Source organism: Miscanthus floridulus, chromosome 7, assembly GCF_019320115.1.
Source record: "Miscanthus floridulus cultivar M001 chromosome 7, ASM1932011v1, whole genome shotgun sequence".
Classification (NCBI taxonomy): domain Eukaryota; kingdom Viridiplantae; phylum Streptophyta; class Magnoliopsida; order Poales; family Poaceae; genus Miscanthus; species Miscanthus floridulus.
In genome coordinates this window covers 130,471,437-130,543,002 of record NC_089586.1, presented here as the reverse complement: position 1 = coordinate 130,543,002, position 71,566 = coordinate 130,471,437, and the positions used below count along the sequence as shown (strand labels likewise).

Below are 71,566 nucleotides of genomic sequence, written 5' to 3'. Positions count from 1 at the left end.
CAGAGTGGACCGGACACTAGTCACGTAGTGATCGGACGCTGGGTTCCAGCGTCCAGTCAGTAGTGGCACTGGAAGTGACAGGACGCTGACAGGGTGCGTCTGGTCAGAGTGACGTGTGATGACGTAGGCAGAGCAGAGAAGCTGGAAGTGACCGGACGCTGGTGGTGCGTCCGATCACGACCGATCGGACGCGTCTGGTCATGTCTGGTACCTTACTAGAAATGACCGGACACTAGGGTTGCTGCGTCTGGTCGTGAGATGACCGTTGAGATCGGATGAACAGTGTTTGAAGGAGGGGACACGTGGCGAGTATCGCATGACCGAACGCTGATGTCTAGCGTCTGGTCGATCGGACCGGAGCGTCCGGTCGTCCCGACTTTTGCCTAGTGAAGGGGTAATGGCTCTATTTGTTCGTGGGGTTATAAATAGAAGCCATGGTCAACCTTGGGCCATAAGCTGAGCACACTAGAGCCTTGGTGGCTTGTGTGGTAGTGCTTGGGAGCCCTCCATCTCACATATACTTGATAGTGATCATCCAATTATGTGAGTGAGCGATTCTAGTGCGATTGCATCGTGAGGTTGCATCAAGTGGCACTAGGTGATCGAGTTGTAAGCCAATGGTGCTTGTTACTCTTGGAGGTTGCCACCTCCTAGATGGCTTGGTGGTGGTCTCCGTTGAAGCCCGCAAGAAGCTTGTGCGGCGCTCCGGAGAAGTGCTTTGTGAGGGGCATTGTGCTCGCCCCACGGGAGCCACGAAGAGCAACTTTAGTAAAGCGTGTCATTGAGCTACCCTCACTTCCGGGGTAGGTTCTTACGGTGCCCGACGTGTGGGGTTGGTGGGTGATGCCAATTAGCCGCCGAACCACCAAGTGAGCGATCGACACAACGGGGACTAGCGTGTTGGCAAACACATGAACCTCGGGAGAAAAATCACCGTGTCAACCTTGTTCTTCCCATTGGTTTGCATCCTCGTTACACAAGCTTGTGTTTACTTTCATATACATTGTGTTTGTGTAGTTGCTCTTGTAATTAGTTAGCTTGTGTAGCTCACTAGTTACCTTCTTGCTTGTGTAGCATAGAAGTAGCTCCCTTACGTAGCTAATTTGGTTTGTGTAACCTTGTTAGTCACTTTGCTTAGTTTGTGTAGCTAAGTATTTGTGCTCTCTAATTTGGCATTGGTTGCTTTGTTATTGAGCATTGCTAGTGAGCTTAGGTGGCTTTGTGCTTTTGCTTACTAGCATGTGTAGGAGCTCCCTTGTTGCTTGAAGTACTAGTGGCATGGGTTTGTGTGACCTTGCTTCTAGAATTGGTTAGGTGAGCTCTAGCTAGCCCGACACCTTTGTTGCTTAAATAGTATCTTTGAAAGGTGCTAGAGAACATAGATAGAGGGGTGTAGTCTTGGCTAGACCGATAGTTTTAATTCCGTATTTGTTTCGGTTAGCCAACGCGATTTATTTAAGAAAGGACTATTCACCCCCTCTCTAGTCCGCCATCTCGACCTTACAGTGACGGAGCTCGCGGCCTGGGCGGCGTGCGGAGCTCATGGCCTAGGTGGCGTGTGGACCTCCTAGCCACCGTGGAGCTCGTGGCTTCGGCGGCGCCCAGACCGACGTGCTGGTGTTGAGCGCGACAAGTCAGGATCTCGCCGACGGGCGCCACAGACCTCGCACCACTCCACCACACCGCTGGAGTTGAATGGTGTGTTACAACAAAAAATTGGTGCACAGTAAGAGGTCAAAGACGAGGGCTATTTGGACATTTTCTCTACCTTCTCTATCCTCCAAATTAAGAAATGAATAAAATAATCGGCGCGATGTGTCCGAGCAAACAACCACGAATTTACTGTGTCTTTGGGTAAATTCTCCGTTTGGCGGTGTATGCCAGCCAATTATGTGTTTTTCTTGTGTCTATGAGCAAAATTTTCCTTTATTATTTTACTAAGGGAATGTTTGGATCTTTTCATTTGAAGGAATTGAAATTTACTTAATAAATTAGGCTATTTGACTTAGAATTTGACATTTCACTACTTTCTAAAGTTCAAATATAGCCTATCTCAAATTGATAGTGTGGGAGATGGAAATTATTTGTATACATCAACATTTTATGTTTCTATTTTGGAACTTATAGCAAGCTCTTAAATTCGCCCCCCTACGGTAGAAATGCAACACATAAGTATCTCTCTCGTATATAATATACAAATATAATCCATATACAACTATTTTAGCTTAATTAATATATGTCTAAATTATTATTATTAAAATGAATTCAATTCCAATGATCAAACGGGCCTAAAGGTTTTTCAAAATTTATTGGGCTCGACGGACACCAGCAAATAGCCATAGATCGGTCCCATATGTGTCCATGATCCCCACGTAGATTCTAGATATATTGTTTGTTCTTAGGGCCCTTACAGAAACATGCATGCAGGCAACACAAATGTCTTGGGACATGTTTGGATCCATTAGTGTTAACAAGTTGATGTGCTAACTATTAGTGCTAATAGTTCATATAGATGTTCAACCAACTATCCAACTATATTAATAGGTGGATCCAAATAGTATGCTGTTAATAACTAACTAGTTAATTAATGTTGCCTTCATCCCAAATTATATGTTGTTAAGGTTGTTTAAGATAAATAATTTTACTATGTATATAGACATAATATATATCTAGATATATAACAAAAGTTATTATCTAAAAGGACGGAATGACTTGTAATTTAGAACGAAGGGAGTAGCTAATAGCTTTTAGCTAGAACTATTTGCACCAGTGGACTCAAATAGGCATTTGTTTGTGAACCCGTAAACTTATGGGTCCACGAACAACCCATCAGTAAAAGCCGTATCTGAAATGTCCTGGAAACAACATTCGATGGATACATCGATGAGATCTTTATTTATTCACACTTCATTGCACAAGTGGTGGGGGGTGTGGTGGTGGGGGGTGACAGGCCATGGAGAATCAAAAAGAGGGCTAGTGGATAAGAGGGAGAGTGTCTATATATATATATGCTTTATCAACATTTGCTGTCACACCATCATAATTGGCCATGCAGCCCGAGCCCATCGGCCTGGCCCAAGCACGGCCTAGCACGGAGGCTAGCGGGCCTAGGCTGGCCTAGCCCGGAGCAGCAAGCCGTGCCTGGGCCTAACCCCAGGTAAGGATGGCAACGGGTTGGGTTCGGATCGGGTGGAGTCTCCGTGCACCCAAAACCGAAACCCGAAATCGAAACCCGAACCCGCCCCGAAAACCGATTCGGGTGGAAATCCATCACCAAAACCAAACCCGCGGATACCCGAAACCCGAACGAATACCCGAAACCCGCCAAAACCCGAATGAATACCCGAAACTCGCGGATATATATACACATATTCACATGTATAAATAAGAGGCAACAAATAATAAATATTTTCATGAGTCAACTTTAAATAAATTTAATAATCTAAGTAAACAAATTATTATTAGTATATTATAAAACATGAGTTTTAATTCCAAATGATTTATTTCGGATATCCATTAGATATCCACGGGTGGAAAACCAAACCCGAAACCGAACCCGATTGGTTTCGGGGCCCCGAACCCGAAAACCGTGGGTGAAAAACCATCCCCAAACCCGAACCCGCAAAACCCGAAACCCGCGGATATCCGCCCCGAACCCGATCCGTTGCCATCCTTAACCCCAGGCATGTGGGCTGGCATGGCATGGCCTGCTATAGAGCAGCCGACCCGCTAGCGGCCCGGCCTGCCAGCGCCCCCCCCCTGCCAAGCCCTGCCCCCGCCCACGCATATAAGCGGGCAAGTGGCTCCACCTAGCCCCCGTCGCCTCACCTCCTCAGTCAGTCAGTCCCCGGCTCTCCTCACCTGCTCCACAGTCAGTAGTCACCTCGCTAGCTCGCCTCCTTGTCCGCTCCGCTCTCCGCTCCAAACCCTAACCCTAATCCCCAGTTCCCCACTCGCTCACCGCCGTGCAGCCGAGCCCTGCTCGCCCAGTTGCCTCGGCCTCACCGGCGGCCGGCTTCGCAGTCCGCTCCCAACCCTAACCCTAATCCCCACTCGCTCGCCGGCTCGCCACAGTGCAATCTCTGCTCTCTCTCGCCCACATTGGCTGCATCCACGATCTGGTGAATCTGAGCCCTCTCTCATGATCTTATGATCTACTGATCTCGTCTGTCATCCCTGACTCCGGTGACCTCGATCTACGTCTCCTCCCTTCTCCCTCTCTCCTCCCTTCTCCCTCTCTCTTCTCTCACTCTCGATGAACTATGTGAGTTCATGATCGTGTTCCCGTCCGTCCCTCCTCTGCCGTTCACCATCGTTTCTAATCGGTCTCTCTCCTCTGGGTGGCCCTCGTCATCTCTGGCACCGGGCTCCAGTTGCGCAGGTACTCCGCTAACCCTAACCCTAACCCTAGATCTGTCTTCTCCACTTCTTATGTCTCTTCCACTGACTCTGGATCTATACCTCTATGGCTCTATCTCTCTGACTCTATTTTTCTCCTCCATGCAGGTTGGTTGCCGATGCCTCGTCGTCCTCTTCCTGTGGCATAGACCGGGCACGACGGCCGCACGCACCGTTGAGGAATAGTGCTGGAGATAAGCCGTCCGCGGTCAAGGTCGCCATGGCGGATGATGATGATGTCGTCTATCCACTCACTGACAACGATGGCCTAATCGCGGCAGGGCTGCTCCTAGAGGATGACGATGACATCCGTGACGATGTTGCTGCATTGTTGGGTATCGATGTCGGTAGCGGCTCTGCTCCGATCGATCTGGACGGTGGCGATGGTGGTGGAGGGGCGGAGCTGGCGCCATCAGCAGCGACGACCGGGACACTGGTCGGCTCCAATAGCACAGATGGTATGTAACACCTCGGGTGTTTAAAATACTAAAATCTAACATGTCATCATATGCATTGCAAAGCATTTGGCATTTGGTGAAAACTTTGAGATGAATACACTAAAACAAGTTTATATTCATGTGGTATGTGTTGAATTGTATTGGTTGACTTAAATTCAAAGTTTGTTTGGATTTTTGAATTTTTCGAGAAAACCCCGCTTTTCAGCATTTAAATTCTACCCTGAAAATCCATTTCAAAATCTAAGCATAATTTGGGGTTGATCCCAAAAGCAAAAGTGTAGAGCTTGGCAAGTTATACAAAGTTTGTTTTTGGAGTTTTTCAAGTTGTTTAGGAAAATTTTGAGTAATTCAAAAAGGCGTAATTCGGTAAATTTCCCTATTCAAATTCAAAAGTTCATTTCAAAATCTAGACTGAATTAGGGGTTGGTTATAAAAGCAAAGTTGTAGAACTTTTGATTTTGAACAACTTTTATTTTTGGAGATTTTTGAGTTGCTATACAAATTTGGGAGTAATTTGAATTTGAAACCGAATGGCAAATCTGTAAATTCGATGAACAGTACTCACCGCCCTAGCTACATGGCCGGCGATCTTCGGTTTGCTTCTAGGCGCGGTCGTGGCCGTCTTTGACGTCGCGCTGGTGCAGTGAAGGCCACAGCGTAGCTTCCTTGTGCTTCTGAGCCGCTCTACTTAGCCTTGGCCGTCGTCGTTTGCCTCCGCTCTCTTGCTCTGTTTTCCCGACGCCACGGCCATAACTCCGGCGAGCTCGTGTCGATGCCGTAGTGCTTCACCGTCGCAGACAAGCTTGTCCTAGCTTCGTCTCATCCTTGCGCACCTAACCAACTAGCCCTGGTCGCTTGCCATCATCGGGAAACACCGTTCGACGCTTTCCTTCCTCGCGGCCAGCAGCACCACCGTGGAGTGCGCGTCGCCGTGGCTAGTGCGCTACGGTGAGCCTCTGCCCTTACTGAGTCTTGCTTTGGCTTCGCCTCAATGATGTAGTGCTTTGTGAACCTTTGATTTCTCATTTTGACCACCATAGCTACCGGAGCATCGCCGTCGTCGATGATCGCTCTGCCGTGACCGCTGTCAACGTCGACCCATGTCACCAAAGCTTATCCGGTCTCGTTCTTTGCTCCAACGTGTTCGTGGTGAGCTACTGGACCTTCCCATGCCCTCTGTTTCACCGTTTTTGGCTTCATTTCATCGGCGTAGCGTAGCCGCGCCGTCATGGCCGCCATGGCCGGCGTAGTGCTCGGTCCAGGCAGTAATTGGTCACGTTTGTGCCACAAATCGGTGTGCCGTGATGTAGTGATCATGTTAGTGCCTTCGCCGTCGCCGTTGATCTCGCCGTCGTCGAGATATCGCCGGTCAGCGCCATCATCGCCGTAGTCAAAGCGCGAGGTAGAAGATGACAAGTGGGACCCGGTTGTCAGTGACTCAACGTTCAAAATGAATTTTCTGTTTTTCAGATTTAAATGAATAGTGCTATAATTTGTTATTTTTGTGTAGAATTATTTAGAGCTCCAAAAATTATGAAAATTTTTGTGTGAATTCTCTATGATGTATATTATATGACAAAAATTTGAAATATTGATTTTCAGTATTTTTGGGATATGATAAAAATTGCTCAATTAATTAATAAATGGACTTCCATGATTTTTCTAGGCTTATTTATTTATCCAAAAATTATGAAAATTGTTTTGCCACTTAGTTAACATGTAATGAACATGTACAAAAATTTTGAGCTCAATTAGAATAAGTTGATTTATTTCATAATTTTGAATTAAATAATTAATTCATAAAAGCGAATAGTAACCTTTAATGATTTAGGTTTTTGTTTGGACTTTTGGATTGAGTGATGACCTTGGGTCATTTGTTGTTAATGATCCTTGGCAGTTGATGCATGTGTTACGGAAAAGATTTAGTTTGCTTGACTTGCAACTGTACCGCGAAGGAAAGTTGTATTCAACTGGTTAATTTTTGTATCCATCATCAAGCATCATGTTTCGTATTCCGCATCATGTTAAACATAGCATTGTTATTACGTGTAGTGAACGAAGGTGAAAACGTGGTAATTAATCAAGCTGTTGAGGAGGTTAATCCGTCTGTTGAGGTCGGATCGAATACTTGTGTAACGTCGCAGGAGCCGGACTTTTCTGTCAACGAAGGCAAGCCCCGGATGCATACAACCCTACCTTGTGTTTTATAAATTAATTTCGCTTTTGCTTTCCGTTGCTGCATTAAGTGATTAGGAGTTAAGTAAGAGCCTAATTGGTGCATTACCACCCTTGTTATTCCATATTTACCATATTACCAGTTTTAAACTCGTATATGCCTAGTCTTGCTTAGCTATGCATAGAACGATGAAAGTCAGGTGATTGCCTGTCACCTGTAAGTTTTAAATAGAACATTGGTTAATTATGTTAACATGTGATATGGGAATGTGGAGTAATAAATCTAGACCGGGCGGACTCAGTGAGTGTGAGCCACCAGACATGGAGGTCTTGTGAGCGGGTTCTTTCTGCCTGTGTCGATTAAGGCACGTCCGTTGTTGAATTGCATGAGGTGAGAATTTGTAGTACTAACCACATACTCCGGTAAGCCTGAACTTGGCAATTCCATTACGAGAATGGCTACTCGCGCACTGGGAGTGGAGAGATGGCAGGAATAGCGTGTACCCACGTGGCCATGGGCTGGAATGGTGGAGTACTGTATTCTCGGGTGGCGCGGACCCGTTCTTGTTTTAGAGGATCCGAGGGTAGGTTGGTATATGTAGGTCGGGGACCTGCATATGTCGTGTGGTCTGGAATCCCCAGCTGGGTCTTAATCGGTTCGAATCATCGTTGCTCCTCGGTTATGGAGACTCAACTCACTGTTCATCATCATAGAATTAATAACCGGAACTTGAATAAGGCGTGTGAAGGTGTTGGATATGAAGTTTCATGATCTCAGTGCGGATCGTGTCAGCTTTGTATATAATTCTCGAGAAGTTTTCTATATAAAGACTTTTGTTAAAGAGCTTTTACGCAAAAGAACTTTGATTATTGCTAAAACCATACCTTGAATCCCTGAGCCTGCATTCCTGAGTTCTATCAGTTTTATTTCAGTTAAGTCTTGTTGAGTACTTTTGTACTCAGGGTTCGTTGATCCCTTGTTGCAGGTGAGCCTCATGAGCAGATCTGTTTTGGATCGTGCTGCATGACTATCGTTCGTTCTGATGACGAGAAGTAAATGTGTGATCCTTGGGCAGGATGTTTATTCTGTGTGATAAGTTTATGTTAATTATGCCACTCCACTACTACTATGGTTTGTAATAATTATCGAACTTAGTTTGTAAGGTTTGAAACAACTAGTTTGTAAACTATATTACGTAAGACTTCCGCTGTTTTTACTCTGGTTTTGATAATTGAATAAATGTTGTAATACTGCATGACTCTGTAACGTGATCCTGCTCGGAAATCGTGGATGATTTGGGGTTCCCCGAGGACACCCGACAGTCTTTTTAAGTTCATGGAAACATATGCATAGATGTCAAAGGTCATCGGACAGTGACAGGTGCATGTGGGCCCTATAACTTAGGAGGTTCTGCCACATGGTACCTCATGCCTTGGTAAGCATAAATTTAGGGTTTGGGTTGATTTTGATGAGATCTATGAGACTATGAATGGTCAAAAGGTTTGAACTGCTGCTATCTGTAAAATGTGTAAGAGTAGATTGTTTGCTAGATCTTCTGTTGGCACTGGCCATTTGATTAGGCATTAGAAATTTTGTAGGAAAAAGGTTGATCATGCTGCTAGGGTTTAGTCTAGGCTTTCTTACAATCCTGATGGATCTGTGCATAACTGAGACTACAATCCTACTATTGCTCGCTCTAAGTTGTGTAGGTTGATTGCTAGGCTTGACCTTCCATTAGGTATAGGTGAGTCACAGACATGGGAGGATTACATTGTTCTTGCTCATAACCCAAGGTTTGCCAAGGTTTCTAGACAGACCACCACTAGAGATCTTGGTAAGCTATTTAATGAACGTCGTGATAAGCTTACTAATTTTGTGTTGCCTGCTGCTTCTTTTGTTGCTTTGACTTCAGACATTTGGTCTGACAATGCTAAGTAGGACTATATTAGTGTTGTTGCTCACTATGTGAATGCTGATTGGGAGTTACAGAAAAGGGTTATTGGTCTTAGGCTGATTGAGGTTAAATATTCTGGTAAAAACATTGCTGAAAGAATTGTTGCTGTGGTTGAGGAGTATTGTCTGATTGACAAGATTTTTTGTCACTATAGACAATGCTTCTTCTAATGCTAGGGCTATGAACACTTTGACACCTCTATTTGCTTGTTACTTAGGTCCTGATCCTTCACCTGATCCTATGGATCCTAGTAACCGTAAGTACAGTCTTGCACATTAACGTTGTGCTTGTCATATCATTAAACTCATTATAAAATCTAGCTTAAAGAGGTTGAAACCTTACACAGAAGATTTTAGAACTATAATTAACTTCTTAAATTCCACTAATCAAAGAATTGCATTGTTCAAGGAATACTGTAATGCTAAGGGTGTTAGGCCTAGAAAGTTTGGCTTAGATATGGATGTTAGATGGAATTTTACTTACCTGATGCTTAAACACTTGGTTCCATACAAGAATGTATTTTCTATGTTCATTAATTCCCATTATGGTTCACAATTATTGACTACAAATCATTGGTATTTTGCTGAGAAGTTACTGGAGTTCCTGGAACTCTTCTATGACTCCATTGTTGTACTTTCTGGTGTTTATTATCCTACAAGTCCACTTGTTCTGCATCATATCCTAGAGATTGCTTCTCATTTGCATGCATGTGAAAAAGATCATAATCTAAGAGCTATTGTATTACCTATGAAGCTTAAGTTCCTTAAATATTGGCAAGACATACCTCTGTTATATTCATATGCATTCATTCTTGATCCTAGAGCTAAGATGAGAGGTTTCTTTAATGTGCTGCAATTACTTGGTGAATACACTAGTTCTGAGTACATTTCATACTATGCTGATGTCAAAACTGAATTGTATAAACTATTTAATAAATATGAGAGCAAGTTTGGTGCAGCTTAGTCTCAAAGGGTTGCACAACCATCACATCATATAGGTAAGAAAAATCAGGCCTAGGGAAGAATCTTTGGCCGTGGATCAGGTGTTGTTGGTCCTTCCCCTCTCCTTGCCACTTCATTTTTATCTACTTCTGTTGTTTCTGAGCTATCAGCTTACTTAGATAGTGACAATGTCACTTCTTATGAGGATGATTTTGACCTACTTCTGTGGTGGCGTGACCACAAGCTAACTTTTCCAATCATGTCTATAATGGCTAGAGATATCCTATCAGTTCCTGTATCTACTGTGTCTTCAGAGTCTTGTTTTAGTTTGACAGGTAGGATAATTGAGGAATGGCGGTGGCGCTTGTCACCAGAGACTGTGGAGATGCTGACCTACTTAAAGGACTGGGAGTTAGGAGAAAAAAGGGAACAACATGCTGTTGACAACCAAGAACTTGAAGACTTATTCCAGAACTTGTACCTTGATGAAGATGGACCTGCTGGTGGTGCTCCTAGTACGTAGTGAGGTACTGAGGTTGAGACTTGCCTCCTGAGTGTGTGTGTGATCTGTGACTGTGAAAGGGTGTGTGTGACTATGAAAGACTTGTCTATCATTTGAACAATGGTTAATTAAGAGTTGGTTGCACTCTTTTTTCCATTCTAGGGTTTCTCACAAGAGTGAGTTTTTACCTAGAAAAGTTTTTAATGAGGCAGCATTGCACTAAACAGCTCATTTTGGTTATTTCTGTTGTCTATCGGCTTTGAACTTTGATTCTGTGAATCAGTGAATGTATGAAACTGTGATCTGTGAATGTATTGGACATTTCGACTTCGATTCTGTGAATGTATGGAAATGTGACTGTATCGGACAAGTTTTGGACTTTGATTTTGTGAATGTAAGAAACTATGATGATGTATTGATGTGAACTGTGAATGTATGAATTATGAAACTGTGAACTGTTATCTGTTTGTGAAACTGTGATTCTATGAATGCAAAGGGTAACAGGTCGTGGGCTGGCACGACCTGTGATTCTGGCCGTGCTTCGTGGCCTGACCCAGTACAAAAATCGGCCCATAGGGCCGTGTCGGGGACCTAATACTAGGGTACCCAATGAGGTAGGACTAATAACCATTGAACGTTGATGCTTCCAGTCAGACGAGAGCACTGCTACTCTTCTTGCCCGGGCGACAGAAGGTTGGTTCCGCCTCGCCCGATGGCTAAGGGTTGGCTCCGCCTCACCCGACGTCCGAGGGAGGGCTCTGCCTCGCTTGACCCTCGAGGATAGGCTCTGCCTAGCCTGACCCCTAAGGGCTGGTCTCCGCCTCACCCGATGACTAGGGGTTGGCTCCACCTCGCTCAACGGCCGAGGGCAGGCTTCGCCGTGCCCGACCCCCGAGGGCTAGGTCTGCCTCGCCCGACGTCCTAGGACGGGCTCTGCCTTCCCCAACAATCGCTCCCAGCTCCTTCCAAATGATAAGCACAGGGTATGATAGGACATTCGAGTCAAATGCAGTACCGGGGACCATGCCCTGCATGCCTACAAGAAGATACCGTCAGTTTACGATGGGATGGGCGCTTTAGGCCCTTTCCAACATAACAGTGCCTAAATAGTGTTGTAGGTGCCGACTTTTGTCCCACAGTGTAGTAGGCGCCACCTTCAGTCCTCGGGCGTGGATACTAACATAGGCATACGACAGCCACTATGGTCCAAGATAGGAATCACCTCATCTACAGTGACGAGCGTATTATCACTTCCCCTGTTACTCCCGAGGGGTCATAGCTTGGCTCTCCAGCATGCCGCACCGTCTGCCGGCATAGGATGGGACGCACCCACTTCCTAAAAAAGGTTAGGGCATGGCCTACGAAGATCAACGAACATGACACCTCTAACATGGTCTACCGTGTTAAGCAGGGTAGGCATAGGGAAAAAGGAAGAACGGCTCCCTCGAAGGACCTTCAATACCTTTGATATTTTCCTCCTTCTCCGATCTGTAACCCCTGCTCCTCCCTTGGTCTATAAAAGGGAGGGCAGGCCCCCCACCAAAGGGACCGACTCGGGAGAGATAAGTTCAACACACACACGATACTTCACACACGGCTGAGCGGTGACCAAGCTCTCGGCGACCTTTTCAATCATTCCATCAGAGACTTGGGACTCGTCCCTCTCTCGACTGTTTGTACCCCCTACTATGAACAATTTTCAGTACTAATAACATGAGCAGCAGCAGCAGACTAGACGTAGGGACGTTCAGCCCGAACCAGTATAAACCTCGTGTCCTTTAGTGCACCATCTGGGCCAAACACACAACAATCATAAATTTACTAGTCAGTATTTGTTTGAAACACCGATAGTTGGCATGCCAGGTAGGGGCCTTTGCGCGTTCCAAATCAGGCCATGGATGGCTAACCACGCAATCAGCTGGGTTCCGGGTGCACACGTGTGTTTCGATGACCTGGACTTCATTGTCACACTAGGAGGAGAGTTGGTGCTGGCCCACATGACCGTCCTATCTCTCCCCTCTATCAACTTCAACGATGGGAGGCTTGAGTGCTAGCCTCACCCTCTCTCTAGAACACTCCGCACGGAGCGCCCCAACCGTGTGTTCCGTTTGGTCTCCGCAACGCCACGACGACCGTTAGCCACCTTGTGGCACAATGCACGATCCTATCCCCCTCGAACAATGAGTTCAAAGGGATGATCAAAAGCGTTATGGAATCCCTCCACGGCCTCCTCGTGGAGGGGCTAGGGTCGGACTCTGGCTCTGACTCTGGCAGGGGGAGCCATCATCCCTCTCAGGAATGTTTCATGGTGGAAACCTCCAAGGGACACATCGAAAGCATTTCCACAAAGGAGACTACTCCAGGAGGCAACCATGGTGACGCAACCGAGAGGGGGACAACCGCCCCACCTCATGTTGGGGTGGAGCAGCTGAGAGCCCAAAAGCGAGAAATAGATGAAGCCGGACAACAGCTTGTTCGGGAGTACGAGAAGATTGATGAGGAGATCAGGCGCCGCGGAGATGGAGGGCACACACGCGCCATGGCCCGTGACGTAAACCGAAGGATCATCGCCGATAATGAAACCCTTCCCCACTTTGCTCAGGCAAGACAGAACATCGCTGCCGTAATGGCCTTGCTCCATGGCCTTCTAGAGGCTGCAACGCCCGAGGATCGCTGGGCCCACTGCGAAATCCGCATGCTACTTGAGCATGCGGCAGAACAGCAGGCGAAGAGCTCGTTGTCTCAACGACGTGAGCCTGACACCAGCCAGTGCACACCCTTGGTACACCCCACCAGGGACGCATCCGTCCACCAAGCACCGCAAGGCGACGGGCAGCGTGCTACAATCCCAGTGCATCAATGTCTCACCCACAACCGTGATGCACGCAGCACCCTCGATGCCCGTAGACATGCCTACAGTGACCCAAGGGAAGGAGCCCACCGTGGCTATCATCCTCGACGTGGCGGATGCTACGACAGCAGCGAGGACCGAAGCCCAAGCCCTGGCCTCCTAGGGCCTCAGGCCTTCAGCCGACACATCCTCAACGTTGCATTCCCGCCAAGGTATCGACCACCTACTAATATCCCCAAATACTCCAGGGAGACAAACCTCGGGCTTTGGCTTAAAGACTATCGGCTTGCGTGTCAAGCCGGTGATGCGGATAATGACAACTTCATTATCCGCAACCTTCTAGTGTTCTTGGCCGATTCGACTCGGGCATGGTTGGAACACCTACCGTCCAACGCAATCTAGAGTTGGGTGGATCTAAAGGAGATCTTCGTGGGAAACTTCCAGGGCATATACAAATGCCCTAGGAACCCATGGGACCTCAAGAACTATCGCTAGAAGGCCAGTGAGACCCTTTGTGGGTACATCTGATGCTTCTCCTGGTAGTGCAACGAGCTTCCCAATGTCGCCGACGCCGACGTGATAGGAGCCTTCCTATCTAGAACGACCTACGAGTCCTTGGTTTATAAGCTGGGACGCAAGGGCCCGCAGACCACCAAGGAGCTCCTGGACATTGCCACCAACCACGCCTCAGGAGCAGAGGTGGTTGGAGCAATCTTTGATCATCTTGAGGGCAAGGCAAGGTGGGACGAGGGTGCCAGTGAAGGCACCTCCAATCGTTTCGCCAAAAGGAAAAACAAGAAGCAACGGCGTAAGGACCCACTCGTGGCTGCTGCTGGCCACAAGGGTGGTCGGAAGCCCGCGGAGGGTGCTCCAAACCACTTCGAGAAAATGCTCGAGGGGCCATGCCCGAACCACACCTTCCCCGTAAAGCATCTGCTCAAGGACTGTAGCCTCATGCGGAAGTTCCTGTCTGAAGGCTCCAACAAAGGGGAACAGGGGAAGGAACCTGCCCCACTATGAACGATGCCGAGGAAAAGGACGACGGCTTTCCAACGCTAGACGACTGCCTCATGATCTTCGGAGGATCAACAGCCTATGACTCCAAACATCGTCAGAAGGTCGCACGCCGCCAAGTCTACATGGCCCAGTCGACCACACCTCTTTTTCTCTAGTGGTCGGAGTCCGCCATAACCTTCGATCGGACCAACCATCCGGACGCCATCCCACACCCGGGAAGGTATCCGCTTGTCATCGACCCAATCGTTGGCCCAAAGTGCCTCACCAAAGTTCTAATGGACGGAGGCAGTGGCCTCAACATCATGTACGTAAAGACGCTCGACATAATGGGCGTCGATCGAATGCACCTCCACCCAATCTGAGCGCCTTTCCACGGTGTCATCCCCGAAAAGTAGGCCATGCCACTCAAATAGATCGATCTGCCCGTTATCTTTGGGGATCAGTTCAATTACTATAATGAGACCCTCACCTTCGAGGTAGTAGGGTTCCCTGGAACCTTCCACGCCATCCTAGGACATCCATGCTACGCAAAGTTCATGGCCATCCCCAACTACATGTACCTCAAGCTAAAGATGCTAGGCCCTCATGGGGTCATCACCGTCGACACCTCCTTCTAGCACGCCTACGAGTGCGAGGTCGAGTGCTGTGGCCATGCCACGGCAATCGTCGCCTCCGGGGAGCTCACCGCCCTCAAGGAGGAGGTCACCGAAGGAACGCCCGACACAAAGAGGTCGACCGAGTCATTCGAATCGGTCGAGGGCTCCAAGGAGGTCCTCATAGATCCTAGCAGCTCCGAGGGTAAAATGGTATGCATTGGTACCACGCTCTCCTCCAAATAGGAAAGCGCGCTCGTCGACTTCCTCCACGACAACAAAGACATCTTTGTGTGGAAACCCTTGGATATGCCAGGCATTCCGAGGGAGGTCACCGAGCATACCCTGAAAATCCATCTAGGCTCCAAGCTAGTGAAGCAACGCCTGTGCCGCTTCAACGAGGAAAAGCGCAGGGCCATCAGTGAGGAGATAGCGAAACTATTGGCCACCGGGTTCATTAGAGAAGTACACCACCCAGAGTGGTTAGCCAATCCCATCCTTGTATGAAAGAAGAACGGGAAATGGAGGATGTGTGTTGACTATACGGGCCTCAACAAGACATGCCCAAAGGACCCATTTCCTTTGCCACGCATAGACCAAATAGTCGACTCTACCTCAGGGTGTGAAACCCTCTGCTTCCTTGATGCGTACTCCGGCTACCACCAAATCACAATGAGAGAGTCCGACCAGCTCACGACGTCCTTTATCACCCCCTTCGGATCGTTCTGCTACATCTTAATGCCGTTCGGTCTGAAAAAAGCTGGGGCCACTTACCAGCGCTGTATGCTCAACTGCTTCGGGGACCTCATCGAGCGGACCATTGAGGCCTATGTTGATGACATCATAGTTAAGTCCAAATGGGCTAGCCACCTTGTCACTGATCTTGAGCAAACCTTTGCGAAACTCTGGGCAAATTGCATCAAACTCAATCCCAAGAAATGTGTTTTCAGGGTCTCGAGGGGCATGCTGCTCGGCTTCATCGTCTCTGAGCGTGGCATCAAAGCCAGCCTGTAGAAAATCTCAGCCATCACAAGGATGGGCCCGATCTAGAACATAAAGGGGGTTCAACGGGTTGCAGGGTGCCTCGCTACCCTCAACTGATTCATCTCATGCCTTGGCAAATGAGGACTCCCCCTTTATCGACTCCTGAAGAAAGCCGACCGCTTTGAGTGGATAGTCGAGGCCTAGGAGGTGCTTGACATGGTCAAACTACTTCTGACAAAACCCTCGGTCCTAGTTCCTCCAAGCGATAGAGAATCCCTCCTGCTATACATAGCGGCCACCACACAAGTGGTCAGCACCACCCTAGTAGTAGAGCAGGAAGAAGAGGGGCATGCCCTCAAGGTGTAGCACCCTATGTACTTCATCAGTGAGGTACTATCCGACTCCAAAACCCGCTACTCCCAAATCTAAAAGCTCCTATACGCCGTCCTCATCACCAAGAGGAAGCTACGCCATTACTTCGAGTCACACCCTGTGATAGTAGTGATGTCGTTACCCCTTGGCGAGGTCATCCATAGCCAGGACGCCATAAGAAGAACCGCAAAGTGGGTGCTCGAGCTGATGGATCATGGCATCGTGTATGCTCCCCGAACGGTGATCAAGTCCTAGGTGTTGGCTGACTTCATCGTGGAGTGGACTGAGGTCCAGACACCATCGGCGGTCATCGATTAAGAGTACTAGACGATGTACTTCGATGGATCGCTAATGAAGAAGGGTGTTGATGCGGGGATGGTCTTCGTATCAAATAATGTGGCTCAATACGAAGCACTCGTTAACAGCCTGCGCATCACCATCGAGTTGGGCATCCGACGCCTCGACATTCGGGGCAACTCTTAGCTGGTCATTAACCAAGTCATGAAGGAGTCAAGTTGCCACGATGCCAAGATGGCTGCATACTGCCAAGAAGTCTGACGGCTGGAGGACAAGTTCGACGGCCTCAAACTCAATCACATCCCGAGGCGCCTCAACGAGGCGGCCGACGCACTCATGAAGGTGGCATCCGGTTAAGAGCCGGTGCCAACAGGCGTCTTTGCCAGCGACCAACATAAACCCTCGGTACGCTATGAGGGGTCAGAATGGACCGACGATGGCCCATCTGATCCAGCCCTAGGGGCTGACCAACCGCCCACTCCGCCCAGCCCTAGTGTCATGGAGCTTGAAGAAGATCTAGCGATGGAGCCCGACCCTCTAGGTGACTAGAGAACACTCTACCTCGACTACTTCCTCCGTGACACACTGCCAACAGACAAGATAGAGGCCCGACGGCTCGCACGACGTGCCAAATCCTTCATTCTTGTAGAAGGTGAACTCTACAAGAGGAGCCACACGGGGATCCTATAGCTCTGTATTCCTGTCGAATAGGGGAAGCTTCTGCTGAGAAATATCCACGATGGGGTCTGCGGTCACCATGCCGCGCCTAGAACCTTAGTTGGGAACGCATTCCGATAGGGCTTTACTGGCCCACTACAGTAGTTAACGCCGAGCAAATCGTACGCACCTGTGAAGGCTGCCAGTACTATGCTCGGCAAACTCACCTCCTAGCCCAGGCGCTCCAGATGATCCCCATCACATGGCCCTTCACGGTTTAGGGGCTTGATCTGGTTGGGCCTCTCAAAAAGGCACCCGGGGTCTACACCCACTTGCTCGTCACTATAGACAAGTTCACAAAATGGATCGAAGCTTGGCCAATCTCCACGATCAAGTTCGAGCAAGCGGTGCTATTCTTCCTCGACATCATCCATCGCTTTGGAGTACCAAACTCCATCATCATAGATAACGGCACGCAGTTCACCAAAAAGAAATTCATTCGATTCTACGATGAACAACACATCCAAGTCAATTGGGCTATCGTCGCGCACCCCTGAACAAATGGGCAGGTCGAGCACGCAAACGGCTTGCTCCTATAGGGCCTCAAACCCAGGATCTTCAACTGGTTAAACAAGTTCAGCACACGCTGGGTCACCAAGCTCCCTATGGTACTCTGGAGCCTGAGGACAACTCTTAGCCAGGCCACCGGCTACACACCTTTCTTCATGGTCTACGGTTCTGAGGCCATCCTCCCGACGGACCTCGACTACGAAGTGCCAAGGATTAGAGCATACGACGAGCAGGGAGCCGAGGCATCCCACAAAGACGCCATGCACCAACTAGATGAAGCTCGCGACATTGCCCTCCTCCGTTTAGCCAAGTACCAACAGACATTGCGATGGACCACGGTCGATGGGTGCGAAACCGAGCCTTCAATGTTGGGGACCTTGTCCTCCACCTCGTACAGAGCAACAAAGATCGCCACAAGCTCTCCCCACCCTAGGAGGGCCATATGTCATCGCGGAAGAACTCCGGCCAGGCACCTACAAGTTGAAAACCATCGACGGCAAGTTTCTGACCAGCCCCACAACGAGTACTGCTATGGTCGCCGAGTCATGCTCTCCATCAGTGACGCCCTACCATTCCGTGGGATCCCCAAAGGCACCAACCTCTACAAACATCGAGCACCACGTCGGTGACTGTGGCACCCCTTGTCGGGGCGCCTAGGGACTATGTCATTGTCATCAGCTACGACCCTGACAACGACGCCCCCCGTCGGGGCATCCAGGGACTATGCCATCATCATTAGCCATGACCCTGACAATGGTGCCCCTGCCAAGGCGTCTAGGGACTACACCATCGTCATCAGCCACAACCCTAACAATGGTGTCTGGGCGAGGGGCGTCTCCCACCGAGGAAAGGCCGCAACGAACGATGGCAAGGTTGACGACGCTTGGCACCCTCCAGTGCTCCTCCTCCTTCGACAGCAATGGCCCCTTCTCAGCAAAGGCGGCCTGCACCATCTCATCTACATTGGATGACCCCCAGCTCGACATCGCGCTCCGGATTCACCGACGGATCTATGAGCTTTTCTCTCCCTGGCATTACCCTCTCTCACTTAGGACCCACCGCAACGCACGAACTCATTTGGTGGAAAGGAAGGAGAAGAGGTAGCGGCTATGAAGCAGGCAAAGGAGTGGGGTGAGAACTCCCCTCCCCCTCCCTATTTAAGGAAGAGGCGTAGCAACTGGGGAAAGGCGAAAGGTTGGGACAAAAAACTCTCTGCTTTCCCCTATTCACTAACAGGTGGGAGATCAATGCTGATGGGAATCCGAGGGGATACGCCTGGACCGATGGGACGTGCTCTGACCAATAAGACGATGCCTGGGAGTGGCCTGCCACTAATGCACACCGAGCACAAGAACCAGGGCACACTTGCATCTAGACGACTCTCTGCTTCCCCAGGCAGGACCATGGAATGACCCGATGGGGGATGTCCTGTCGGGCCTCTTGGGTCAATCGAATGGCCCAGGCGAAACGACGAACGAACGACCGTAGAAAGATAAGCACCTCTGTTTCCTTGCTTTGCGCATTAACTTCATTACCGAGTTTCCGACCCAGCAACGGCAAGGGCACAGACATTGCTCGGGGGCTGCCGAGAGTGTCTACCTGATTAGACATCCTCCTTGCCCAACCCCTCCTTATGTTTAAAACCGGAAGCACGGTGTGTGGGTATAAAACTTTGAATACAACTGGACGAACCAAGCCTCGATGGCTACGGTGTTTTTGTTCACCAGCATAATCGAATTCGCAGTTCCCCACACCACAAGCTTCGGCTCCCGCCTTCCTGAGAGGGGTTTGGGGGGGCCCTCCTGCAGAATCTCCTTCGAGGAGAAACTGTCAGGTCGCCTAAAAATCAATCAAACGACTCGAATCGCCACTGAGAGACAGAAACGAAAAATGGCAATGTTTATGCAGGTCACACAGACCTCATCACAGACGTCAGACCCGAACCCCGCACGAACAAAATTGGTAAAAGCTTCCCATCGCTCACACCACTAGGGTAACGTTATCAACCCCCCGCTTTCGTTTCAATTAAATTATACACTAAATCCATACATCCAAACATTGCATATGCAAATCCCTACATCCTAACGCTTCGTGTTGCGTCAGGTCACGAAGCGGTAGCTGCCTCACTCAATATGAGCGGCGATCGATTGAGGTTCGAAGGCCGGCCCACGAAGGGCTCGAGGCCGCCTCGCGTCAAATAGAGCTAGGGGAGAAAAACATAGATGAGCCTCAGCGGCCTTGCCCAACCCCACTCAGAAGCGGATAGGGACATCTCGTCCTTTCTCATTTGATTCTAACCCTGAGCCAAACCCATAGAATCTCCGTCGAGGAGATGCCAATGGGCCACCTGAGCCTATCGAACGGCTCAGGCATCTGCTGGGAGGCGGGTTAAGAAGTAGTGAAATGCCACATGAGGACTCTACCGACCCCGTCAGTGAATGATGGACTCGGATTTCACATAAACATACCCGTTAGCGAGCTCATTGAGCGCAACACTCGAGCCATCGAGGCAAGTATCGTCAACTCAGCCCCTCCGGTTACGGAAACCGAGGACGGGGTAACACGTGAAACACAACCGACCCCTATTAGACCCTAAGGGGCTCGGGGGCTCGAGCCGCTCGATCTAAGATCGAGAGACTAAGGTTCGAAGGCTGACCCGCAAAAGGTTCGGGGCTGCCTTGCATCGAACAAGAGCCAGGGGAGAAAACGCAGATGCGCCTCAGCGGCCTTTGCCCAGCCCGTATTGAGGTAGGTAGGGTCATCTCAACCTTCTAGTTCAATCTAGCCTCTAGCCAAGCCCATAGAGTCCCCATTGAGGGGGAATCCATTAGAAGGCGGGCCAAGGAGCAACAGAATGCCACCCGAGGGCTTTTGCCGACCCTGTCGCAAAGCAAATGGGATCGGATTCCATTCGAACATCCCTGTTAGCGAGCTCATAAAGCACGTCACTCGAGCCATCAAGCCAAATGACATCGCCTCAACCCCTCCAGTTGTGAAAAACCGTTGATGGGGCGACAGTCGTGAAACAGGTCGGCCCTTGACCGAATCCTCACCACGCGTGGGGGCTCGAGGAAGGCTGGACCAGCGATAAGTCCAAAACGCACGGTCGTGCAGTGATCGCCAAAGTCCTAAGTAAGGGGTACGCGCGAATACAAACTCATTACATCAGACCTTCTCCTTGCATCGAGACTGGCGACAAGGTTCAGGGGAACAGATAGGTAAGACTGCAAAAATCCCACGCCCAGATGGCTACGGTATTTTTGCTCACTAGCACAATCAAAATTCCCCCTAAACACCTTGGGTCCTACAATCTTAACAAATGGAAGGGTCAGATCGCGTAAAATCTTTCTTGATCGCGTAAAATCTTTCCTCATTGCAAAAAAGGAAGAAGGTAAGGTCAAACAAACGAAACAAAATTGCGAAACAAAGTCATGAATCCATTTTTAGAAGTACCGACACTTGTTCACATATTACGGATAAATATTTATCAAACTTATTCAACTAACTACTTCCACAGAGGGAGAACCGTTTCTTTCAGCCTGTTCACCAGGTTCCGCGCGAGGGGAGTCACCGCCCTCTCAATCTCGTCTAGCTCAGGGTCTTCATAGACAAGCGCGAAGCCTTGGCTCATTACCTCCAAGTTGATCTCCCGATCATAATGAGAACGGGCAACAACGAAGGCTTGGGTGATCTCGGCGTGAAAGGCGTCCTCCTCAAGCTGGCCCACCCGTGCCGTGATACCAGTGGCACGAATCGGGAGGGAGCTGATCCCCTCTCCTTGCACCACCTGTAGGTCGTCATAGACCACCACCACGACAGCATGCAAAAGATCATGCTCATCACTTTTGGCCCGAAGGATCCCCCACACCTCGGCAAGTTCCGTGGCCAGCCCGGTAGAAACTTCCTCGGCCTCTAGCCTTCGGACCACCGCGTCTCCAAGATCTGCCCAGAGGCCACAGCCTCCCAACGCGCCTCGCCGCGCTCTCGGATGGCCCGGTCGCGCTCCTCGCCGGCCGTGCTGCGCTTCGAGTGAAGTCTTTCTTCAGTCCGGCGCAGCAAATCCTGCTCCCCGCATAGCTGAGAGATCACCTCAGCATCCTGGTTCGCCCTCTGCTGTAGGGCCACGGACCTTTCCTTGGCCTTCCGCTAGAGATCCCGCTCCATCTCCAGCTCAGCCAGGACCTCCATGGCCCACTGACTGGCCTCGGCATCCTTTTGAAGTAGCTCGTCCCGCTCCTTTTGGATCCTGGCGGCCGCCGCCTCGTCCAGCTTCACCCTGCCGATAGGTCTTCAAACATCCCATGAATCTCCTCCACGTCCCGACGTGCCTCGACCTCCCGCTACTGGGCGGCGGCGAGCTACGCGCCCACATCTCCTCACAGGCGGGCCTCCTCGGTAAGGCAACCCCTTTCCGCTTTTTGCTCACGGAGGAACCGGGATTCGTTCTGGCTACGAGCAACGATACACTGAAAAGAGGATCGGTATAAAAAATACGAAAACACAAGAATACGTGAAGAAAAGAGAAAACGAGGGAGAAGATTCAGTGGATACCCAGCTAGTAGGAACAAGGATTTTGCGTAGGATGCCACTGGCCTAGCTCAAGGCATCCATCATAGCCGAGAACCCGATGTCGAAATTCTCCCGCTCCATGCTCTCGGCAGCATCGTCAAGCGAGAAAAGAGCCGATGTTGGGTCCTCAGCGGCCATCCACTAGAGCAGTGGCTCACCCCACGTGGGGGAGCGGCTGCCCCCTGACAATAGGGTCGAGGGTGACCTCCTGCTGATCCTCTCCACCACCGCCACGACACCTGGAGACCCTCCGGCCGTGTCCTCCATCTGGCCCACCTTGGGCGCCGTAGCCTAGGCCGTAGGAGGCGCGGATTGCACCGCCCCCTCGGATGCCACCATGGCAACATCCAGCCCCGCCGGGCTTGTCATGGTCGGTGTCACCTCCGTCTGGGCCTCCGGTGGCATGGACTATGCTGCTCCCTCGGACGTCGCAGCGGCTGCATCTGACTACGCCTAGCTCATTAGGGTTGGGGGTGATCCAGCCACGTCCTCCTCCGTCCGGCCCACGTCGGGTGCTATCGCTTGGGCCGCTGGAGGCACAGATTGCGCCGTCCCCTCGGACACCATCGTGGCGGCGTCCGGTTGCCCCTGGCTTGGAGTAGTCATGGCCACCACCACCGGCAACACCGGACCCTCGGTTAGCAGTGTCGTGACCGCCATGGAAGACGCCGCCTGCTTGGTGACCACCAAGGGCGCGGGCGCCACCGCGGGCACCGCCAGATCGGCCAACAAGGCTGCAGCATCAGCGCCTCTCCTGCCCAAAATAGAGGCAATGTCGGGCAGCGCTGTCCGCCCCGCCTGAAGGGCAAGGCTCTTCTTGGGTGCCAGCCCTAGAGAGCGGCCCCGCCGCAAGAATCTACAAGAGGGAAAAAGGCATAAGGTTGAAAGAGAAGAATAAAAAGGGGGAAATAGGGGAATTAGTGGCCTACTCCGACGCCTTGGGGCGGCGGGAACATTTTGGGGATGAACCCCCAGACCCCTGCCCTGACTCATCTAGGCGGAACCGCTTTGAGCCTGCTCCCTGCTCCCTGCTCCCAGGCAGGGGGGCTTGCCTCCCTTATCTTCGAGGGCGCGGCGACGGAGCCGCCCCTCTCCATCGATGCCTCGGGGGCAGCGACCGATCCGCCTCCCATCCACCGATCCTCCGGCGGCACCCCGGGTGGGGTGGCAGATTCTCCGGCTCCCACCGGCCCCGCGGACGGGCCGATGGTTCAGCCCACCTCCATCGATCTCACGGACTCTCTTCCCTCAGCATGGAATGGGAAGGGTCCCTACATGGGTCAGTGGGTGTCTGTCAGCATATCCTCGTCCGCCAGGACATCCCAATCCACGCCGACGGCTACCTCGTTGTCGTCGTCGTCATCGTCATCACTATCTGTCTCTTCTCCTCGATCACACGCTTGCCGCTTTTGTAATAGCTTCTTCTTCCTAAGCTCCCTCGACTTTTTGTCCCACTCGGCCGCGATACGGTTCGCTTTCGCTAGGGTCTGATCCTTCTGTAATGGAGCCGGGCTATCCTTGAAGAATAGTCCCCCCGGCTGGTCCCGCCATCCCTAGGGTCAGCTTCAAGGGGTTAGAAATTCAAGTAAAAAAGGAGTATGGAGAAGGAAAACTTATGAAGTCAATAAACCTCGGTTCTGGCCACATTGGGGGATGCCCCGGCACCGGGAACACGAAATCGAGGACGACGCTAGCGGAGTCCTTCAAAGGCTCCATCGCCTCCTTCATGCGTTGTGCCACCACGGACGGAGGCAGCGCCTCATCGACAAGCACCGTCCCTTCGGACGGTGCTCCAGGCACCATCTGGTGCAGGGGAAGCACGCGCGCCATCAGCGACGCCACCCTCCTCACATGGTAGGCGCCAATGATCCTCGAACCCTTCATGCCCCTGTCCTTCAAAGTTTGGAGGGCAGCAAGAAGGTCGTCGATGTTCTTCTTCTCCTTGGTCAGGACGCCCCACCTCCACGACCCCGGGGCCTCCTTGATGACGCACTCGAAGAAGACTGGCAAAGGGGCGGCGATGTCATCCTTGACATAGAACCATTGCGAATGCCACCCCTTGTTGGAGGTGGACAGACGCATTAACGGGTACACATCTGACCGATTGTTGTAGAGGTGAATGCTGGCGCATCCCACCGCGCGCGGGCAGCTCCTGCTTCCTAACCCACATCTTCAGAAGGTTCACGGTGAAGATATGCCGCCATAGGTTGAAGTGGGGATCGATCCCTAAGAACCCCTCACACAGGGCGACAAACACCGTAATGTGCTGGATCCCATTGAGGGTAAGGTGCTGCAACTCCACCAGGTAGTAATCCAACAGCCCCTAAAGGAACGGGTGAGCAGGTATGGCGAATCCCCGCTCATGGAAGTGGGCGAAGGACACGACATACCCTTCGAGTGGCGATGGCTCGTCCTCATCACCAGGCAGCCACCACTCCTCGGCGGCAGTCAGCGGGCGAAGGAGGCCACAGCGAATGAGGCCCTCCAGGCGCTGAGGGGTGATGCTAGATCTGCCCCACGGCTCCATTGAAACAATTGGGAGGAGGGTGGACGCGAGTTCAATGGCGGTTGCGATGCGGGTTCGAGCTATGCGAGTGTGGGAGGCTCTGGCGATTGGCGGTGGAGGTTGACGATGCGAAGGCGAAAAGGCGAAGTACGGAACCCTAGGGGCGAATCCCGTGGTTTTATAGGGGCGATGGACGCGAGAAGGGCAACCGTCCATCTCAATCTCCGAGCCTGCCACAACATAGCACCGCGTCATGCCCCGGGATACGCGCCAGCGATCCCTATCCCTTCCCACCAAAATCGCGCCGGACGGTTCGTCTTCCCGAGCGGATCGGACTCTTTTCCCACAAAGGGGACATGGGTCAGAAGATATCCCCTCCGGCCTGTATAGGCCTAGAAAGCCCAAGGGTCGGCCCAACAGTCTCGATGGCCATCCCAACAAAGGACAGGACCGCGAGCGACTAAGACGTAGGTACGCGAACATCGGTAGGGCCTCGTTCCACGATCGAGCCCCAGCCAGACAGTCCCTGGACGAAATCCCCCGAACAGGATACCAGGGTTCCCTTAAAACTTTCCAGTTGACAAAAACCGAATCCCACAGCCTTACCCGCGAAGGATCCAAAATTACCCCCTGGGCGGTTCAATCCAAATCACCCGGGGCTACACCCGACGGGTGCGCTCGCGCGCACCCTCTGACGAATCGACATACCCTCTGGCCGATTCTATCCGAATCACCCGAGGGCTTGGGGGCTACTGTCGGGGACCTAATACCAGGGTACCCAATGAGGTAGGACTAATAACCATCGAACGTTGATCCTTCTAGTCAGACGAGAGCACTGCTACTCTTCTTGCCTGGGCGACGGAAGGTTGGTTCCGCCTCGCCCGACGGCTAAGGGCTGGCTTCGCCTCGCCCGACGTTCGAGGGAGGGCTCCGCCTCGCCCGACCCCCGAGGTCTGAGGGAGGGCTCCGCCTCGCCCGACCCCCGAGGATGGGCTCCGCCTTGCCCGACCCCCGAGGGCTAGCCTCCACCTCACCCGACGGCTAGGGGCTGGCTCCGTCTCGCCCGACGTCTGAGGGTAGGCTCGCCGTGCCCGACCCCCGAGGGCTGGCTCCGTCTCGCCCGACGTCCTAGGACGGGCTCCGCCTTGCCCGACGATCGCACCCTGCTCCTTCCTAATGATAATCACAGGGTATGACAGGACATTCGAGTCAAACACAGTACCGAGGACCATGCCCTGCACGCCTGTAGGAAGGTACCGTCAGTTTACGATGGGACGGGCGCTTTAGGCCCTTTCCGACGTAACAGTGCCTGAATAATGTTGTAGGCGCCGATTTTTGTCCCACAGTGTAGTAGGCACCGCCTTCAGTCCTCAGGCGTAGATACTAATACAGGCATACGACAGCCACTATGGTCCAAGATAGGAATCACCTCATCTATAGTGATGGATGTATTGTCACTTCCCCTGTTACTCCCCGAGGGGTCACAGCTCGGCTCTCCGGCACGCCGCACCGTCCGCCGGCGTAGGATGGGACGCACCCACTTGCTAAAAAAGGCCAGGGCATGGCCTACGAAGATCAGCGAACATGCCACCTCTGACACGGTCTGCCGTGTTAAGCAGGGCAGGCATAGGAAAAAAGGAAGACCCGGCTCCCTCGAAGGACCTTCAATACCTTTGATATTTTCCTTTTTCTCCGATCTGTAACCCCTGCTCCCCCCTTGTCTATAAAAGGGAGGGCAGACCCCCCCCCCACCAAAGGGACCGACTTGGGAGAGATAAGTTCAACACACACACGATACTTCACACACGGATGAGCAGCGACCAAGCTCTCGACGACCTTTTCGATCATTCCATCAGAGACTTGGAACTCGTTCATCTCTCAACCGTTTGTACCCCCTACTACGATCTATTTTCAGTACTAATAACACGAGCAGCAGCAACAGACTGGACGTAGGGACGTTTAGCCCGAACCAGTATAAACCTCGTGTCCTTTAGTACACCATCCGGGCCTAACGCGTAACAATCATAAATTTACCCGCCGTTGTTTGTTCGAAACACCGACAGTGGCCCTATCAGGCACGGCCCGTGAGACACGGCGTGCCGTGCCGGCCTGTTGGCCATATATACACCCATCCATATATAGCAGCATTTCACAGAGAAAGAGAGAGGGGTGAGTGAGTAAACAAGAAGATGGCCTTTTGATCCCTGATGCTGCTGCTGAAAACATCCGATGCACCGGGGCGCCGGCGACGGGGACGTGCTCTAGTTTCTGAACCGGTTGCCGAACCAACTGGCCGGACCAAATAAATTCTGCTCGGTCTTTGTATCATCTCCTTTTTACTACGGAGAAAGTGGAAGTGAATGCCACAGTTGAGGGATGTATAGAGACTGAAATTGGCATCGTACACTGCCATAGAGCGCTGTAGACTGAAATTGGCAGTTGCAGTTTTGCCCAGCTCGCGCATGCATCATAGAGCATCATCCAATCTGTCAAGAGTGAGTGAAACCTTGCTTAGCAGCTGTACAAGCAAGTGAAACCCACTCGATGCCCGATCATTTGCATCAACAGCGTCACGGAATTCACGGCACGGAACGGGACGAGGGGAACAGCACAGGACAGGAGAAGTGGAGAGAGCGCGCGCGCGGGTGACGCCAGGAGACCCCGTTCCATTCCACACTAGCCAAGCCAAGGTGTGGGTGTGGCCTGTGGCGGTGTGGCCGCCGCCTCCTCTCGTCTCGTCTTCGTCCCGACCGGGGGCGTCCGAGGCAGCGCGCGCGCGAGACACAGACAGAGAGAGAAGGGGGAAGGGGAAAAATAACTGCGGCTCGACAAGACCCCAGAATAGGAGGACCACTTCCCTCCCCCTCCGGCCACCACGCGCCTGCCTCCCACCGCTCGTCCGCCCCTCGCCCGCACCACACCACGCCGGCGCCGGAGCTGCGCGCGGCCGCGACCCGGAGGAGCGTCCGGCCCCCGCCGCGCCAGATCTGGCCACGCCCGCAGCCCGCATGCCCCTCCCCCTCCCCAGATCCGCCTGACCTAGCCACGTCCGCTCCCCCGCCCCCGCTCCCCGCTCCCCCGCCATGGACGACGTGTCCAAGTACGCGCACAGCCCGGCGCACCTGGCCGTCCTGCGGCGCGACCACGCGGCGCTGCGGCGGCTGGTCGCGGCGCTCCCGCGCCTGCCGCGCGCCGGGGAGGTGGCCACCGAGGAGGAGTCCATCACGGGGGAGGCCGTGGCGGACGCCGTCTCGGCAGTCATCGACCGCCGCGACGTGCCGCGGAGGGAGACCCCGCTCCACCTCGCCGTGCGCCTCCGCGACCCCGTCGCCGCCGACATCCTCATGTCCGCGGGCGCCGACTGGTCGCTGCAGAACGCCGACGGCTGGTCCGCGCTCCAGGAGGCCGTCTGCACACGCGAGGAGGCCATCGCCACCATCATCGCGCGCCACTACCAGCCGCTCGCCTGGGCCAAGTGGTGCCGCCGCCTCCCGCGCATCCTCGCCTCCATCTCCCGCATCCGCGACTTCTACATGGAGATCTCCTTCCACTTCGAGTCCTCCGTCATCCCTTTCATCGGCCGCATCGCGCCCTCCGACACCTACCGCATTTGGAAGCGCGGCGCCGCGCTCCGGGCCGACATGACGCTCGCGGGCTTCGACGGCTTCCGCATCCAGCGCTCGGACCAGACGTTCCTCTTCCTCGGGGACGGCGCCAGGCCCGAGGATGCCGGGGGCAAGGAGTTGCACCCGGGCTCGCTCATAGTGCTGGCGCACAAGGATAAGGAGATTACGGATGCGCTGGAGGGGGCGGGCGTGCAGCCCACTGAGTCCGAGGTGGCGCATGAGGTAGCCTTGATGTCCAAGACCAACATGTACCGTCCGGGGATCGACGTCACACAGGCGGAGCTTGTCCCACACTTGAATTGGCGCCGCCAAGAGAGGTCAGAAGCCGTCGGGCACTGGAAAGCCAAGGTGTATGACATGCAGAATGTCCTCGTCACTGTGAAGTCTAGGCGCGTGCCTGGGGCGATGACGGACGAGGAGCTGTTTGCCATGGACGGGGAGGAGAAGAACGGGAGGGGCACGGAGCTTGATGCTGAGTTAGACGAAGTGTTGACAGCCGAGGAGAGGAAGCAACTTGATTCTGCGCTTAGGATGGGGAACAACGAAGAGGAATCTGAGGAGAGGGGCGACCAAGGTGGCGCTGGTGCTGATCATATGGATGCGAATGGTGTGGCCAAAGATAAGAAGGGATGGTTCGGTTGGGGCGGCAAGAAGGGTGCCAAGGGTGATGACAAGCCATCGAAGGTGGGGAGTAAGGATGAAGCAAGTGACCCAGGGAAGCAAAAGGAGAAGGGCAGCGGGAAGAAGAAGAAGGGTGGTTCCTCTGCTGAGTCTCTAAAACATGAAAGCGAGTACAAGAAGGGGTTAAGACCGGTGTTGTGGCTGACACCGGATTTCCCTCTGAAGACAGATGAACTCATCCCTCTGCTTGATGTCCTAGCAAACAAAGTGAAGGCTGTCAGGAGGCTTAGGGAACTCTTGACCACCAAACTTCCTACAGGCACATTCCCAGTCAAGGTACACTATCGGGCATCTTGATTACATTAGCTGTGCCATTTATTCCAATCAAATTGCATACCTATTATTTCTCAATCATCTCCATGGGCTACTATGTTTCTTTGCTACTCAAGATATTCTGTCAAATCTGAATCAAGTTTCTTACCACATCTAACAGTTATTTACTTCCTGTAAGGGTAGCAAGTTAGTCTAATACTACATGCTTGTTGCTTGAGATGCCATTGTTTGTTGCATCCATTGTGTGTGCTCTTATCCTTATTGACTTTGGCTAATACCTTGTCCATCATGTTGTTTGGATCTCAACTGCGAACACTTCCTTCCCCAATTCCTACATTGATTTTTGGTTAGTCATGTTTCCTTTTTCTTGGGACTATTTTTTTTTAATAAGAAACATTGTGTTTGTTTGAACTTTAAGATAGCATACTTCATGTTATAGAACTGGTGCATCTTATGTGGTGTCTTCCAGGTAATCAATTATTTGCACTAACAAGGACACAATCATAAGATGTGGTGCCCACTTGTTCACTAACATGGATACAGTCATAAGAAAATATATAATGTCACTTTACCATATGTTCTTTGGTCGCATAGGATCCATAGATAGTTAAGAAGCAAAACTTTGCTTTTAAGCTACCAATACTGTTGGCCATGATCCCTTCTGGAATAAGTGGAAATTGACAATTTGTATGTGTTAAAATGGACATGATAAAAGTTAAATTTGGAAAGTACCATCGCAGAGTTCAACCAACTTGGAAAAAAGCCATCAGTGTCTCTTTGACGCATGGCTTCAGTGCCCACATGCCATACCCACATCTAATGGTTTTTCCAATGTGGGCATCTTTACAACTTATCCACTTTAATTGTAAACCATTTCTGATGTATATGGTACAGCATTGAGTCATAGAATCTTGTGTGAACTATCTTGCCCTTTTTATCTGGTTGTCACATCATTGCTATTTTTGTTAGTCAACTTTAAATCCTTGAACTGTGGCTAGCAGGGTGGTTGCTCCCACTATCCATGTCAATAATCTTGCAGATTTCAGAAGCTGCCAAAAAGATGTGTTTCCTGTTGGGGTTTTCATTTTTCAAAACTTTCTTGAGCCACCCTATCACTCAACCACTTTGTCTCTTCTCCATTCAAGTCTTGATTAGCTGGGTCCTACTTCAAACCACCAGAAAACTAATGACCCACTGCTCCTACTAAATATTGCACTCTGAAATTAGTTGATGATGTGTCCTACAACAACATTTCCTACCCCACTCTTTCCTGAAAAATGTTTATTAATCCAGGACAACTATGAGTGATGCTATTTATTCCTAGTCTATTTTGATGAAATTGTGAATTTTATCTGCAACTCTTGCTGTTTCTTTTTCATTTTGATGCGAAGCCAAGTTTTATTTCCAATTTGCCAATCAATGCGTTTTTTATATATTTGGGATGTACCGATATTTTATTTGAGACATGCGGCAGGATGGGTTGTATGATTTATGATTGATTGAAGTGAGGATGGATTAGTGGAAAAGAACCATAGGTGTTGGGTGTTCCATTAGGTTTAAGCGGAAGTATGGCTTACCTTGTAGGAGCACCCATTTCTGCCGTGTATATTTCTTTCAAAATCTCTCTTTTCACAGTCAAGATGCGTGGTGTTCTCATGGAAAGCTGTTCTTGCACGTACTTAGCAAGAGTGTTTTCTTCTGATCCATCTCAAGAGAAAATTGCCATGGATGATAAAAGCACTTGACGCATTAATATCTATTTTTGCATAGTTACCTCTGACTTTCTGTAGCATCTTATTTCAGATTGGCATCCCAATTGTTCCAACGATACGAGTCATCGTGACATTCACAAAGTTCGAAGAACTACAGCCTGTAGATGAGTTTGCCACCCCACCTTCAAGCCCGACACAATTTCAGGACGCGAAAGCCAAAGAATCAGAAGGATCAGGCTCATGGTATTCATGGGTAAAGGGTGGCCGAGGTACACAGTCCAGTGACAGTGGTGATAGCCGGAACTGGAAAGATGAGGTCGATCCGTTCCACATACCGTCGGACTACACCTGGGTTGATGCCACCGAGAAGAAGCGGAGGATGAAGGCAAAGAAAGCCAAGAGCAGGCGGGGCACAGCCCGAAAACAGTCCTCAAAGAACACTTCGGAAGGAGGCCACCACCACCCCATGATGGATGGCTTCGAGGAATAAACCACGTTTTCACCAGCATAGTAAGCTGTCTTTGTATTCTTAAGATGTTAGTTGTTGATGGCAGCTGCACGCCCGAGGCAGATTGATGTTGTGCCTGGAGCACCCCCCGTGGCAATGGATCGGAGTCGAATCTCCTTGAGAACGTACAGATGGCTTATACCCCCACTAATCTGTAATTCAGTAAGCGCTATTTTTGTCCCCCTCCGTTTTTCATCTTGCTAGATGTATGTTTGACAGATGATGATACGGGCCTGTCGTTGTTGAAAAAAATGTGTTTGAGGGGACTGTAGTGTTCCTCTCCCCCTGTTGTATGGAAAATTACCAATATGCAGCGATTTTCTCGCAAAGAGGAAGCTCAATGCACATGCTTGTTTGTTCACACTCCTTTTGCTGCTGTTTGCTGCTTCCATTCCTTCTGTTTATAGTCTTCTGCTCGAGTTTCTGCTGATGTGTAACGACAGTGTATTTTTGATATTTTCCCATGCTTTGTTAGTTTGTTTCCAAGGCAATCTACTGGTCCTCACTGGCACTGTACCTAACTGTATCGCTAACCTTTAGTGGGTAGTTACGGTTAAGCAACTACTACATAGCGATGTGGAAATATAACGGTTTAGAGCCGCACTGGTCAACTGGTAAAGGTTGATGGTGCTCGATCAACCACTGATTGATTGTGATGGTGACACGATCGCAGTTTGCCCTCGGATCTCGGTTTATAGATTTTGACTGCAACATGTCCACTTCCATATATCTCTTCTGGTTTTGCGATTAAAGCATGACGTGCTTCTACCCCATGCAGGCAATTTTTATCACTAAGAAGCACTTAGGGATGCTTGACCCACTCAAAATGATGAGTTGGTTCTTCGTACTTCTCTTCTTTCGTAAACTTTTTTTTTTAAGGCCATGTTCGCTTGACTTATAAGCCATATTTTTTTTAGCCAACAAACGGTATTTTTCTTTAACAACAAATCAACCAACAGTATTTTCAGCCATGACTTATCAGCCAAGCGAACAGGGCATTAGAAAACTAGAGTGGAGAGAGTCTTTTTTTAGAAGGTTTAAATACCGCTACTAATACTCATACACGCACACACTTAACTCATTTCCGTGGATTGCCTATTTAGGGCTCGTTCGTTTCCTAGGGAATCATACCCTGGATTTGTTCCTACCAGAATAAAAGGAAAGGCAGATCCAGTGCCAGAGGCTCCCACATGAATGGATTGTTTTTACCAGGATCACTATAATAATTTATATAACATCACATCATCTTGAACAATTCCAGATGGATTTTACCCTAACCGAACGAGCCCTTTTTAGGATTCGTTTAGATCCACTCGTGCTAAGTTAGCAAAGGCTATTTGGATCCAACCGTTAAATATTAATGGGTGGTTGGATAGTTGTTTAAAGATGTATATGAACTATCAACATGTATTAGCATCCCTAAACTTATTAATGAACTAGTCACCCTGTTCGCTTGTTGGTTTCAGCCAACCCAAACCAACCAGCCAACAGTATTTTTCTTTCACAACAAACCAGCACCAGCCAGCCCAAAAACCAACCAGCGAACAGGCCGAGTATCTCCATCTCGCAAAAAGGTGTCATTTTGCATTTGTTCTAAATCAAACAATCTTAAGTTTAACCAAGCTTGTATAAACAAATATCAGTATTATGATACCAAATAAATATCATTGAATTCATCATAAAATATATTTTTTATAGCAAATCTATTTGATATCATAAATATCGATAACCTTTTTTTTAACTTGGCCAAAAGTAACGTACTTTGACTTGGGACAAACCCAAGCATTGCAAGATGGAGGTAGTAATTGTTAGCTAATGGTCAGTAGGTTTATTTGGTCCAGTTTAGCAGCCTGTTCGACTGATGTTGATACGATCGTATATGATCGTGGATTATTATTGTTGGCTAGTTTGGTGTGAGAGAAAAATACTGTTCTGACTAGAAATTTACGATCGTTTACGACCAAGCGAACAGGCTGTAGATCCATTAGTTACTAATACTTAGCTATCTAATAGTTTATATATAGTATTAGCTGCTATTAGTTAGTTTGGTCTAACTAAACTAGTGAAATAGTTATTAGTTGGGTATTCAACTATCAATTAGCTAAGTTATTAGTTAGATCTGTTTATATCCAAGGAGCTAATTATTAACAACTAACTATTAGCTCTATCTCTATTGATCCAAACAGGGTTTTAGTAGACCTATTTAAATCATCATCAGCTACATTCATTCCAAATTATAAGACATCTTAGCTTTCCTAAATTCGTTTCGCTGAAATTTGGCTTATGCTGATGCTTATGATGATTTGTTGTGAGAAGAAAATACTATTCGTTCACTGAAAAGTACTGCTGAAGTAGGTGAACAAGGCTTTAGATATACACTATGTCCAGATATTTAATAAAAGTAATATATCTAGTAAAACCAAAATATCTTATAATTTAGAAATAAAGAACTAAATTATTATAGTAGACTAAGGCCATGTTTGGTTCCTACAAATTTCTGTCACATCGAATGTTTGGACATATGCATGGAGTATGAAATATAGACTAATTACGAAACTAATTACACAACTTGCGACTAATTTGCGAGGCGAATCTTTTAAGCCTAATTAGTCCATGATTTGACAACGTGGTGCTACAGTAAATATATGCTAATGATAGATTAATTAGGCTTAAAAAATTCGTCTAGGAAATTAGCCTCCATCTATGTAATTGGTTTTGTAATTAATATATATTTAATGCTCCTTATTAGTATCTAAACATTCAATGCGACATGAATTTTAGAAGCGACTAAAGAACCAAACACCCTCTAACTGTGGATCTACTGCACATGCTCATATTGATTCCTTGGGCCAAAACAACAACGCACTAATTTTTTTTGTTCATTTTTTATATTATGATTAGTTTAGTGGTAGACCACTTGGAACTTGGTAATGCAATGAGATTTGTCCCAAATTCTCTTCTGTCTTCTGACAAAAATAAAGTGGTCTAGCTGTCCCTTCCATGTGGGGCTATCTCGAGAACTGCAGGTGGGCCCACCTCAAAGCCTCCCGCTCAAACGATTTCGAAATTTGAAACACCCCTTCCCCTAAATCTCAACCATTCCCAAATCCAAATCAGAGCGACCTTTCCTCTTGTTCTTGTCCCATCTACCCCGGAACCCGGATACCCCAAACCCTAGCCCTGCATCGCCTCCCGCTATGTCCTCCCGCCTCAAGGATCGCGGCGGCGGCAGGGCCACGGCCGCGGCAACCCGCCCGCTCACCCCGAAGCCCTTCTCCATCTCGTCATCCGCCCGGCGGACGACCGCCGCCGCCGGGAAGGAGAACACCGCGTCCAAGCCGTCCAAGCCCACCTCCGCCGTGCGGTGGTCCACATCGTCGCTCCCGCGGGCCAGCAGGATCCAAAGCTCGGTGGACTCCTCCAAGCTCGTCTCCACCCTTAGGGCTCCCGTGCTGCCGGGTAGGCCTTCCATCGGTAAGGATCCCGTGGTTGACGCAGGCTTGCGGCGGAGCGTCAGTGGTGGGATCAGGGATTCTTCTGTAGAGAAAGGAAGGAGGTCGGTTAGTGTTGTTGGATCCAGGGCCTCCGAAGCTAGGAGAGGGAGTGCTGGCGCTGGTGGTGATGACATCGGCAGAAGGGAGAGGTTTGATGCGAAGGCCAAGGGGTCGGACGAGATCAGCCGGAAAAGAGATGGCCTTGATTCCAAGGGGAAGCAGACTGATGAGATTGGCAGGAAAAGGGAGAGCTTTGATGCAAAGGCCAAGCAGATCGGTGGGAAAAGAGAGAGCTTTGGTGTGAATGTGTCGAAGCAATGTGTTGAGATCAAAGAGAAAACGGATGCATTCGTGAGTAGTATGAAGAAGCAATGCGAAGATTTTGGTGGGCGAAGAGAGGGCTCTGGTTTGAAGGCAAAGGCAGGTGAAGAAATCAATATGAAGAAAGAGGGGCCCAATAAATTGGTGAAGGAGATGCATACCAAAAAAGCTGATTCAGGAGAAGCTTCTTCCAAATCCGTGGAATGTTGTGCCACCCAGAAGGATGATGAGATAGGCAACACTTCTGTCATCCCTGTTTTCACTGTCCATGTGGTGGATTCAAATTTTGTCCCTGATCCAATAAGGAAACAGCAAAAGAATAATGAAGAGGGCAGGAAGCAGGAAGAAAAGGGAAAATTGGCAGACAGCATAAGAGTTTTTGAGAAAGTGGCTGCAGGTGGGGAGGGAGGGTCAGCAAAACCCGTGTCTGCTATGAACAGGTACCCAAGCAAACTTCATGAGAAACTAGCTGCACTGGAAGGGAGGGTTCAGAAGATTGCTACCGATATCAAGAAAACCAAAGAAATGCTCGATGAGAACAACCCGGACGAGCCAAAGCAGATCTTGTCAAATATTCAGAAGGAAATCACTGCCATTGAGAAGGCAATTTCTCATGTCAAGGATGATAATAAGATACAGCTGGGTACCGCAGATAGCAGTGAATGTGAGAGCTCTCACCCTGAAACAGCTGAAAAATGTACCATTACAAAGCCAGGTGACCTGAAGCAAGCTGGAAAAGGCTTGAATGCTGATGAGCTGGAGGCAAGGTTCTTTCCACACCACAAATTGTTGAGGGGTCGCATATCTTCGACTTCTACTCAACAGGAGTCATCTGTGGATATGAAGAAAGATTGTAATGGAAAAACAAGACCTGCTGCTTCTAACCCTGACGATGATGAGAATAGTATAGCCATGGAGTTTCTGGCTTCTTTAGATGGTGAAGAAAATGATTTCTTCAAGGATCGTCGAGCTAAGAAATTGGAAAAGAATAAGATATGTGAAGTAGCAGATGCTACCAGCAAGACATCAAGTCAAGGTAGCTCAAAGAATCCAGTTGGTCCCAATCATAAGGAGGAAATTGAATTGCTTGCTACAGAGGAGCTAGAAGAATTTGATGATCAGGAAAACAAGTCCTCCATGATGTTACAGGAAGAAACTGAGGAGTCATGCAATAGTCAGTTATCAGGTATAGGAAACAAGTCTTCAACTGGTGGATGGTTTGTTTCAGAGGGGGAAGCTGTTCTTCTTGCTCATGGAGATGGCACATGCTCCTATTATGACATTGCAAACCATGAGGTATTTGGTTATTTTCTACCTACATTTGCTCTGTTTTCATTTTTAATTGACATTTTGTTAGATACCCTGAGTGCTCACTGCTTTCAACTGAACTGATGCAGTTCAAATCTGAGTATAAGCCTCCCAGCATGGTATCGAATAATATGTGGGGTGATTGCTGGTTGATTCGTGCCCCAGGTGTAGACGGATGTTCTGGCAGATATGTTGTTGCTGCATCAGCTGGGAATGCATTGGAGCCTGGGTTTTGCAGCTGGGATTACTATACCAGAGAAGTAAAATCATTTCATGTTGAGGAGGAAGCTTCTCAAGCTTTTGCTCCAACATCCAGGGCTATTCTTGGTGCTCTCTCTAATGTAGGTTCATCAAGATCCAGCTCCACACTGTCAAATTCAGAAAGGCAGCAATGGTGGTATAAACCGTGCGGACCTCTCCTGCTTTCTACTGCTAGCAAGCAAAAGATGGTCACAGCTTATGATATACGTGATGGCGATCTTGTGATGAAATGGGAAGTTAGCAATCCAGTAATGGGAATGGAATACTCCAGCCCACTACAATGGCGTAGCAGGGGGAAAGTAGTAATTGCTGGGAACGAATCAATAGGGTTGTGGGATGTGAATTCACTTAACCCACAACCCTTGTTGTCTGTTGCTTCTGGTAAGAAAGTGTACTGCCTTCATGTGAATAACACTGATGCTGAGGTGGGCGGCGGAGTGCGTCAAAGGTAAATCAGTAAACCTTACATTACATTGAATGCACCAAGTATTAGGTGTATTAAAGACCCTATCAAGTTTACCTCAGCTTATGCTGTTGAAACTCGAAATTTTTCTTCTTTTTAGTATCAACAGCTTTTAATATCTCGTCTCGCTGTTGATGAAGTATCTGATTATCTGAAAGAGATGTATAAAAATATATTCTGTGACATCTGCCCTGGTCAAATCATTTAACACCTGCTTGTATGTGTTTTTTTTGCAGGGTTAGTTCATCTGAGGTGGAAGGAAATGATGGTGTTTTCAGCACACAGGAAAGTGTTAATGTATTTGATTTTCGTGTACCTGCTGGCATTGGGCTAAAAATAGCAAGACATGGTGGCACAGCAAACTCAATCTTCTCACGTGGAGACGCAGTATTTATCGGTAGCACAGAAGGAAGGCTGCAAATAAAAGGAGGGTTGAGATCACGAGTTCAGCAATACTCGTTGAGAAAGGGTAAACTTGTCGCCACCTATGAGTTACCAGAATTCAACGCTCATATCCATCACTCTGCAATAACCCAAGTATGGGGCGACTCAAATCTTGTCTTGGCTGCATGTGGTATGGGGCTGTTTGCCTTTGACACATTTAAGGAAGACATGCAGCCAACCTACAGCTTTGACCGTGGAAACACCATTGGAGTGAGAGAAGCTATTGGCCCTGATGATTTGTACTGTCCTACATTTGATTACTCATCATCAAGGGTTCTTCTTGTCTCAAGAGATCGTCCAGCACATTGGAGGTACTTGTAGGCTGTAGCTAGCTATTTAATGCTTATTTGTGTGCAATGTGTCAATGTGTGTCATGTAATATATGTACTTTATTTATGCTTCACATGTGGTGTTGGTGTCATCTGCCGTGTCAAGCATCTTGCTTTCACTGTACTGGCAGATATTATCTAGTTTTTACCCCTGCAATTATAAATTATTTTCACTCTTCTGTACCCTTTTTTTTATTATTTTGTGCTTCGCATGTTTTTATGTTCTTTCTCGGCTCTCAGTTGAAACACTATTTGTGGAAACATGGTTCAAATTCTGCTTGACGACCATATGTTTTCATGCAATATTTTTCAGTCATCAATTCCCAGATACATTCATAACTTAATGATTGACAAAATTAAGATCTTGTTAGTCAATTAACATGCAATAATTCTCATTCGACCAGTAAGTAAATCCACATCATCTTTCCTGACCAGAACGCCTCATGTTGTACCCTGGCGCCTCATCTACAATGCACCATCTGAGCTTATTCCATCTTAAAATCTGCAACGTTTTGTTCTTGTGCAGTTATGCTTCTGATTTTTTTTATTACCACTTAGACACCAATTCTTGCTCAAGCACTAGCAGGGACAGTGTATCCATTCCTGGAACTCTTCTCTCCCCCCCCCCCCCCCCCTCCTTTCATACTGGGAACATGTTGCCAAGTTCTTATTTTTGTCTTCATCAATCAGTTTCAAGTTCACGGAATGGTAATGGGACAGTCTTCACTGCTCTAAACTTTCCTGCGTTGGTTAAGTGTTCATTCTCCAGCCTGCAATACGATCAATATACATCAAGTTATAGCCAAACATTGAAATTGGGACTAATGTTTGCAGCTTTCTACTAATTCTCCCACCCACCCAATTACCTGTAGAAGTTCCAATGCCCTCGTCGGATAATTTCCAGCGAAGCGATTGAGAAATCCAGCAAGCGAGACTCCACCATTCCAAGATGGAGCTTCATTACACTCTCTGCCCAGGCTAGGCGCAGCACAAGGTTGAGCATCTGTGTTGTAAAGGCGTTAGCGCTACTGAACTTGGAATTCCCTAAATCAGTTCAGTAGTATTGGAAAATAGGTGAACAATGTATAGTACCATGGAAGCATAGTAGACTGACTTATTCTTCAGGATGAGTTGATCTCGGAGCCAAAAGTTCTTAGATTTTGGGTCTAAGAAGCCCCAGTCCATGACAAAATCCCAGTAGAGCTGGTAAATGGTGGCACCTGTAGATGATATTATGACCATCCACATCCAGAATGGTGTCGGTGTCGCAGCATACTTGAACCTAACAGCAGCTGCTACCATTGCTGATACGTACTTGCCCGCATTAGCAAGTTGGTTGAGATCATGACCTTCTTCCAGGTACCTTCTCAAACACTACCACATAGCAGCAGAACATTTAGTTTGAATTACTCTGAACAAATTGCTAAATGTTATAGTACATCACTAGATTCAATGTATACCTGCATCGCTCTCCAGTAGTATGGCAGGAAGGAAAGCACATATGCCAGGTTTTTGTATTGAGAGCTGCTGGTACAGCTTCCATACTCGTGAGTTCTAAAAGTTCCAGCCATGAAGTAGCACCCTGTGAACTCGAGGTGTCTTAACAGTGGGATCTGGAAAATAAGACACCTGAACTCATGAGAACCTGCACTGTAATGCTCCATGTCTAGTATACGACAGAGCAGTTTACCTGGCTGGTTAGCTGGTCAGCCATGAAGAAATCTGCCATCAGAACCTGCATTACAAGGCATCCTGGTAGATCAGATAGATGTTTCCAACACACAGTGTTCCTCTAAATTCCTTGGCCCTTACCTTGTAGAATGGAGAGAGTATGATGTTGCGCATGACGCGCATGAAACAGTAGCGCGTCGAGCGGTAGAAAATATTGAATGGGCAGAACAGAACCCCTGCTGACAGCTGAAACAGAGGCAGAGGGTTGTGGAGGACTGAAATCAGTACAACTTGTGTGTGTTACAGCAAAACAGATTCTCCAAATGGCCTGTGTTGCTTACAAGCAGAAGTGCCCCGGGCAGTGCGTTGGCGTAGGTTGCCCCAGCGTTCCTGAGGAACAGGTTGATGACCAGCGCTGCGACGACGGTGCACATGATGGATGCCGACACGAGGAAGGCGTCCCGGTGCGTCATGGCGGTGCTGGAGGAGAAATCGAATATGAAGTTGTGGTTGATCCTGGTGCTCTTCCACATGAAGAGGTTGCACCCATACAGGAAGACGTGCAGGCTGATGAGTGCAAACATACTGCAGAAGCAAAGGCCGTCAGCAATGGTACTTGGAGGTAAGATTGTACGTACATCCTAAAGCCTGAAGAGTTGGATTCAGAAATTGCCTGAAGACATGGTAAACAATCTCCATGTAGGCTGTGTTTCCGGTAGAAGAGAAAATGCCAGCGACATGGGCTAGAACTGAATATATGATGAATAAGGACACAAATGTGCCTGTGAACAGGCCTGAAACCACACACAAAAAATAACAGTATGAGCAACTCCACCAGATTGAGAAAATGCAATCCCATATATCTGTCAACTCAGTCTTGTAAGCTAGGGCGGCAACTCGCCTACGAGGAAGGTGATCATGTGGGTGTTCCTGGGCTGCTGCGGCTTGAGGTACTTCATGGCCACCTTCCTGTCGTTGCCCGCGAAATGCCTCAAGAAGATGGACTCCACCTCGTCTGCCAGCTGAAGCACCTGCTCGACCAGACCAGGTAAAATAAATCCCTTCTTCAGATACTACTAGCTTTCTTCAGATAAGTGTAGCATGCTCGTCAGATTTCAGTAGGATCTTGGATGTATGGTACCTTGTCAGAGCTGCTGAATGGCGACCTCTTCACCTTCTCAGAAAACAGGTCAGTTTTCCGCTGCTGCTCCGACACCTGGAATGGAATGCAGAGAATGAATTTCTTGTCATTTGTGGGTAGCAAAACTGAAGCACACACAAACACAGCGTGTGGCATCTGAATTCTTGGTACAAATCATGATATGCTACTAAAATATCTTACTATTTAAGTTGTTATCTGAATTCTGAATTCTTGGTACAAATGTTTTATGTTTACAAAACTTGCAGTAGTTTTTTTTTCTTTTAATAAGGGATGGATCTATCTATATTCCTGTACATGTGTTTAGTAATGTACCAGTCCCCTTTATTCTGCCTATTGTGGAGTTTGTTCTCTCTTGTACTCCATCCGTTTCAAAAGAACACATATATACGGCATACATGATGATGCCTAGCTAGTTGAGCAGAGCGCAGTACGCACCTTGACGAATTTCTTCAATATTTTGGTGAAAGCCTTCACATTGAGGGAGCTGCATCCGTCCATCCACACAGATACGCCACACAAATGAAACAAAAAAAAAGGCCTATCAATCCATAACCGCACAACAAAAAGTCCCTGAATTAACAACATGAGAAAAGGACAGGTCAAATAATAACATATCATAAACTACACTTGCTAGAATTAACAAGAGGAGAAAGGGACAGGTTTAGTAAAACAGAATAACCTAGTGCTAGTGCAGTAGAGCATGGCTCCGGTGTAGTACGTGGTTCACTCACTTCACAGTCACATGCTTCCCTCCATGCATTCAAAGTTTCAAACTGGCTCAAATTTGGAAACTTGCATGGATCCAATAGCAACAGAGCAGAGCAAGTGTTGAGAGTGACGTGTAGTGAGATGAACTGAACATGCAAGTGACGTGACGACAGACACTGTTGCAGCTGCCTATACGTTGGAGCGATCGAGTTTGCTCGTGCAACTGATCGAGAGAGAGAAAGAGAGAGCATCCAGCCATCCAGCATATCAAACATATATACCTGAACTTCTTGAGGAGTTCGAGGCCGCGGTAGAGGGCGAGGAAGGCGTCGCGGATGTTCTTCTCGGCGTGCTGGACCTTCTTGCGGTGGACGAAGGCGGCGGCGGGGTCGGCGCCGTCCTTGCGGAGCACGTTGACAAGCTCCTCCCACACCTTGAGCGCCGCCGGGCCGGGGCTGGTGGGCGGGATGTCGATGCGCACCGTGGCCGGCAGCTGCAGCAGCGCGGCGCGGCCCATGAGCTGCTTCCCGCTGCCGTCCTTCTTGGCCTTGCCCAGCCCGCCGCCCACGAAGCTGACGCCGTTGCCCTCCAGCGCCGCCATCACCTCCTCCGCCACCGCCGCGCCCTCCGCCACGCGCGCCTGCTGCAGCTCCACGCTCCCGTCTGCATTCGAGAATGCCGATCTGTCAGCAGTCAGGTCACGTGCGGGCATGCATGCGATCGTTGCGAGCATGTAAAGGCGGCGATCGGCCGGCCGCGGCCGGTGGGTTTCATGTGTGCCTACAGCTTTGACGTGCAGTGCAGACGTGACGTGGCTGTGGTTTTGGTCGGTCCACCTCACCTACCTGACATGGACTGCGGCGAGGCCACGAAGGGGGAGTAGAGGAGGTGGCGGCCGCTGTTGGACCCGTTCACGGACGGCGGCGACGAGGCCGTCCGGGCGAGCCGCGCCCGCCCGCGCCGTGACGCCGCGGCGTGGTCGGCGAGGATGCGCTTGACGTCGGCCAGGATGCGGAGCTGCTCGATAAGGGCGTCGCCGCGCGCCAGCATGTCCGCCTCCTTCGCCGCGTAGAACTTGTTCACCTTCTCCAGCTCCTCGTCCGCCTTCTCCAGAAACTCTTGCTCCTGCACATACATGTCATGTGTACGTACAAACAACGCGCCATGTAGTTAGTAACTTTTTTACTACTTATTAATAACAACAAACAGATTATTAAATAAATATATAATGAATAATACTAATATATAGTTTGGGTATGCATGCTATTATAGTACAACTCCAGAAGTCCTGGATGATTCATCAAGATGGACTATTACATTACATACATGCTTGTCCGTGGCTCGCATGAGCTCCCCTGAATCCGATTCCAAGCTCTCCGAGTCGTCGTCGTTGCCGTCGCCGCCCTCCTGCGCGCAAGCGTACGTACACGAGCGTCAGAAACACTCGACGACCGGTCGGCGACGCTGCCGCCGTATTTCTACTCACTCTCAAGACGTATGCATGCATGTACGGCTGGAGTGCAGTATGTATGTATGCGACGGCAGCGGCGGCGGCGACGACGACGCACGACACGAACGCACACGAGCGGCGGCGGGCGACACGACGTACTGGTGAGGCCGGCGTCAGAGCGAAGTGGGCGGCGAGGGCGCGGACGGGGTCGAGGACGGAGAAGCCGTAGCTACCGCTGCTGGAGTTGCTGCCGCCGCCGTCGCTACTTCTACCGCCACCACCGGCGCCGGCGGCTTCCCTCCCGGCGAGCAGCGGCGTCGCGGCGTCGCGGCGGGCGATCTTGATCCTCTTGACGAGCTTCTTGAGGCCCTTGTAGTCGACGAAGGCGGCCTTCCACTCGGGGATGATGCTGGCCTCGTACTCCCGCGAGAACTTCACCATCCTCCGCGACCGCCGCCAGCTGCCCCCCCTGCCGTATATGTAGTAGGCGGGCACGCCCGCGTGCGTGCCTGTCGTCCCTGCTTGCCGGCCGGAGGACCTCTCTTTCACATCAGCAGGGGAGAGCAGCAAGAGGGCCGGGGGACAGGGACAGGCAGGAGTGGTGGCGGAAGCAACCCTGCTGCGCGAACGGCTTATATAGATGGAGATGGAGATGGAGATGGAGGACAGAGGAGGAAGAGGAAGCGTGCCTTGCCGCCCGCTCAGAGAGATAGAGGTAGCTAGTGCGTGGTGCTGCAACGGCACCTAGCTAGCCCAGCCAGGGGATAACAATATTAGGTATGTAGAGGGAGAAAGGTAACCAGTGCAAAGGGGAATGAATGGATGAAGAAACTGGTGGAATGTGCATTGTGGATGCATGCCTCCTCCTCCTCCCGCTGTTGCTTGTAGTGGAGATCGAGCTTGCAATTTTTATTCATGCTCCCACAATGCACTCTTTTCTCTCTCTCTCTCTCTCTCTCACACACACACACACACTCATGTAAATAATAATATTTGTTGTGTGCGTGTCTATATATATAGATATAGATTTTGTTAGAAAAAAAAGAATGTTTCGGTCACCCTAGTGGCACAGCTCTCTTGCCGCTTCTTTATATATATATATATATATATATATATATATATATATATATATATATATATATATATATATATATATATATATATATATAGAAAATGGAATGTCTCTGCGGTCGGTCGCACACAGCAGACACGCAGACAATGTGTAGATAGATGTATTATTTTGAAAAAAATATAACGTCTTTGATCTCGGCTGCACGCAGCCAATGTATAGATGGATGACGCACGCCGCAGCAATATAGATACATATATATAGATATATTATTGATAATAAAATATGTTAGGAGCGTTGGCAGAAGGAAGAAAAAAAACATGTAAATAAGACAGCGATGAATTACTAGGTTGATGAGTCAGAGTTGCGTTTTGCAATGAGGCCGGCGAGCCGGTCGCCTTTATTTGTTTGTTGGCATAAGAAAGGAAAGTTGGGGCCGGGCGTTTTGCATTGCTTTCGTGCATGCCGCGCCATCTTCCTGGCGAAAAGACAGGTGGATCCATGGCTGGCTCAGGGATTGCAGCATTGCGTGCCAGGCATTCAGCAGGCCGGGCGATCTGGGTCTCTGTGCAAGCAACGCAACGCCTGCTTGTGCTGCTGGCTCATCGTCATCAGCTGCGTGCAATCCGTGAGCTTGGATATATGATCGGAGGATTACTGGTGCCGTAAAACACTCTTGTTAAGTTCAACAATCCTTGTTAGCGCAGTGCACTAGGTACGTTACAGTGACAGGTCACTGCCTGCGTGCATGTGTGTAATGCACCAATGCTGCATGCTTTACACATCTCCGTCGCAAATGTCACGATCGCCGATGGTGGTGGTGGTGGTGCATGCAGCAGGCCGGCCGCCGGCGAGGCGAGGCGAGGCTCTGACGTGGCGGTGACGCGCCGCAACAGCATGCGCACCTGAGTCCTTTTCTTATAGATTAATTAAACTAACAAACACGATCGTGAGTTCTTGGGATTGATTAATTACTGTTGCGTTCACACGGATTTGTGTGTGTGTTTTCAGAGGCCGGGCGGCCGGCGGATGGGAGCACGAGCAATAGGTGAAAAAGCGGATCGGATCGAGGAGTGTATACCAACAACTCGGATGGTGACGACGAGCGACATACAGTGAGAGCAGCTGGCGCCGTGGCCAGACCTGTTCATGTCCCGATGAATTGACACCGCGCTGACAAGCAGGCCTGGCTTGTAATAATCGATTTTAAGCACCCACCCAACGGTATGTGTGCCCTTACCCCTTTGGGCAAAAAATCCCGCGTTCTATTTTTTGTGTAAATTAATATTGGCTTTGTGTGTATGTCAAAAAGAAAACATTAACTTTGTACAGTGTAGTAGTTGCCAATGGCGAGGCTATCGCCCTGCCACTCCGAGACCCCGGGCTCGGCAAGTGGCGAAGCTTGGAGGAGGGCATTTACTTTTTCGTTACATACAAATTATCTAGGTCATTCCCAGGGCTTAGCGAATCGCGCAAAAATAAATTACATATATATATATCAAAGAAAAAACATTCGTGCATAGTGAAAATCGTCGGAGCAGAGCTCCTAAAAGTTTTTGGCGCTGCGTCAGTGTGCATGCATGACTGGTGATGTTGTAGCGTCCCGCGCTTTCCCGCAACCGAAAACGCGCTGTTGCCACACCATCGTGTTCGATCTGGCTGCTTAGGCAATATATAGCGTGTCCCAATGCCAAGCAACGCAGGCGGAAAACCTGCGAGCGTTGCCAAGCTTTTTGGAGTCTTCCTGTTCAACTATCTGCGCGCTGGCATACGGTTGACAGTGAGCGTACCAGGATGGGGAAGCTAACGATCCAAGCCTCGCTTTTAGCCACGCGCACGGGCTACCTCTGTTGCGTTGCAAAGGGTCAATGCAAGCGAAACTGCTTTCAACTGATGGTGAGCAAAAAGCATGCGTCGGCCTTAAAAGAATGCCATTCTTGTTTTTTTAGGAACCAATCAATTTTAAATTTAACAAAGTTTATATAAAACAATACCATTTATCATGTAAGGAGCTAAGTAAACATAATTCAATATAAAATTGTTTAAAGGATCGAAACGACAATCAAAGGAGAGGGTGAATGAAAGCCTCGAAATTCTCTTCTCAGCAATGACAACTAACAAAGAGTGAGGTCTATATTTTGTTACGACACATGAACCTCTCAAACACACATAGTCAAAGTCTTGTAATCACAACGAATCTAAGGATCTTAGAAATTAGGTTAGACAGATGTTTGAAAAAAACGGTGGTCAAAACGCACCACTCGGGACTCGAAGAACAAATGTCGAAACCTAATCACATGACCTCGTAAAACCGTGAAATTTGGTGGAGGGGTTTATAACATTACAGAGGACATCTTCACCAAAAGTTACCTCAATTGGAGCAAGTTTGAAAAACTAGCATGGGCTGGTTTTCGCTATTTTCGGCAAAATCTCCTCCAAGAAAAAAAATCAACCTCAATTCAAATAAGCACAAAAAATTACAAAACATTGCACACACCCTAACTAACCCATTTTGAAGCTATCCTAAAGAGATCAATGAAAAAAAAAATTAAAGCTTAGATGGTAATTTCAAAATCCCTCTCTCAAATTGGGTTTTGCCTCCAAATGGGGATTTCTAGGTGCTCGTGGAAAATTTGTCAAAGGCATTGGCTATATGTATTTCCCAGCCCTCATAGCTCCTAAAGATCATTCAAAGATGTCCCAAAAATCTCAACACGAAGGTATTGAAGAAAATCATCAAAAAGGCTAAAAAAAGGATGATTGGAACTGTGGCTTCAGGCCATGATTTAAAAAAAAATTCCAAGGATGCCAAAGTACTCTGAAACCAAGCTTACAACTTATCCAAAATAGCAGATCGAAAATCACCAAAAAAAGGCTCCAAAAATCAACAAAAAAAAGAAATTTTCAGATTTGGAAGAGGAGAACAAATTGAGCATGAAATTAAACTTTAGATTACTTCAAGATGTGCGATCACAAGCCACTCTTAGCAGATCTAAAGCCTGGATGACAAAAATCTCAAATCAAAGAGCCTCTCCTCTCTCCCTCTCTCTAGATCTAAGCAAAAACTATGCACCTAACAAAAGAGAGTCCAATCCTTCTAATCCCCCAAGTTGTGTCCTCACAACCAGCCATCTTTCATATATATGAACACTTGCCTAGTTCCCAAATTTCCTTTACAGGAAGTACTCATCCCAAATAACTGAGGGGTAAAACCATCCAAGCTTTCATCATTGATACAATGGACCCGGTGCCTTCTCGATTTCGCTTCGTCTCGGCGCAAGCTTTGAGATTCCACCATATCTCCGCCGATCTGCTACTCCCCAGTTTTGATGAGGCCCAAATCGGTCAAATCCGCTACTAATGATTTTGAGGCCCAAACCACTAAACACTCCATACATGGTTTTGGACCAAACCGGTAAACTCTCATGCATGCCTAGCCAAGCGTGACCCACCGATGTCAAAGCGTGTCCAACCTCCATGTCCTCGGCCGGCTCGGCGGTCCACCAAGTGCTTGCAAAGCCTCGTCGTGACTTGATCCAACCCTGTCCATGACTCTGGTTGACTCCGTCTTCATCATCCATATACTCTTGCTCCTCATGTGCCCAATGTGAGACGCACATGGTCCATTCTCTGGCCTCCGGTCCCTCGGTCCAAGCCTTTTCGTCCGCCCTTCACCGCTACCAATCCATCGGGCATGAACCAACACTTAACCACCTTCTCTATCGCTGTTGATAGTCTTGGCGCACCCAACACCTACACATTCGTAAGCCAAAAGACATGTTACACAATGCGCATGACACAACTCGACACGACACCTCGGTAAGCCATTAGCATAACCAAGCATATATCAAATATGGACTCAATCAGAAAAGGCTCAAACCTCCCAACTTTTGTGTCAATCATTCATAATACTCCATCCGTTCTAAATTATAAGTCGTTTTAACTTTTTTTGGTACATCATTTTGCTATGCATTGTCTGATGCATAGCAAAATGGATGTACCAAAAAAGTTAAAACGACTTATAATTTAGAACAGAGGGAGTACATGGATTTGACCAAGGCACTTCTCAACTTGGACCCTCTCTATTTATTATAAATAAACATTGATACCATTTTCTATAGACTATTAAATTAAGAAAAGTTGACTTATTCAAATATAGGATTGCATTTTTTTTTTTACGCAGAGCGTATGCACGCACGCTACACGGCCTAGAGTTAGTCTTCCAATCCTGGTGGTTTGATGCTGGGAGCCAAGCCAAAGTCATTCGGCACAAACCACAAAAGGCTAGCTTGTAGGCAGACAAATGGATGGATATATAGATAGCTTAATTCAGCAATGCAAGTCACAGGACTGAAAGACCATTCATGACCTTGTAATACAGTTTTATGTCGTCCGTTACTTTTCACTTTTACGAGTTTATATTAGGACAAACATGCCGCCTCTACTAATATAATTCTGGCAAAACTCCTGCCAGCTTTAAGTTAAAAAGAATAGGACTGAAAGCTCACATGGATCAAGTTAAGGACAATGCATCATTTGCTCTTGTTCCTTTAATTTATTATTACTTTATTTTTCCCTCTCGGTCAGAAACTACGTGCACAACTTATATTTCATCAAATAAATAAGGCTATGAGTTTATTGACAAGAATATTGACTGGCGATGACAAGGACACTAATGCTCATGCAGACGTTTTTTTTGAAACATTAAAAAAAACGCATGCATGCGATCTGCCCTGCACAACTGACTAGTGGGTCCATACATTGTCGCAACTACGTAGAGTATATGTACATTGTCAGTTATGTCAGCACTTCAAGCACTATCCATTTTTTCCTCCGGACGCTGTTCACCTTCGCTGGTCCTGTGCCAGGGTCAAAACCGTCAACTGCTCCATCAGCCAAGCGTCCAAGTGTGCACGCATACCGAATTTTTTATTTTTTTTGACCTTTTTTTTTTGAAAGTTTTTCACAGATATGCCTCTTGAGGTATGCTTTCGAAATCTGGACCCTTAGCTCAGCGCCATTGCGAGTTTACACGTCTCGGCGTCAAAGGGTTTGGCGCCTAGGTCGGGGGGCCACGTCGGCATCAAAGTAGAGCCGGGGGTGACATGGTAGCAAGCTCGGCTCCGTAGATCATGGCGCCGAGCTTGGCGCCGTAGATCTTGGCATCGAGCCCCGTGTTGTGCCTAGTGAAGGGGTACAACGGCTCTATTTCGTGGGGGCTTCTATTTAAGCCCCACAGCCGTCTCAAGCTCACTCTCTTGGCCATTTGCATTGACATAGAAACCTTGTGAGCTTAGCCAAAGCCCTCACACTCATCTTCATCATTGATTCATCATCTTTATGAGATTGGGAGATAATCCAAGTGCATTGCTTGAGTGTTTGCATCTAGAGGCACTTGGTGTTCGTGTTTCGCTGCGGGATTCGCTTGTTACTCTTGGTGGTTGCCGCCACCTAGACGGCTTGGAGCAGCAAGGATCGTCGAGCGGAGGGTGGTGATTGTCACCGGCTCTGATCGTGGTGATTGTGAGGGGTTCTTGACCTTTCCCCGGTGGAGAGCCAAAAGGTACTCTAGTGAATTGCTCGTGGCTTGTGTGATCCTCATATTGTGTTGGTTGGGCGGCACCCTATTGAGGGTTTGGCGTGTGATGCCAATTAGCGTATGAACCTCCAAGTGAGTGAATCGCCACAACGAGGAGTAGCTTGCCGACAAACAAGTGAACCTCGGAAAAAAATCATTGTGTTCATTATTTGATTCTGAGATGATTAGTCTTTATTGATATTCATTCTTGTGATTGTTTGTCTCCTTTCTCAATACGGCGGTATAAATATCTTGCTCACTCTCTTTACATTACCGTAAACTAGTTGTCAAGCTCTTTAGTGTAGCTACTTGTGAGAGCTTGTTAGTTTGGTTAGTGTGGCTCTTTAGTTAGCTTTTGAGAGCACACTAATTTAGTGTAGTGTCATAGCTATTGTGTGGATAGAAACTATATAAACTAGAATTATGGTAGGTGGTTTGCTTTTTAGTAGGCTAGCGTAACACTTGCTTCGCCTCTTAATTGTCTAACCGGTTTGTTAAGTGTTGTTGTAAAAATTTTAATAGGCTATTCACCCCCCTCTAGCCATTAGGACCTTTCAGCGTTGACTTACACAAGTAAGTGTTTTGCTATTTCAATTGTCTCGTGATGGTCCATTTCCATCAATTCCTATATAAGATGAAGTAATGATGACATACGTGCACTTTTAATATGGTGACATGTACATGGATTGAGAAGAATGTGCATGTATGGGCATTTTTTGTTCTCATCATTATGGCAAGTTATAGGACTATGGGTTCAACCCATTTCGTGATCTATTTTCTCTTCTTTCTTTGGAACCCACGTGGTAACATTTTTCATAGTGAAGCTTACATATGATGATACTGTTATGTATGAATTCTTCAATAACTCTGTTCCTTTCTTGTGAAGCTTACATCAAATAGTCGCGTCATATAGCTTAGGCGCCATCGTTTTATAGCATCAATTTCATCCTTAAGAAACTAACATCTTACGTGACGTGTAGGTTGGATCGTCAAAAGAACAGGAAGATTTTTTATTGGGAGAAGCACCACCAGTACTACGTTGAATAATGGGAGCTGTTACACGACAACGTGGATGAAAACAACGAGCCGCACATGAAACATGAGTATAGGCGCTACTAAGCTTGGTACCAAGGTGCGACACGTTGCAGGCTGAGGCTACAATGGACAGAAGATGACTACACCGACATCGAGTCCTCCGACGATGAAGGCACGGCTTACGACCAAACTACTCATGTAGGAAGACAGGTGGAGGCAGGACCAATCTTGGATATAGTGGTAAGTCAATTGCCTTATTTTTCTATATTAAGTTGCATACCAATACATTGTGCATTTGATGTCTCTATTTTATTTAGTGGCACCTTCGAGTCGTAGCATCCTTATAATTAATTTAATCATGCAAAATAATCATGCCTTCAGAAGAGGACCGGATGGAGTTTGATGCATGACCAAATGGATATTATGATGACCTATAGGTGACGGTACAAATTCTGATGGGTTTAGTCCTAGTAGTTGTTTAGTGATTTTTTCTTCTACAAAAGAAAACAAAACTTGTTGCTATCTGTTGAGAAGTAAATGTAGGAGTTTTAATTAGAAGCTAGCTTTATTAAAACAAGCTTTGTTTGGAGTTTTATAAGAAAAAAACAAGCTTTGTTTGTAATTTTAGAAGAAAAAAGTTCCTGATTATGGTTAGTTCATTACTTAATGTTTATGTTTGGTTATGGAGGAGGCAACACACCACCACAATCTTACTAAGAACTTTGTTGTAGGGCAATACCCTCAAATGCTCGGTTGAAGACATTGAACGCTTTCTTTCGAGAGTCAGGGACGACGACACGCGTAGCTTCCTAGATGTAAGATTCAAAATATTCTTTTAAATATATTACTAATACGTTAAATTCTTTCAGTTAACATAATTTTGTACAACAGAGACTGTCACATCGGCTATGCCATACGGCTGCTCGTTGTGGTTGCAGAACAGCCACGACGCAAGACGTGCACGATCCTTCCACAGGTAGAGGAGGCTTAGGTTCGTCTAACCAAACACCTATAGGGTCTATAGGCATTGCGTACGAGGGCGAGGACGGGGACGAGGACGACGATGAGGTGGACTAGAGGCACGAGGAGCTTGGCCTGTTTTAGCTCCAGGATGCTCCCTCGACTCAGCCTACATAGCCTTCAAGCACTAGGCGACACTGTCCACCTGACCCTTACACTCTAGGCACCGACGCTCTTGGTCACAAGGGTAAGAGTAAGACTAGGAGGCAGTGAGGGTTTGTGGTAGATGTTATTATGTACTATTATGGACTTTGTGGACTTTCATTATGAACTATTGTGGACTGTATGGACTATTATTATCGACTATGAACTACTATAGACTATAATTATGGACTGTGTGGACTATTAATATGCTCATGTATATAGTTTCAGATGAATGTGGCATATATTTGTATGTTTGAACATGTTGTATTGAGGTATTGAGGTTAAATATTCATCTCATATTTGTGTATGAATTGCATAAAAAAATAGGGAAAATTTTGCCGAAATTTTCTGCCTAAAATACGTATTAATCAGCGCCATCAGTTTTTCTGGTTCATTAAGTAATCAATTTGTTTTTTGTTATGAGTATGCATGTATGCCTCTCGGCCTACTGCATTGGTTGAGATTATCTTTTCTTTCATATAAAAGAACCGAACATGATTATGTACTACATTGGTTGAGATTTTCTTTTCTTTCCTTCCATTTTATGCAAAAGAACTAAACGTGATTACGTATATTGCATGCGTGTGAGCTAGTCTTGCATGCGAGTGGCCGAGCACTGAGCCACAGTAGAGTAGACTATCGGGCAGGTACGTTTATGTCATCGTCTCCAACTGCAGTTAGTAAAATAATGTAGCATTTACAGTGATTTGTCATGTCACCGTCGAATAGACTTCTCAGTGTCCTTCAAAATAGTGATTGAAGTCTGAAATCGAATAGGCTTTTCAGTCATGGAATCTAGGCTCTCTAGTGTCCTACGATGTAGGCTTTTATGTGATTCTAGACTTTCTAGGAGCATTTACAGCACAATACAATGGCTAGCAAACCTGTCTTTGCCTATATATATGTGTTCTATGATGCATTGCTAACCAAAAGAAAAATCAAACTAGTATTCGGTTTCATTGGAGTAGGAATATCTGGAGGGTCATCTAGAGGAAAGGTTTCGAGAGTGGGAGAGGAAAGGGGGGACAAAGGGAACTCCTATTGTGTGGAAGGGGTCTCTTGGGACTGATTTCTTTGAGGAACCAGTGTATCAGTTTCCCCCTGAGAGCAAGAGTGATTTCACTAAAGAGTGCTCTCTCAGAGGATACGATAACAGCAAGGAAGATTGGCCAAAATACATGCATGGTGAGGACTGTTTAGTGCAGATGTTCACCGAGGGGATCGACAGAGGTCGTTGCTTCTTCAAATGCCCGCGAGTATGGGTAATCGCTATTACATTTCGTTTATTAAATATATTTCTCGAATACCCTTACAATTCACAGGACATACTTATTGTAGTCTTTCGAGTCTAAAGAAAACTATGGGTTCACTAGGTGGGTCGATCCTCGACCAATTTATCCGCATCAGTAGTACATCTACTACCTGCAGGACCAAACCTTCGATCTACAAAGGGAAGTTAGCAGCGGGTATAAGGAAGACGAAGACGACGACAACAACAATGGTGCAAGTTCAGAAGAGGCACTCTACAATGATCCATATTGCACCTGCCCTAATCACAAGAACAAGGAGCCTCCGCCGTCACCTCCGCCACCACTACCACCAACAATGGGAGGCTACTGTGGAGAAGGTGCAACATAATTTGCTATGTGACCACACTACTATAACGACCCTATCTTATTCACATGGCACATCCATGTGTTTATTGTTTGGTTTAATTACCTAAGGCATGTTAGATTTAGTCGAAGGAACTATGTACCCTTGTTTGGTATATGTTCTCACATGTCATTTCGTGTGCTTGTTGTTCACTTCAATTACCTAAGGCATCTTAGGTTTAGTTCAGGACCTCTGTATCCTAATTCGGTACATGTTCTCACATGCCATTTCATGTGTTGTGTGTGTTGAATTATATAATGCCCTACTTCGTTAGGTTTTGTTTGCAGTACGTGATCATATTTCACTACGTCCGCAATATTAAACTGAATATTATGACCACAAATAATGAAAACAACTACATAATGAAAAGTCCAATACTACGACACATTAAACAACACAATAATACTATAAGTATGTGCCGACAAACTAAATAACACAGTACATGATCTAAGCATGTTCATACTTAAAGTGCATTACATGACAACACAATAAAAAATCCAACAGTAGACAACATTCTTCATGAATAAACCATAGAACTAGAAAGTAATGGAGACTATTGAGTGCAACGAGGCCACTTTCCCTTCCTCAGGGCATTGGGATTCTCCTCCATCGCTGCTTTCGCTCAGCGTGCACGTTCAAGCTTCTTCTCTCTCCTCCCTGTACGTAGCAACACGCCTCCTTTCTTCCTCTTCCTTGTGCTCCTTTTCTGCAGCCTCCTCTCTGTGTCTCTTCTCCATCATCTCTTTGTCCTCTACCTCCCACCGCAACAGTTTTGCATCCATTCCTTATCTTCAGGCTTGATCTCAGTGTCGATCCACTGCTCAAAATCACAGAGCGGTGGAGGGGTCTGCAACAAATGCAATTGTTACAAAACAAAAAAATCATGCAAAATGTCATATGACACAAAATAATTATTACACAACATCAATTCATCACCATCTTTTTAATACGGCGCTGACAAAGTGTAGGCTCAAACGCAAAATTAGAACACATCCAATACATCTACCTATACGTGTCCTCTTCATCGGACTTGCTATCTTGCAAGGATCGCCGCAAAAGCACATAGACACTGGAACACCACTAGGCAGAGGCAGTGGGTCAAAGACATTTCCGGTCATCCGGCCATAACTACAATTTAGTCATTTTCGTTCTAAGAACCGAAAGCAATTAACATTAAACCCTACACCTAGGGTTTTCCATTTGATCCACAACAATGAACCTATAACATAACAACGTGCGCTGAGGTTACCTTGGTTTTCTAGCTTTTCCACGTCTTTACATCCCACGGTTGTATAATATAAATATTAAAATTGAATGAAACCATAAGTAATGACGATTCGTAAGTTGAAAAATCCGACTAATATATACCGAATCGATGTGAAAAAAAAACTAGGAGGGAGCGAGGATACCTTGCCCTCGAAGATTTACGGATCAAATCAAAGTTTCTAAGGTCCAATATGCCGATTCGTGAGGTAAGGCAAAGTGGGGAGAGAAAAAACCCGAGAGGAGGAGAAAGAAGAGGAAGAAGGCTCGGGCAGGAAGGTTGGGCGCCGGGTTAAATCACCACCTCGGCACCATAGATCTTGGCGCCGAGAACGGCGCCAATAACCACAGCGCCAAGCTCGGCGCTAATAACCCCGGCGTCGTGCTGCCTGCCAGGTCAGCGTCCACGCCACCAACGTGGCCCCGACCTAGGCGCCAAACCCTTTTATGTCGAGACTTGTAAGCTCGATGCCACAAACGATGGTGCCGAGCTAAGGGTCCAAATTTTGAAAGCATATCTCCAGAGGCATATTTGTGAAAAACTTTCAAAAAAAAAAAAAGGGGGGGCCAAAAAAATAAAAAATTCACGGCACAATGGCACAGGCATCACACGCATCATTCCTTGCTTCTCTGTTCTCCGCTGGAATCTTCATCCTGGTTTCATGAAACCTAGTCACTGAGCACAAACTGGAGAAAAAGCAAACTTCAAGGTGCCTGAGGATCGGCCGGAGCCTTGTAGAGATAGCTTAAACAATTCTGAAGAAACCTCACCAAGCCACCAACGTTGCAAGACACTGGCTAACGCCTCCTTTTTAAGGGCCAAATGCTCCTCAGCATGAACGCATGGCAAAAATAAAGCCCCTTTTGCTATGCCTGTTGCTGCTGTTACTGTTGCTGCTGCTGCCATTTCATGAGTGTCCACTCGAGCACAAACAAATGTGACCCAAAATGAAAGAGAGGCTGAGAGGCTTCCCTTTTTTTCAGAATGGAAAGATCATTGCATGGCTGCAACAATTGGTAGTGCTCTCCCTTCTCCTAAGCCATCCCATCCCCTATTGGTCAATGCTTACGCAAATAAGAAAAAAGAGGCCACTCTGATCGACCCTGAAAGCTTCACCCCACTATCTTGCTGGTGTTGAAATATTGTATACTTGGCCTCTTGGTACGACCCATGTTTAGGCTAATCATTGGCTAAGTTGCCTTGTCTCCTATTCCATTTTAGGTTGCAGGACAGCAGGAGCCACGTAATTGGTAACATGTCCATAGTTTAAATTTGTTATTGCAGTATGAGTCTGAATTTAACTCGTGCACGCCTTGTTTTCATTCTGAGCGTATATGAGTGGGTAAGTTCAGAAAGCACCAATGCATGCCACAATTCTATGGCTGATTGCACACAGCTTCCTCTTGATTGCACTTTAATTCACCATGGATTGGAATGGAAAACTCTGAAACTCTATTAATTTAAAATAGTGCTATGTGATTTGGCTACAAACTTAAAAGATAGAGCAAAGCCAATCGTCCACGAACTCATCAAATGCTTGGTTTGAGAAACCACCACGTCCTAGATGAGGTGGTACGGTGCATCATCATGAATTCATCTTTGGTGAAATGACTCAATTCCTAATGCTCATCTATTCCACAGACCGATATGTATTATTATTGTATTAACATCCACTGTCATGGCTTGGGCCGTTGTCAGTGATACTTAGCATTTGTCTTGAAGTTTTTTTTCCCAATTTATTTACAGTGTATGTATGGCAAGTTAACTTTATACCCTACTAATTAACGAATCTGTAATCTTCACGTAAGTAAATGGGCTTTTGCGTGCTTAAAGATATTCCACAAACCGATATGTATTATTATTGTAATAGCATCCACTGTCATGGTTTGGGACGTTGTCAGTGATACTTAGCATTTGTCTTGAAGTTTTTTTCCCAATTTATTTACAGTGTATGTATGGCAAGTTAACTTTATACCCTACTAATTAACGAGTCTGTAATCTTCACGTAAGTAAATGGGCCTTTGCGTGCTTAAAGATATTCCACCTAAGAACGTGCATCCTTTGAGGCTTTTATCCGGATACCCTGCATGGATCCGGGGGAGTTTCATACGTTTCGGGAAGCTAGAGAGTTGCGATAATGATGGATGATCCCTCGGAGGCTCGTCGGACTCCATGATCGATCCAACAAAACCAAAGCAATCTTTTTTCCCCGGACTTGTCGAGTTCATGTTGTTCTCGATGAGAATCGAAAAACAAACACATTGTGTTGCTGTCTTTCAGTCCAGTTTCGCTGCAGGTTCTTTCTGTTTTTGGCTCTACATAATGTAGCTGTCATAGCGGCATATTGATAAACAGCGCATAAATTGAGATGCCATGGTCATGAGATGTCCATAGATTTGTATGAGCCTTTTGCTCCAACTGAATTTTGTTTTGCTCCCATTACAACAACCAAGGGTGTATTCCAGCATGACGTCGTTTACGCTTTAGCAAAGCTCCAACTGATAGGTACTTCATGAGAAAAGGTGGTAACATGTCCATAATTTAAGTTTGTTATTGCAGTATGAATCTGAATTTAACTCGTGCACGCCTTCTTTTCATTCTGAGCATATATGAGTGGGTAAGTTCAGAAAGCACCAATGCATGCCACAATTCTATGGCTAATTGCACACAGCTTCCTCTTGATTGCACTTTAATTCACCATGGATTGGAATGAAAAACTCTGAAACTCTATTAATTTAAAATAGTGCTATGTGATTTGGCAACAAACTTAAAAGATAGAGCAAAGCCAATCGTCCACGAACTCATCAAATGCTTGGTTTGAGAAACCACCACGTCCTAGATGAGGCGGTACGGTGCATCATCATGAATTCATCTTTGGTGAAATGACTCAATTCCTAATGCTCGTCTATTCCACAAACCGATATGTATTATTATTGTAATAGCATCCACTGTCATGGTTTGGGACGTTGTCAGTGATACTTAGCATTTGTCTTGAAGTTTTTTTTCCCAATTTATTTACAGTGTATGTATGGCAAGTTAACTTTATACCCTACTAATTAACGAGTCTGTAATCTTCACGTAAGTAAATGGGCTTTTGCGTGCTTAAAGATATTCCACAAACCGATATGTATTATTATTGTAATAGCATCCACTGTCATGGTTTGGGACGTTGTCAGTGATACTTAGCATTTGTCTTGAAGTTTTTTTTCCCAATTTATTTACAGTGTATGTATGGCAAGTTAACTTTATACCCTACTAATTAACGAGTCTGTAATCTTCACGTAAGTAAATGGGCTTTTGCGTGCTTAAAGATATTCCACCTAAGAACGTGCATCCTTTGAGGCTTTTATCCGGATACCCTGCATGGATCCGGGGGAGTTTCATACGTTCCGGGAAGCTAAAGAGCTGCGATAATGATGGATGATCCCTCAGAGGCTCGTCGGACTCCATGATCGATCCAACAAAACCAAAGCAATCTTTTTTCCCGGACTTGTCGAGTTCATGTTGTTCTCGATGAGAAGCGAAAAACAAACACATTGTGTTGCTGTCTCTCAGTCCAGTTTCGCTGCAGGTTCTTTCTGTTTTTGGCTCTACATAATGTAGCTGTCATAGCGGCAGATTGATAAACAGCGCATAAATTGAGATGCCATGGTCATGAGATGTCCATAGATTTGTATGAGCCTTTTGCTCCAACTGAATTTTGTTTTGCTCCTATTACAACAACCAAGGGTTTATTCCAGCATGATGCCGTTTACGCTTTAGCAAAGCTCCAACTGATAGGTACTGCATGAGAAAAGGTGGTAATTTGATACATGGACCAAACTAATAATATTAACCTCTTTTTAGCAATAACACTACGTTTTTCGATACTCTCTTACGAGAAAAAGCGCATAGTGCCATCTTAGATGGTCCCTGAATTAGCTTTTCATTTTTTTGAGAAAGGAAGAGCATATATACATGGGTAGCGTTTTCCTAATCTAGGGCATTGTGAGTGGAACTATTTTTATACTTTCAGCTGCATACATGCCAACCTGGAGCCACGAGTACTATATACCACACACTCCCTACCAAACCTTTCTGTTCAATTTCTTGTATCTTTGCATATATGTAGGATCTAATTAAGTGGAGACAGATGATTGCCACTTACAAAAAAAACAGACTATGATGGTGCATAAATCTATACACAGCCAAGGTCCATAAGTGGGCAGTGCACAGGCTGGTGTGCTCAGTCAGAAGCCCCCAATTGCTACTGCAGATTATGGACATTGACACTGGAAAGCAAGAAGGTATTAGTGGGCTTGAACAGGTCACCATCACACAGATCTCTGAATTCTAAATCTCTTCGTTCCCAAAATGATCTGTCGATTTGATTTGCATGGTAGAGAAAAGAGCATTGCAGAATTTGCAGTCCCTGGATGCCGGCCTGTGAGCTTTGACAGTGATGGTGATTAATTGGGGTGTGTCGGCTCAATTAAGACGTCAAACTGAATCAAGGGCCTATTTGGATAAACCGAACTAATTGCTAGTCACCTAACTTTAGTTCTAATCCATTTAAACGGGGTGAACTAATAGGTGGACTACACTTAGTTCAACTACAACTAGTCGCTAGTTCACTAGTTGACAAATGTGAGCTAAACCAGACTAAAAAATGACATTGAACTCGGAAAGACATAAATGCCCTTGCACCTACCTCTCTTCTCTCCCATGCGCAAAGGGTAGTGTAGTCTAGTTAAGCATGAGTTATCTAAAGTTAAGTTGGTATCCAAATACTACCCAATTAAATTTTAGGTGACTAAACTTTAGTTCTAGATCAAAACAGGTCCTAAACAGTGCAGACTGCAGAAGTGGTGGATGCTGACGTCTATCTTCTTATCAGTTGGTTGTTTGGTTACCCTCACAATTTGTCCGGAACAATTTCCTCTTGCTTTTGGATGGTCTGATGATACACGGAAAAGGTGCACATGAGATGAGAGAGGTTTTCAGCTGTAAAGAGAAGCCACAAAAACCACCTTTTCTTCTTCTTTCTTCCTCCTTGCTTTTCTTTTCCTTTATTTTTTCGTCATTTTTGTTTCATTTCCATCATTTCTGATTTCTCCCTCTTTTGTTGTAGCTGCTGCTGCTTGTGTGTGTCGTACTATCATGGGATGATGAGAATGAGGTACAGACTGATGGTCAGATTTGAGATAGATGGATGTGTTCACGAATCACGACAGGTCGTCAGTTTTCAGAGTTGAGGTTGGAGCCAGAAAGAATTCCGCCAGAAATGCTCTGGTCGTATGCATTGTGCTGACCATGGGTCTTGTCCATGTTACTGCAACTATTGGTATCTTGCATGCTTCGTCAGCAGCATTCGTCGTCTTGTCATCTACTCATCTCATCACCTGATCTCGACTCCTACCCCATCCTTTCAAGGGCGTACCCAATGCAGAGAACTTTCACTCTATGCGGGGTCTGGAGAAGGGTGTTAGTGGTAAGCCTTACCCTCGTCTGTGCAATATAAGGAGACCGTGACTCGAACCCGGGACCTTCTGGTCACAGGCGGTAAGACTCTACCGCTTGCACCAGGCCCGCCCTTCTACCTAGAGGGGCAGACCCAGTGCCGGAGGCTCCCACATGGAAAAATCGAGGCAAGCCTTCCCCCACAAAATCTGCTATCCTTTTAAGAGAGAACCGAATTTCTTGCACCAAGGAGCTGACATTTTTTAGGAGAAGAAAAACAATGGCGCATCTCTGAATAACATGATCCATATGTATCACGAGAGAGATGAGCATTTTTGCACACTCAGCTGGGTGCCCCCAAAACCTCCTAGGCATCAGTCCATCACCAAGACACCAATTCGGATCCTCTGTCATCTGATGTCAGCTTCTCCTTTTGTGAGGGCAAAAAAGTGGTTTACCTTCAATCATGCTCCCATGAAGTGGCACAAAAATTCAGAACAATGTAGCATCAGATACGGGGAAGTTGGGCTTCATGCATTGCTAGGCTACTATGTAACTCGTAGGGAGGCATCATATAATTCAGGTAAGAATGGCATGGCATCCAAATGGCAATGGCCAGAATGTACCTTTTTGATACCTAACATTGCCATTCAGGCCATGCAGTAGTGCATTTTCACTGCTGCAGCGGGAAAGAGCTCCATGCATCTGCATCCACTCCAAACAGTTTCTGCATTTCCTCCCCCCCATCCATCCAAGCTGAATCACCAGGTCAATGGATTCCTCTGGGCAAGGCTCCTTCCTTCCTGAAGCCGCCCCACCAATGCAAGCGGCAAGCCGGGTGCGCCATTGTTCGTGCACGGCACCCTCTCTGGGGCTGCTGCATTGCTGATGGGATCCGAAAGGAATCTCACCACTCCCTCAAGTGGGGAGCAAGCTGAAATGCATTGAGCTCGTGTCCACTACCTGCCTCTGTGATGCGTTGCACTCCATCACTACTACGTACGTCACATGGATGGCAGTTCATCTTTTTCTTCAGTGTACAGTTACAGAGTCCCTTTCAGGTCATCATCTGCCTCTCACTCACAAGCAGTGGATGGATGAATGGATGGTTGAGCAGGAACTGGAGCATCACTCATGTCCAGGAATTGCCAGTTCTGAGTGCACATGACATAGTGGTCCTTTGCCTATGTAGAAATCACCCACTTGGTATTAGTTTCGCATGCATGTACGACATAGGCTCGAATCGATTCACTGAATCTTCATCTGAAAGATCATTCCAGGACAGGATCAGTGATCATGCATACCATTTTTTCTTCTGCCAGGAGATGGCCAGCCATAGTTCAGCGTGAATCAGTTCATGCATGGCGATCTTTTACCATCAGAAATTAATCTCTCCTTAATCGACTGCATAATGCTCCTGCTAACTTTTCAAAGCCAACAAAAAAGACCTTCAAAAAATCAAATGGTTGACAAAGAGGAGAAAGTTTTCAGGGTGCAAGAAACGTGTCTATGTCAGCTTCTTTTTACATGGTTTAGCTGTTACTTTCATACTAGTATAATTTTTTTCTTAATTGGATCTCCCGTGTACCACAACATTATGTGCGCCACTGAAAAATAGAGTAGGTGCATCCTCTTTTCACGATAAGTTGGACCAAGAGAAGAGATAACATATCGAGCTAGCTCTTAGTGGACACCAGATCAAAAGATATGGACCTGATTGGATATAACAAGGTCCTGTTCTCCTACTTAGTCATGAAGTTTCATGGTAAAGGTGTCTTCTCAGATTCTCAGAAGGTGGCATCATGCTACTGCTGTATATACACAAGAAAACTAGGCCACAACTCTATTTAGTGGAGCTACACGATGATCGGTAATGCAATCGGCCTTTGAATCGCTCAGAACCGGTCCTTGTTCACCGATAGATAGCCGGACATTACCTTCCCTCCGGTGTTCCTCATTCCATCGATGAGATAGCACCAGGTTGATCCCAGGGCTCCAATGAAGAAATCCGCTTCGGTTGCCATCATGAAATTGACAAGGGGGTAGTTTGTGCTAGTCTCACGGCCCAAACTGGCCTCATACATTGCCATGGTCATATTGCTACCTTGGCGTGCCACGCTTGTGAAGTAGAAACTCCAATGGGGGTAATGTTTTGTTTTGTCAATAACTTCCTGCATACAGAATTATTAGGGAAGTTTAATTCCATCTGACGCTAAAATTACTTGCTAGAAACATTTTTTTCTCGAACACGCAAGAGAATCTGCATGCCATTAATGGCTGACTCCACAGCTTGGGTTAGATTTTTTTTTAGTGTTTGCACCCCTAAACATTGGTGACTACTGACTATCACTTCCTTTCTAACTCCAAGCTTGATAGATGATTTACACTGGATGAGGGAATTGACTTACCTGCATTTCAGTAGAAAGCCAGATGTTCTTGAGGCTTGGAAACCATTTGCGCATGTTGCCAGCCAACTCCATGTATTCCTCAAAGCCAGCCACCACCATTTCACAAGCTCTGTCTCCCATTCTTACATGCATGCTGAGAAGAGGCCGTGGTATATATGGTTTGTGGTCTGACCACACAAGACGTTCAATATCAGATTTGGTTCTAGTAGTGCCAACCTGCAATTGTGAAACCTTTTGGATTATTTTTTTAAAAAAAATATTGATATTGGTGCTGATGTTACCATATCAGAACAAATCATGGTGCACCATGAGTCCACGAAACCAGTTTTCAGATTTTCAAACCTTTGGTGAGTCATCCTGAATATTCTGAAGAACCAACTTTGTTGCTTGCAAACCAAATGCAGAGTGCCTAGCGACATTCAGTAATCCGCACATGTACTCTGTCGGGAACCTCATTAGATACCTTGTCGCCTGCATGGAAGGTTAAAGACAAGGTGAGATTTTAGAAAAAACAAGTATAATTAGGACAAGAGCCTGTAAGATTCCCTTTGTACAATTTAACAGGTTTTGTTTTTTGAGAATTGTCATGCAGTTTAATAGAACAACTGTCTTGTGTAATCAATAACTTGTGACTAAAGAGTGCCCATACTCACCTGTGCTACCCACCATCTTCTATCCATTTTACGATGATTTGTAATCAATTTACCATTTATCTCTGTCGTCGGTTGCAAATATTTCCATGGTTTCCCCCACACCCTACAGTACAACAAATGTTACATAAAGTGCATTCCTTTGGAAATAGTAGCAGCTCTAATAGGTAATCAGCTCTAAATTTATCTCTGGGACAAATAGTAAACATGTGGATTGTGAAAAGTGTAAAGACTATAGAGGTGATGAATTGTGAAAAGGAACTCATACTGCTAACAAGGACGGTGTGGGTGTGTTAAAGACCAACAATTCAGAAACAAAGAGGATACATCAATCTAAAATTGTACTCCACCTAGGTATGCGTCCAAGCCAAATTTCCTTGGAGGTATAGTTCTCCTTCACTTTTACAGTACCATCAGCCCAACAGGCTTTGCTTTGCATGAGCTCAAAAGCCCGGTTGCGGCAGTCCGGAGATGTCTCAGGAAAAAAGTAGCAAGACCAACTAGATCTTGAGGCACCTAAAAGATACAGTGCAACCAAAGTTCAGTGTGCACAAAAGGCAAGTAGCACCACACTTTTATGTAAAACAAGAATCCAGAAGAGAAGCAGAGCTGTCACCTTTGCAACCCTTGTGATCAGCACGGTTGTAGTGGTTTGTAACCAGTATCCTCTTCTCTTTCATGGCAATAGCAAGAAGTCCTGACATTCCAGCGATCTGCGCGCCAATACCGAATCCAGGCAGCCTCTCCCAGTCTGCAACCAGAAACCGTAAGCCTGGATTGCTGCAGTTCCTTGGGTGCTGATGAGTCCATATATCTCTCTGCACTTGTCTGGTCAATGGATAGTTCTCCTCATCAGATCCTACAATCTTTTATTTTGTCATTATTAATCCAAAGTCAGAATTTGCATACAGAATATCACCAAAATAGTTAGTTATAAATTCAGGCAAGTTCAGCATGCATACCCAGGGAGGATACTGTCTATGCTGATCTGCATGTTCTGAATCCTTCTGGCTCAGGAACTCAAGCCCAAGTGACCCTTTCCATAACGTCCACGGGGGAATGTGCCGTTATCGCCATAACTATCGAATACTTTACTTCTTTCTGCATTAGTCCTGCAGTCCTCCAGATGAGGTGGCCGTGGGAGGTCTGAACCTTTATTAAAGATCCCATCAGAGCTTTTCGTGACTTCATCTCTGTCAGTGTTGAGCAAAATGGCCCATGCATTGTACAGGTGCATTATCCTAGCCGCTTCAGTGATGTTCTCGTTTTCCTTTGGTTGTTCCATCTTCTCTGGTGCAGAAGGCAACTCATCTGTTGCTGCTGCTGCCCCATCTGCTCCAAAGAACATAGTTACAGTACAGACTGACAGGCATGGGCACAAGAAGAACAAAATAGAAATATGAATTCTCCACTGCTACAAGGTACATTACAGCCATATGAAACTGAGGAGGAAGTGTAATGCAGCTACAGAAAACTAGTTATTGCATGAGGTTCAGATGGGACCCACGGTTGTTTCCTTTCTTCAGTACAATATATAAGCTGACAGACACATACAGATACAGTACAGCCCTATCCAACTAACTAGAGCACCGAAATTCCCGTTCTATCAGAAATAAATAACCATAATGCAGATTCAAGGTTTGCAGCATTACCAGCAGGCTGGGTGAATGTAAAATTCCAGAGGATCGCTCGCCGCAGCGGCGGATAGACCGACTGGCTCTGAATCTGAATGACCCGAAGTGGGGGGAGAGCGACTACACCAAACAGGCACGTGATGCAGACGCCGCAGAAGAAGCCGATGAGCCAGGTTTTACAGGGAGCAGAGCTCCCGGCCTGCATCGCCTTCCTGGATATCGCCCTCTCAAGGCTCCAGCTGCTGCCGTGGCCATTACCTTCCATCCTGAATTGTCCAAGAACTTGAATAATCCAAGAACCACCGATCCATGAATGAATCGTCCAAGAAGTTGAGCTCAAGAAAGGAAGAGGAAGAATCGCATCGCGTACCAACCAACCGCTGGGGTTCCCGCTGCCGATTATGTTTTCTCTCCTCTCGGCCAAAAAGGACAGCAAAAGACGATGAGAGGATGAAGCGAGGTGTTGCTTTCTCGCCGTCCTCTCTGTTGCGTGCAGGTGCAGCGTGCCTCTCCTCCTAGTCCTAGGTTAGGTCCCTAGCGGATGCAGAGCAAGGCAATGAAACGCCTAGAGATCCTACTCCCAGTAGAGACTAGTGTAGGAGAGGAGGGATAAGTTTTTTTTTCGAAAATTGAATTAGGCAGAGCAAACTAGTCCAGGAATGGATGGGTGGATGAATTAAACGGATGGATAATTTGAGTGGCAGTGAGTGAAGTCATGAGAATCAGACTGGCATGAACGGACGGATTTTGTTTCTTTGTTTCGTTTCGCTTTGTTCCGGCGCCATATTTGCCTCGGTTGTTGTTGGCTGGTGCCCGATGTAGTGCCTTACAGCTGGACCCCACGCTGAGGAACCTCCGAACCTGCGTGTCAGTGGGGCCCAAGGGAAACAACGAGCGGGGGGGGGCGTGCCCCGCACACAGACACAGCCGGCTGCTACTGTGAAATTTTCGTATTTTGGTCTCTTTTGAAAATAATTTTTAGAAAAATACCAACGCCAAAACATTTTCTGAAAATAGACTATTTTTAGGTGTCTTAGCACATGACGCCGAGATATGAGGCTCGGCGTCGTGTCACTCGACGCCGAGGTACTGCCACGTCACGGAAGACCGGGGTCGTCGTCGACACGTTGGCGCGTGGGTCCGAGACGTCGACGTCGTGTCAGCCGTCGCCAAGTACCCAACCTCGGCGCGTTCGGACCGAGCGCCGAGCTCTGGCCCCATCCGGAGCGCGGCCCAGGTGGCCCAATAAAGCACGGTGGCCCAGCAGCTCGGCGTTGGGTCACTTAACGCTGAGCCTCCAGACCTCGGCGTGACCCGACTCAACGCCGAGGTCTGGACCCTTTAAGCCGAGGCCCCCTTCTTCTTCTTCCCTCCCCTCCTCCATTCCCCCACGGCTCCCAAATCCCCCACGAAACTCTAACCTCCAAAATCGACCCCCGGTGCCCGGATCTTGTCTCCCGAAGCTTCCTCGAGGTAATGGTCCCTCCTCTCCTCCATTCTATCCGCGTAGATGTGCTTACATTGTCCCTAATCATTTGGAATCATGGTTGTTTGGTGATTTGGTATATTTGTGTTTGCATTTGCAAAATGTATGGCTTAGGATCATTGAGTGCATTGTTGTTTAACTGTTTTATGTGATGAACATGTTAGGTTAGTTTGGTTTCTAGTTATTTTGGTCATTAGGGTTATTTGTTTATTGTAGGTGTCATTAGGGTTAGTTATTTGTTGGTCATTAGGGTTACTATGTATTTTATTTATTTGTTGGTTATTACATTTCAATTTGTTATGATCAAGGTGTTTTGCCAAGGTACTACTCTTTCCCCTCTTTCAATTCATTCATTTAGATTCGTTTGTTTTTGAACTTGGCATTATAGGTTTGGTTCATGTTCATGTCATTCGTGCAATGTATGGTAGTTCAAATGATTGAATGACCAAAATGTATGGTTGTTAGTGTTGTTGTTGTTGTATATGTTATGGTTTATAATCATTGAGTTAAATTTTGTGTTTGTTGGGATTTAAATTTGTTTAGGGTTTGTAATGAAAAGCTTATTTGGGAGGTATGGTGATGTAGTGTTAGTACCTTTACATTCGTTGCAAGGTACTTTGGATTGATTTTTTTTTCTACGTAATGTTAGGATGCCAAGGCGTGGTAAAGCTCGTATTCCAAGGTAATCCCAATGTTTATTCATTATCTGTGCAACAAATAGAAAATCCTAGGTTTAGGTTTGGTTCTCCGTTAATATGACTAAATTCTTTCAATTGTAGCTATGGTCGCCAGAGGACAAATCCCTACGATCTAAAGCCTCTCCCTGAAGGTGTTCCTCGACCAATGTGCTTTTGTGGTGATCCTTGCAAGGTAGACATCTCTGAAGATGAGGAAACATATAGACAGAGGTACTGGATGTGTCCCAATTATGCATGGGAACCTACAAAGCAACAGCGCCGTGCATCGTTTGTGAGGAATTTTTATTGTGTTAATTAATTTTCTTGTGGTATTAAGTATTGCTTATTTATTTGTTTTGTAACAATTTATTTTTCTTATAGACCGTTCCACCACTGTGTGACTTTGAGCAGTGGATTGACACTGAGATCAAGGAGTCGGACAAGCAGCGTCTAGAAGGCCTGAAGGAGTGGGATGCGGAGGTTAAGGAGAGGTTTGAGCAGAGACGCAGACTGGAGGCTATAGAAAAGGAGCATAAGGAAGAGGAGGAAAGGAGGCGTGTTGCTGCGTACAGGGCGGAGAGGGAGAAGAAGCTTGAGCGTGTGCGCCGAGCGAAGGCAGCGATGGAGGAGAATCCCGATGCCGAGAGGAAGGGAAAGTGGCCTCGTTGCACTCAGTAGGTATTTGGTTCATTCACGAGCGATGTCGTGTAGCCCTGGACTTTTTTTACTATGTTGTAATGCACTCTGCTTTTATTTCAGATGAACTTATTCCCTGGACTTTTTTTATTATGTTGTAATGCACTATGATTTTATTTCAGATGGTCTTATGCCCTGTACTTCGTTAACTATCCTAAGACTGTAGTGGTACTGTTTGTATCACTGAAAAGACTACTTGTGTTGTTGCAGTCACTGAAAGGGCTACAGGTACTGTTGCAGTCACTGAAAGGGCTATAAGTCTATTTGAAAACTCACTGAAAAGCCTAGATTCATTTACTGTTGTATCCGTATACACAATGAATTAATATCAGAGTGATGTACTGCATTTAGATGAAGTGACAAAACACAGGTGTAGCCTTTTCAGATGAAATGACCAGTCATGGTTGTAGGCTTTTCAGATGAAGCATCTAGTCTTTGCAGATTCAATAAATGAGTACGCACACATGTTTTTTGTCAAGTAGCATTCATGGTGAACCTGCCTTCATCTCTATATATAGTGCTCCATGTCTTGCTCCACATCCACACAAATTGTTTTCTGGTTTAGTTTTAGCAAATGTCGAGCGGAGGTTCCTCAAGTGGAAAGGGTTTCGGCGGAGGGAGAGGAAAGGGGGTGAGGAAGGGACCTCCGATTGTGTGGGAGGGTTCTCTGGGTCCTGATTCTTTTGAAGAACCAATAGAGGAATTTCCTTTGGAGAGGAAGAGTGACTTCACCCGTGAGAGACCTCTTAGATCATACGAGAAGCGTATTGAAGATTGGCCAAAATGCCACCACGGTTTGGATTACGTTGTGCAGATGTACAATGGCTGTGACGGTGGAGGCCGTCGTTTCTTCAGATGCCCGCGAGGATTTGTATTGCCTTTGAACTCTCTCCTTTTTTAGATTTGCATTTGGTTTATACTAGTACTTATTGGTAGATGGGTTTTCAGGATTCAAGCTGTCCAGATAACTGTGGCTTCACTAGATGGGTCGACCCTCCTCCTATCTATCCCCATCAACAGTACATCACATATCTACAGGGACGCATCTTTGACCTAGAGTATGGCCCTGGAAGTGGTAACAGGGACAAGTCGGACGACGACAACAGCATTGATGCAGAGGAGGCACTATGCAATAATCCGTACTGCGAGTGCCCGTACCATAAGAAGGACGGACCTCCTTCTCCACCGCCACCGCCACCGCCACCACCACCGCCTCCGTCAACTGGAGGATACTATGGGGAAGGCGCAACTCAGTTCAATATGTGGGAGCATTATTAGGACCAACATTTGTTAGTCAATCCGAATGTGGAATGCTTGTATGAGTTGTTCTTTTCAATCTCGTAAGGCATGCTAGGTTTAGTTTGCAACATGCCCTTGTTAGTTTTTATGTGAGTGTGTACCCTTTGCAATGTCTGTATCACTTGTTTCTTTCAATCCCCTAAGGCATGCTAGGTTTAGTTTGCGACATGCCATTTGTTACTTTTGATGTGACTATAATCGTTGTGCCTCCGCTATTTCATAAATTGCAGTTTACCTACCTCTAAGTTTCATGTACTATGGTTGATTCCCAAACTGAAAAAAAAGATTTGAGTCTCTCTAAAAATAGGGGATTGAAATCGAACCAACAATCGGTTTTTCCTGTAGGAACAAACATACAAACATAAATATAACTTGTCTAGATTCGTTAGTATAACTCGTGTTAGTCGAAGAGGTTGAGAAAGATTTTTCATTTGAATCATGCAAATAGGATCGCAACATATACCAAATGGTTTGGGTTTTGTTGGGCTGAGGCTCAGCGTTGAGTTGGCCCACGCCGACCCTAGGGTTTGGCTCGACCGTGTGTGAGGTGGGCTGAGGCTCGGCGTTGAGTCGTCCCACGCCAACCCTAGGGTTTGGCTCGGCCGTTTGCGAGTTGGGCTGAGGCTCGGCGTCGAGTCGGCCCACGCCAACCCTAGGGTTTGGCAACGGCCGTGGCCCGGTTTGGGCCAAACCTCGGCGCTTAGTCGTAACACGCTGAGGTTCAAGGCTCGGCGTCAATTTACCCCATGCCGAGCTTGGGCACCTCGGCGCTTCGATGCAAGGGTTTCCAATATATACCAGGTGTCAGCGTGAAACGACTAAACGCCGAGGTTGGGCACCTCGGCGCTTCGGTGAATTGTTTTCCAGTATGTACCAGGGGTCGGTGTCAAATGACTAAACGCCGAGCCCCTGGGTTCACCAAAATATACCTCTTCTTTGATTTGCTTCACTATTTCCCACTACTCTAATCAGCCGACGATGACCTTGTGCCAACAACGGACCTGAGCTCGCTAGCTCCCCGACTCTCCTAAGCCGCTTCGTCCCCTTTGCGTGCTTGCCATGTCACCATGGATCCAACAGAGGTTGATCGTAACATGGAGGATGGGGATGATGACACCCCTTCTTCCTTGTGAGTTGCGACGGAGGCCCTTAATAGCTGGAAACATGAAACATGGCGACATTCCACACATTCACATAACACATGACCACACTGACAGACACATTCATTCAACATCCGTACATACATAAGGTCCAACACATTAAGCATCCAACATAGTCCAACACATTCAACATCCAACATAGTCCATACATATGCTTCATCAATCAAAAAATATAGTCCAAACATAGTACAAGGTCCAATGCATACATAGTCCATGCACAAAATAAAGCATATAAAGTCTTTGGATCTTTTATCGCTCCTTGTACCTTAACGTGGACGGCGAGCGTAACGCTTTCCCCTCCCAAACGGATAGGTACCTGGAGTGTACCTGCCCACTGGTCTGAGCGTCCTATGTGGACGTCTAGAACCGGAGGGGCCTTGAGTTCCTTGGGGTGCATCTCCAAGCTGGGACATGCCAATCTCATCATACTCATGATCATAGTACTCTCCCTGTCCTTCATCAACTTCATCATCATAATGACCATGTCCTTGACCACCCTCTGCAGTAGTTGCTGCACCATGTGAAGAAGAAGTCCTGCCACCATGTGCACCATGTGAAGATGAAGTCCCTCCAACATGTGTAGTAGAAGGTCCAGCACCAAGCTGTTGTGGGACTGCCACATCCGGGGAACGTCTACATCCAAGGCGTGCAGCTACCTTTCGTAGGCGATGCATGGCACGTGTGGCAGAACCACCCGGAATAGCGTACTTACGGAGGCGCTCGTCTTCCACCAGACACTAAGCACCCCGAAAGCCACTACCACGAGCGGTATCCGTCGGACACACCCAGAGGGAGAGCCCGAAAGATCCACATTTTTCCCCAAGGATCCAATAATGAAAACGAGTTACAACACAAGTCCATCTCATACATTAGAGTTTCTGAAAGTACATTATTACAATACCAAATACAGAGTTCGGAACGATAAACAGCGGAATATTAAAAGATAACATCTAGCGATAAGATAACGAGGAGTCCGTCTGAGCCCACCAGATGGATCCTCCACACAAGACACTCCTCAAGCGTCACCTGCAACAGGGGGTAAATAAACCCTGAGTACACAATGTACTCGCAAGACTTATCCGATAGTGGGAATAATTT

General features: G+C 47.3%; 3 protein-coding genes and 1 pseudogene across 3 annotated transcripts; 2 read left to right on the top strand and 2 right to left on the bottom strand.

Annotated features, from left to right (window-relative positions):
- Positions 1-27,548: 27,548 nt before the first annotated feature.
- LOC136467983 (uncharacterized) lies at positions 27,549-32,008 on the top strand. The gene is made up of 2 exons (XM_066466833.1): positions 27,549-29,428; positions 31,229-32,008. The coding sequence occupies exons 1-2, from the start codon at positions 27,929-27,931 to the stop codon at positions 31,625-31,627; spliced, it is 1,899 nt and encodes a 632-aa protein (XP_066322930.1). The 5' UTR covers positions 27,549-27,928; the 3' UTR covers positions 31,628-32,008.
- Positions 32,009-34,657: 2,649 nt separating this feature from the next.
- LOC136467981 (KIN14B-interacting protein At4g14310-like) lies at positions 34,658-38,439 on the top strand. The gene is made up of 3 exons (XM_066466831.1): positions 34,658-36,756; positions 36,858-37,477; positions 37,729-38,439. Exons 1-3 carry the CDS (start codon positions 34,843-34,845, stop codon positions 38,255-38,257), a joined length of 3,063 nt encoding a protein of 1,020 aa, XP_066322928.1. The 5' UTR covers positions 34,658-34,842; the 3' UTR covers positions 38,258-38,439.
- A 190-nt stretch (positions 38,440-38,629) lies between these two features.
- LOC136467982 (phosphate transporter PHO1-2-like) lies at positions 38,630-43,904 on the bottom strand. Its single transcript, XM_066466832.1, has 15 exons — positions 43,416-43,904; positions 43,133-43,213; positions 42,652-42,931; positions 42,088-42,469; positions 41,534-41,582; positions 41,078-41,152; positions 40,838-40,967; positions 40,610-40,730; positions 40,278-40,521; positions 40,078-40,182; positions 39,956-40,000; positions 39,726-39,878; positions 39,358-39,639; positions 39,132-39,268; positions 38,630-39,035 (listed from the first exon to the last, which is right to left on the bottom strand). The coding sequence occupies exons 1-15, from the start codon at positions 43,695-43,697 to the stop codon at positions 38,948-38,950; spliced, it is 2,454 nt and encodes an 817-aa protein (XP_066322929.1). The 5' UTR covers positions 43,698-43,904; the 3' UTR covers positions 38,630-38,947.
- Positions 43,905-61,113: 17,209 nt separating this feature from the next.
- Positions 61,114-65,617, bottom strand: LOC136464809 (uncharacterized; annotated as a pseudogene).
- Positions 65,618-71,566: the final 5,949 nt, after the last annotated feature.

Coding starts and splice junctions, on each gene's coding strand:
- LOC136467983 (XM_066466833.1), top strand. CDS start 27,929: ATGGACGACGTGTCCAAGTACGCGCACAGCCCGGCGCACCTGGCCGTC. Junction 29,429..31,228: donor CAGGCACATTCCCAGTCAAG/GTACACTATCGG, acceptor ATCTTATTTCAG/ATTGGCATCCCAATTGTTCC.
- LOC136467981 (XM_066466831.1), top strand. CDS start 34,843: ATGTCCTCCCGCCTCAAGGATCGCGGCGGCGGCAGGGCCACGGCCGCG. Junction 36,757..36,857: donor ATGACATTGCAAACCATGAG/GTATTTGGTTAT, acceptor GAACTGATGCAG/TTCAAATCTGAGTATAAGCC. Junction 37,478..37,728: donor GGCGGCGGAGTGCGTCAAAG/GTAAATCAGTAA, acceptor TTTTTTTTGCAG/GGTTAGTTCATCTGAGGTGG.
- LOC136467982 (XM_066466832.1), bottom strand. CDS start 43,697: ATGGTGAAGTTCTCGCGGGAGTACGAGGCCAGCATCATCCCCGAGTGG. Junction 42,470..42,651: donor CTCGCCGCAGTCCATGTCAG/GTAGGTGAGGTG, acceptor TCTCGAATGCAG/ACGGGAGCGTGGAGCTGCAG. Junction 39,036..39,131: donor GGGCATTGGAACTTCTACAG/GTAATTGGGTGG, acceptor ATCGTATTGCAG/GCTGGAGAATGAACACTTAA.